This window comes from Mustelus asterias, chromosome 1 (genome assembly GCF_964213995.1).
Source record: "Mustelus asterias chromosome 1, sMusAst1.hap1.1, whole genome shotgun sequence".
Classification (NCBI taxonomy): Eukaryota; Metazoa; Chordata; class Chondrichthyes; order Carcharhiniformes; family Triakidae; genus Mustelus; species Mustelus asterias.
The window spans coordinates 75844224-75916312 of record NC_135801.1 but is presented as its reverse complement, the minus strand read 5'-3'; positions in this window follow the sequence as shown (position 1 = coordinate 75916312).

Below are 72089 nucleotides of genomic sequence, written 5' to 3'. Positions count from 1 at the left end.
ACAACTTTAAAATAATTCACTGAGCAAGAGAGCTTCCTGGGCAGTCGATCCAAGCAAACATCATTTTTTTCAAGATGAGCGCAATTAATATTGTAATGAAACTCTCCAAAACCGGAAAACATAGGAAAGTCCCTTTGCCACCAAGTGAATGGCCGGGCCAATACACAGAGAATGAGTAGCACAGTGGTTCGCACTGCTTTCACACAGTGCCAGGGACCTGGGTTCAATCCTGGACTCGGGTGGCTGTCTGTGTGGAGTTTGCACGTTCTCTCCATGTCTACGTGGTGTTAGGGTGCCGGACCAGAATCCCAATGTATACTATGAAAACAGACTAGACCCCAACAATTTTGGGTGGTATGGTGGCACAGTGGTTAGCACTGCTGCCTCACAGCGCCAGGGATCCAGGTTCAATTCTGGCCTCAGGTCACTGTGTGTGTGGAGTTTGCAAATTCTCCCCGTGTCTGCATGGGTTTCCTCCAGGTGCTCCGGTTTCTTTCTACAGTCCAAAGATAGAAACCCTAGAAACCCTACAGTGCAGAAGGAGGCCATTCGGCCCATCGAGTCTGCACCGACCACAATCCCACCCAGGCCCTACCCCCACATATTTTACCCGCTAATCCCCCTAACCTACACATCCCAGGGCTCTAAGGGGCAATTTTTAACCTGGCCAATCAACCTAACCTGCACATCTTTGGACTGTGGGAGGAAACCGGAGCACCCGGAGGAAACCCACGCAGACACGAGGAGAATGTGCAAACTCCACACAGACAGTGACCCGGGCCGGGAATCGAACCCAGGACCCTGGAGCTGTGAAGCAGCAGTGCTAACCACTGTGCTACCGTGCTGCCCAAGATGTGTGGGTTAGGTGGATTTGCCGTGGTAAATTGACCCTCGTATCAGAGGGGTTATCAGGGTAAATATATGGGGTTACAGGAATAGGGCCTGAGTGGGATTGTGGTTGGTGCAGACTTGATGGGCTGAGTGGCCTCCTTCTGCACTGTAGGAATTCTATGAATGCCATCTTGAAATTCTAAAGCTCCTAACTCAGAAACTATACTTTAAAAAATTTAAGTTTGGATCACGTTCCACACTTGCAAATCAATTCAGACTAATCCAAGACATAGCTCAATCACATAATTGGGAACTTTGGAGGAAAAGATTCCTTCAGGTTTAAACAAAAAGTCAGAAGCAGAGCAGGTTAACAGACTGTTTTACTCGGTTATCCCAGTTGCTGACAACATTATTGCTGGACAGAGAATCAATTAATCATCTGCTGGATTTGAAAATGTACTAAAATCATTTGGTAGTTATTTTAATCTAAGAAGCAACCAAATTCTCAAAAGAGCTAAGTTTAACAAGTGATCCAGTGACCAAGAGAACCCTGGCCAATTCACTCATCAATGATCTGTACAGGATGGCAGGGGTTGCTATCAAACCTCCATGAACAGCATGGAATCATGTTAAGCCATCTATTGCCAACAGTGAAACACAGAGGTTAGTGCACCACTAAGTCTCATTCTAGTCATGGGGATGCTTGTCCTATGCCACAGAGGATATCACCATGACCCACACAATGATGGAAGTGGAGGCAATGGCTAGGAGACCAGCACAAAGTTTGTCCACACCGCAAGAAAGGAGTTAGGGTAAGCAGCTACTGACCAATGCAGGAACCAAATTAACCAAATGCGGTTCAGCATGAAAAAACGTAAGAAAAGGATGAAAACATATCCAGATGTCAGAAAAACTTCCAAATCCTCAGGAAGAACCAGAAGCAATCGAGCCTACCACTCCTCAGAGAGCAGTGCAAATAAACAATGGAAAGGCTATAAGGCCTCCAGATTGCCTAAACCTTTGAATTCAAGGACTTGAGGGTTGATGGGGGGAAGGGGGGGATGGGATGGTGGTGGCCTGGGGTAGTGATAAGGTAGTAATAATGTAAATGTATGATAGTGATAATAATGTAAGACATAAGGTAGATTATAATCATTTAAAATACATTGAATAAAACTTGGGGGGTTGTAGTATAAGGGTCTGACACACACAGGATTAATGTGGGACTGAGTGCACTACCACACACACACACTGATGTAAGAGAGCACATGACCCACACCCAGTATCAGTTAGTATTGGGCAGAGCTGTGTATACCAGCAAGCATGGAGACAACTCCTAGCTTATAACGTTAACTATATTTTTGTAAATACTTCTAATAACAATAATGTCTTACAGTTAACCTATGTATGAAGACTTCCTCCGAACCACTGAGCTGTACAACAAAAATGAGTGAATTCATAAAATTGGATGACAGTTTAAAGAGATTCCTTTATGGTAACATTATGTCACATCAATTGGGATCTCAATAATCTCAGCTGCAGCGTGTTGATTCATTCTCTCCAACGAAACCCCCCCCCCCAATAAAGCTCCATTTGCTAAGTTCCTGATCCTATTGCTCCCACTGTGGGGCTCACTGATCCAATTTTTTTTTTCTTCATAGGAAGAATTGTAAAATCAAAGGAAACGACACCCATGGCCTATCTGAAAGACTTACAGCAGTCAATTAAACAGCATCACTGGTAGGGACGTGGGAATTGGTTAGTCAGCCTGCCTTTTGACTGAAGTTGATGCCTCGGGTGAGAAGATCAAAGCGAGAGGAAATGGAAAAAAAATTATGAAAATACCTTGGGAGAGAAAAGGAGATAGTTTCAGAACAAATCCCAAGACTAGTGCGAAATGCACATATGTACTCAGCTCCTGTAGTTAATCTGGTTGTATTATCTTTCTTAAAAAAAAATCTGCCTTCTGTGTGGTTATTCTTAGCATATTGCTTTAGAGATTCCAGGTTTTATAGCTTTGAACTCTTCTTTGCGCATATCTTTTTATTTTATGACAGGCAAACTAGACTCAAGCTAATCCCATTCCTTACAATTTTCAATCTAGCCTCGACATTCAATCAGATTTTTTTTAGAATTAACACATTGGTCTCTAGAGGAACAGAGTTCTATTGTTTTAATCCTCTTCCCAATAAGAACATTGCATGGATGTTTGAACAGCCTGCAAGTTATTTATAAAATTTGTCATCAACACGATTACTTTTCAACACATCGCCACGTTATTGCTGAGGGGCCCCTAAGTTTGGTTCTGCTTTGACTTTCAAAGATTCTTCCCAGTAAAACCAGCAGTGCATGTCTGACAATATGAACGGAGTTCTGACAGCTGCTCACCTCTTGGGATGGTTCAATAATAAATAGGAGAAATGAGATGGCAGCTTTTAGGTTAAATAAACTGTCCCGTGCTTTGCACCTTAGTAAGGGGACAAAACCTACCAGATGTCTAAAATACTATCAAAGTTTAGTTAAAGTTATTTTGGAATTTGTATCTTGAATAGAATTTATTTACATCTTTAAAGGTGTCAATCTTTTTCATGCCACTTCATTGACATGTATTGGAAATAATGGAACAAACAAGAGAAAAAGACAGCAAGGAGAATAAGAAAAGTGATAGGCACCAAAATCAAGAGCCAGAGTCCGATAAGGACACAGTAAAAAAAAACGAGGAATGGCACAATAAAGATTAAAAGGGTTACTTTGAACTTGGATGGCCCCTACTCCTGTCTTGTTTCCTTTGGCAGACATGTTGTACACCTGGTAAGGTTCCCATTTTCATTGGAAGTGGGTGATGGGTCTTCTCAGCACTGTTTCTGGTGACTCAGGAGGGATGGTTCCTGTTTGCTGGACTTGTGCGTGCACAGTACCCTTGGCTTTCACAGTCTGCAGCCAAGCTGCATTGAGTCCTGTTAGTCTCTCCATTTTTTGGAAATACCAATTTGTTGCCAGTTGCGTGCAGGATGGCATCAGGGCCAATGAAAATCACCTGAAACTTTGATTCTTTAGAGAACAGCTGGGGAGAGTAGGCACAAGCTAGAAGAGGGAGGCAGAAACACAATTGGGGAGGAGAGGGGAGTAAGAGAATTAAAGTGCAGGAATCTCAAGGAGTTGGTTTGCAGGTGCAGCAGGTAATTAAGAAGGCAAATGGAATTTTGTCCTTCATTGCCAGAGGGATGGAGTTTAAAAACAGTAAGGTTATGTTGCAGCTGCATAAGGTGCTGGTGAGGCCACACCTGGAGTACTGTGTACAGTTTTGGTCTCCTTACTTGAGAAAGGATATATTGGCACTGGAGGGAGTGCAGAGGAGACTCACGAGGTTGATTCCGGAGTTGAGAGGGCTGGCTTATGAGGAGAGACTGAATAGACTGGGGCTATACTCATTGGAATTCAGAGGAATGAGGGGCGATCTCATAGAAACACATAAGATTATGAAGGGAATAGAAAAGATAGAAGCAGGGAAGTTAGTTCCACTGGCGGGTGAAACTAGAACTAGGGGGCATAGCCTCAAAATAAGGGGAAGCAGATTTAGGACTGAGTTGAGGAGGAACTTCTTCACACAAAGGGTTATGAATCTGCGGAATTCCCTGCCCAGTGAAGCAGTTGAGGCTACCTCATTATATGTTTTTAAGGCAAGAATAGATACATTTTTGAACAGTAAAGGAATTAAGGGTTATGGTGAGCGGGCGGGTAAGTGGAGCTGAGTCCACAAAAAGGTCAGCCATGACCTTATTGAATGGCGGAGCAGGCTCAAGGGGCCAGATGACCTACTTCTGCTCCTAGTTCTTATGTTCTTATAAACTGAGAGGGGAGGTCTTCATGTTGATCTATAAGGTGCATAGTTGTGTAATATGTTTTATTCTGGGACCAATGGCCTTATTGACCTATTTCCCTGGCCTCTCTGAGATGGAGGATGGTGGGTTGTGGTCATTTTTGTGCTAAGACTGCCGACACAGGGCAGGGATTTAAACCCAGGTCTTGCAGGGGAAAGGACCAAAACAAAAAATCATCCATTTTATCTGGGACTTGATGACACTGAGATGTTTAACTAAGTAAATACAGTATTATTTGTGAACAGTGTGAAAATACAATGTATCAAATGCCATGTGATCAAATGTTATTGGATATTTTTAAAGCTGAGTTAGATAGATTCTTGACTGAGCCAAAAGTGATTGGGGGTAGACAGGAAAGTAGAGTTGTGGTGACAATCAGATCAGATGCGATCTTTTCAAATAGCAGGGTAGGATTGGGGGGCTGAATGGCTGACTTCTGCTCCTGAGGATTGGGAGCAGTTTAGAATTCAGCAAAGGACCAAGGGATTGATTAAGAAGGGGAAAATACAGTACGAAAGTAAGCTTGCAGGGAACATAAAGACCGACAATAAGAGTTTCTATAGATACATGAGGAGAAAGAGGTTGGTGAAGATAAATGTGGGTCCGCTACAGACAGAGATGGGGGAATGTATAATAGGGGCCAAAGAAATGGCCAAGCAACAGAATACATACTTTGGTTCTGTCTTCACAAAAGAGGACACAAATCAAATGCCAGAAATGTTGGAGAATGCAAGATTTAGTGAGAGGGAAGAATTGAGGGAGATCAATGTTAGTAGAGAAATGGTGTAAGGAAAATTGATGAGATTGAAGGTGGATAAGTCCCCAGGGCCTGATAATCTATATCCCAGAGTACTTAAGGAAGTGGCTCTAGAAATATGCATTGGTGGTCATCTTCCAGGATTCTATAGACTCTGGAACAGTCCCTCCAGCGAATGTCACTCCAATATTCAAAAAGGGAGGTAGAGAGAAAACAGGGAATTATAGACCAGTGAGCTTAACATTGGTAGTGGAGAAAATTCTCAAATCCATTATCAAGGACTTTATAGCAGAGCATTTAGAAAGCAGTGGCAGGATCAGACAGTGTCAGCATGGATTTATGAAGGGGAAATCATGCTTGACAAATCTGTTGGAATTCTTTGAAGGTGTAACTAGTAGAGTTGACAAGAGGGAAGCAGTCGATGTGGTATATTTGGACTTTCAGAAAGCGTTTGACAAAGTCCCGCACAAGAGATTGTCGTGTAAGACTAAAACGCATGGGATTGGGGGAAGTGTATTGAGATGGATAGAAAACTGGTTGGCAGAAAGGAAAAAAAGAGTAGGCATTAATGGGTGCTTTACAAATTGGCAGGCAGTAGCCAATGGAGTGCCACAGGGATCGGAGCTGGGACCCCAGCTATTCACAATATATATTAATGATTTGGATGAGGGAACAAAATGTAACATCTCAAAGTTAGCAGATGATACCAAGTTGGGTGGGAGGGTGAACTGTGACGAGGATACAGAGATCCTTCAGAATGATCTGGACAGGTTGGGCGAGTGGGCTAATCAATGGCAGATACAATATAATTTGGATAAGTGTGAGCTTATTCACTTTGGAAGCAAAAACAAGAAGGCAGATTACTACCTGAATGGCTACAAATTGGGAGAGGGGAGTGTGCAGCGGGACTTGGGTATCCTTGTGCACCAGTCACTGAAGGTAAGCATGCAGGTGCAGCAGGCGGTAAAGAAGGCAAATGGTATGTTGGCCTTCATTGCGAGAGGTTTCGAGTACAGGAGCAGGGGTGTGTTGTTGCAACTATACAGGGCCTTGGTGAGGCCACACCTGGAGTATTGTGTGCAGTTTTGGTCTCCTTTTCTGAGGTAGGATGTTCTTGCTCTTGAGGGAGTGCAGCGAAGGTTTACCAGGCTGATTCCAGGGAAGGCGGGACTGATGTATGAGGAGAGATTGTCTAGGTTAGGATTGTTTTTGCTTGAGTTCAGACGAATGGCGGGGGAATCTCATAGAGACTTATAAAATTCTAACAGGACTAGACAGGGTAGATGCAGGAAGGATGTTCCCAATGGTGGGGGAGTCCAGAACCAGGGGTCACAGTCTGAGGATTCGGGGTAGACCGTTTAGGACAGAGGTGAGGAGACATTTCTTCACCCAAAGAGTGGTGAGCCTGTGGAATTCATTGCCACAGGAAATAGTTGATGCCAAAACATTGAATTTGATCAAGAGACGGCTGGATATAGCACTTGGGGTGAATGGGATCAAAGGTTATGGGGAAAAAGCAGGGTTAGGCTATTGAGTTGGATGATCAGCCATGATCGTAGTGAATGGCGGAGCAGGCTCGAAGGGCCAAATGGCCTCCTCCTGCTCCTATCTTCTATGTTTCTATGTTTAATTTGGATGTATGTTCATATGTCACATGATCAGATTTCCAGGATCATGCGATAACAGCATTGCCAACTTTGAGTTCTCAATCTCCATTAGTACAAGGAGGCAGCATGTAAAAGAACATTCTGTCACATTGCTGAGCTCAGTGCGTCAGAATACCAGTGCTGTAGACTGCAAGGGGTTGATTGTCAATGGCTTATTTAGGAGCTAATGAGTCTGCAAGGGGGCCAAGATGGGGACTCGAGCTGAAATGGTGCAGAATGCCATCTTGGAAAAGAGTTGCACAGCCGGAACAGCAGTATGAAGAATTGTTAAGGGGCTGATTGCAATTTAAATTGCTGATTAACATTTATTGATGAGGTTGCATGGCAATTTGGTCGCTCAGGCTTGACTTAGCATCCTCTCCCCCTTTTAATTTGTCCCTTAGTTAATTTGATTTAGTTTAATTGTTTCAACCAAAAAGATTGACTTAACATCCTCTCCTAACAGTGACCAGCTGATTCAGAGTAAACAGAGGATTTTAAGTACTGCTTCATGGCACTGAAATCCACTGTCCACTTGCTGAGGAGTATTTTTGAAATACGCTGGTCAACTTTCTCAGTCTTCACCAACATTTATTCCAGAAATTCTCTGAGGACTTCATCAAAAAAGGGACAGGTTCTGTGTTATTCTATCACTTCATTCCTCTTTATTCTTTCATGGGATATGGGTATTGTTAAATTCCTTAGTACCGAAGAGAACTACTCCAGAGCCGGGCATCAGGGAACACAGATCTTTATTCAGTCTACACATTCCAAATGACAACTGCCCTCTCAGGGCGGTTCCCGGCCAGCTCACCCCACACCCTGGGTCGCATGACCCATTCCCTTAGTGGGGCTATGCCCTAACATACATAACAGGCAAGGACAGCATTTGTTGCCCATTTCTAATTGCCCTTGAACTGAATGGTTTACTTAATCATTTCAGTGGGTAGTTAAGAGTTAACCACTTTTCTCTGGGTCTGGAGCCATGTGTAAGCCAGATCAGGTAAGGGCGGCAATGTCTTTCCCTAAATTATGTTCATGAACCAGATGGATATTTATTTGATTTATTATTATCACATATATTAATATACAGTGAAAAGTATTATTTCTTGCATGCTATACAGACAAAGCATACCATTCATAGAGAAGGAAAGGGGAGAGTGCAGAATATAGTGTTACAGTCATAGCTAGGGTGTAGAGAAAGATTATGATAATCAATGATAGTTTTATGGTCACTAGTCTGGCTTCCAATTCCAGTTTTAGTAATTCCACCAACTGTTGTGGTGGGATTTGAACCTATATTCCCAGAGCATTATCCTGAGTCTCTGGATTATTGTTTCAGTGACATTACCACTACTCCACTGTCTCTTCCTTATTGGATGCCATAGAGGAAACACTAGGAGAAAGTGGGTGCCTGGCCATAGGTATCTTACTATATGCCTGCCTTGGACTGGAGGAGAAATGATAGCTGGACATGAGGCTAGACAGAGTAGCACCAGCTGCTGCAACAGAGATGCACAGGAGAGTGAGGTGGACTCTTTCTCCCCTTCTGACTGCAGAACATCCATCCTCCTCTGGACTGCCAAAACCAGCATTATATCTGAGAGCCTATGCTATCTCTCCTTCCAACCGTGAGCCATCTTGAAAGCTGATTTTGTCAGCCAGGCAGTGTGTTCCAGCGGAACAGTGACAAGCGTGTCCAGAACCCACGTGTACTGCTTCATGAAAATAGCTTCTAATCAGCACCGGAGTGTGAAAGCCAGCAGGTGTCTGATTTACCAGCTCCAGACCAAGTTCCAATTATGGTACTCAGCAATTAAGACCAAAATTGCATGCGAAAACCAGACTTTCAAATAAAAGTTTCTTATTAGCACTGCACCTGTTTTCACCCTTTGACCAAAATAACCCTGCAAGTCTTTCTGAATTAGGCTCAGAATTCTAATTGGGCCATACACAGCACAGTGGGGAGATAAGTATTCAGAGCAGAGGCCTGTTGATGTTTGAGTTTTGGAGAGTACTGCTTGATAGTCATGTGACTGTCTCTGGCGGCAGACATCTTAAGATTAGTTCAATAAAGAGCTTCTCACAGAAACATATTAAGGAAGTTTGCTGTCCTTACTTGTAACAGTTGCAATGCTATTCTACTGTGAAAGGAAGGGATGACAGGGTTGAATCTTCTGTACTTTGCTCTTCTGGTGAAATCCCTTTCATTAAGTATCAAGAAACTCTCTTTGCACAAAGCCCTTAAGAGAAATTAGTTACTTTGTTTCATTTTCAGCCCTGTAAGGGCCTCAGGCTCCTCTTAGTGAATTTGGCCTGCTTCACCCTCCATCATCCAATCCCCAAGGTTAGTATTTCCCTCCTGAAACTTCTTTGTTTTTCCACCTGCCCCTTTCTTCTTACAACCCTTCCTAAAACTCATCTTTTTGACTGAGATTTTGGTCACCCTTCCCTGATAACACTGTCTTTGATTTGCCATCTACTTCTTGATTATGCCTTGCATGTTTTTTCTACATTAAGTATGCTAAATAAATGCCAGTTGTTGCTGTTATTGTTTCCAATCTTCTTTGATCCCCATGAAATAATTGGGAGCCATAATCATAATGTCACTACGTGATATGATTACAGCTTAGAAGGAGGCCCTTTGAGCCCATGTCTGCACTTTGCAAGAGCAAATTTAGCTAGATCCACTCCCTCACCCTTTCCCAATGGTCCTCAGGTTCTTATCCAATTCCCTATGAAAGTCATTAGTGAATCTGGCTCCACTATCCTTTTGAGGCAGTACATTTCAGAATCTAATCACTTGAGTGAAAAAAAAGTTTCCTCACCTTGCCAGCTTCTCCGTTCATGGTTCATGGACTTCAGGAATTGAGTGATAGTCTGGATTCAGGATCCTGTTGAAAATCGAAACGTTTTGCCAATGCAGAGCCATGCACATTTATATTTGGTTTTGTCATGCGAGGCTGCTTTGTTTAAGTGTGTGCGCCCTTTAAAATATTTTGCACAGTTGTACGTAGTGGTAATTTAGTTTAGCCTACAGCCTGTGCAGGAAGCTTTGGTTTTACTGTGCAGTCATGCATCGGCACAACTTAAAGGCGACATTGAACTTGGTATATGTACACAGATCATTGAAGCTGGTGGGACATGTTGAGAATATCATTAAAAAGGAATGTGGGATTCTTGACTTTATTAATAGGCATGAAGTATAAAAGCAAGTATTGTGTCCAATTCTAAACACACACTCCAGGAGGGATGGCAAGGTCTTGGAGAGGGTACAGAAGAGAATGGTACCAGGAGTGAGGAATTTCATTTATTTGGAGAGACTGAAGAAGCTGGCATGTTCTCCTTGGAGCAAAATAGGTTAAGAAAACGTGAAAGAAATGTTCAAAATCGTGAAGGATTTTGATAGTGAATAAGAAGAAGCTGTTTCCAGTGATAGAGACTTGATACCAATCACGAAGTCACACCTAACAATAGATGTTTTGTTTTGGGTTTTGCAAGCATGGGGTTGGCTGAGTGTGGTCTGTACTCCACCTATTATAGTCAACTGAAGGAACATGCTGTTTGATTTGATCAGCTCATGACTAGGAAGTAAGGCTTATGAAACTGGCATTTCACCGACTTTGACATTTCTACACAACGCCGCTTAATTATGTGGTAGGCAAAATGTATTTTCTTATTACCAAGTGACAGTTATAATTGATCATCATTGCTGTGATGGAGAAGCTGCTTGTAATTTATCTGCAGTGGATCATTGTCCACTTGTTCAGCTTTTGTTGTTGTTATTATTTATGCAGAAAATAGAGAATGGGACCACTTTTCAATCCAGTTTTTGGTTCTGAACAAGACAATGTTTTAATAATTGGTGTACTGAATTTAACACCACATTGCTGCTGTTGGTCTGCTTACCATCATTTCTATTAAGGCCAAGACATAGAAAACCAGAGCAGCCGCCTGGGACAAGTGCCAATAGGACACTAATAGCATTTTCATACATTAATCTGATGAAAGCTGGGACAGTAAAGTTTATCTATTAGTGTCAAAGTAAGCTTATGTTAACACTGCAGTGAAGTTACTGTAAAAATCCCTTAATCGTCATACTCTGGCACCTGTTTGGGTACACTGAGGGAGAATTTAGCATAGCCAATGCACCTAACCTGCACATCTTTGGACTGTGGGAGGAAACCCGAGCACCGGGAGGACATGGGGAGAACGTGCAGACTCTGCACAGTCGCTCAAGCTGGGAATTGAACCCAAATCCCTGGTGCTGTGAGGCATAAGTGTTAGCCACTGTGCTACCGTGCCGCCCATGCAGACCAGACCAGAAGCAAATAAGACCAGCAGCATTAAAGGAGCACTCACCTGCAAATAATCATCATTTGTATCTATCAGGGAAGTTGAAGATTTAATGGGAGAATTATTCAGTTACATTTGTACTTTTTTGTGCCATTCCAGTCATAGCACAGATTCTCTAAATTTAGTAAATAATCCAATAAGTAGAAGCATGCCAGGGCACCTCAGTTGGGGAGCAACTTTGGGAAAGCAGTAATGATAGGTGATTCTATAGTCGGAGCAGCAGACAGGTGTTTCTGCAGATGTGATTCTAGGATGGTTGTTGCCTCCATAATATCAGATTCAAGGATGTAATTGAAAGGCTGCAGACGATTCTGAAGGCGGAGAGTGCAGACTTAGCGATCGTATCAATAATAAAAGTTGAAAATGCTGGAGAAAACTCAACAGGTCTTTCAGCATCCATGGAAAGAAAAATAGAGTTAATATTTTTGAGCCTGTTTGCCTCTTCTTCACAGCATACAGACTTGCAAGTTCCTGAAATTGGCCAGGAGAGTGTATCATGAGGTTTAAGTTAACTGTGAGAAAGAACAAGGAACAATCTAGAGTCAAAATACTTAATTGGATACAGAACAATATCAGTGGGAGGGAAATGGAGCTGTTCCCCGTAATTTGGAATACAATGTTGTTGGGCAAAGATTGCAACAGAAGAATGGGCTGCCTTTTAAAGAGAAGATGAATTCAGAACACTCAAGGTACATTCACATGGGGGGAAAGTGTGGGACAAATGAAACCAAAGCTCTCTGGATAACAAAAGTGATATAAAGTAAGGTGAAGTAGACAAAAGTTGTATATGTCAGGTTGATAATACAAATGAGAACCAGACTATATCTGAAAAGTTGAGAGGGGAAGTTGAAAAAGGAAACAAGAGAGTCTGAAAGGAGACTGGCAGCTAACATAACATAATCCAAAAGTCTTGTGTGGACATAGAAATAATAGAAGAGTGGTAAGCAGATGGCTGATCAGGGACCAAAAGCTGGATCGATGTATGGAAGTATCGGTGGCACAGTGGTTAGCACTGCTGCCTCACAGCGCCAGGGACCTGGGTTCAATTCTGGCCTCGGGTCAATTCTGTGTGGAGTTTGCACGTTCTCCCCATGTCTGCATGGGTTTCCTCCGGGTGCACCGGTTTCCTCCCACAGTCCAAAGATGTGCAGGTTAGGTTGATTGGCCATGCTAAATTGACCCTAGTGTCAGGAGGATTAGCAGGGTAAATATGTGGGGTTACGGGAACAGGGCCTGGGTGGGATTGTGGTCGGTACAGACTCAATGGGCTGAATGGCCTCCATCTGCACTGTAGGATTCTATGAATATAGGACATGACTGAGGGTTTACTTTGCAATTGTTTTCTTTTCACCAAGGAAAAGGATATTTCTAGAGCCACAGTGGATGAGAAGGTACTTGAGAAATTGGATGGGTTAAAAATTGATAGGACATATTAGAAAAGTTGGCTGTACTTAAAGTTGATAAGTCACCAGAATCAGATTGGAAGTATCCAGGAATATTAAAGGAAGTAAGGGTGGAAATTGTACTGACAATGCACTTCCAATTCTCCTTAGAAATGAGAGTGGTGTCAAACCACTGGAGATTTGGTGATTTTATAGGCCAGTCCGTTTAACCTAGGTAGTGGGAAAGCTTTTGAAATGTTAAATTGGGATTAAATTAGCAGTCACTTGGACAAGAGTGGATTAATGAATGTTTATGAAAGTCAAATTGCATTTAACCAACTTGATTTAATGTTTTGATGAGGATAATGTGGTTGATGTGATCTGTACAAAGTTCTAAAAGCCAGGTGATAAAATTCCACATAATGGACTTGCCAGCAAAGTTGAAGCCTTTGGCATGAAGAGACAGTGATGAAGTTAGTTGTGTGCCTGGAAAGAGAGTAGTGTTGAATAGTTATATTTGGAATGGACAATCTAATACAGAAAAGAGAGCAGTCATGCATTTTAGTAGGAAAAATAAAGAGAAACAATATAAACCAAATGGTATGTGTCCAAAGAGGGTGTAGGAACAGAGAGACTTTGGAGGACGTGCATAAGTAGTTGGAGATGACAAGGCAGATTGATACAATGGTATACAAAATCCTGGGCTTTCTAAATTGTGTCAGAAAGTATAAAAGCAACAAAGTTATGATGAACCTTTAGACAACACTGGCTTCAACTAATTGGGTAAACACAGTAAGAAGTCTAACAACACCAGGTTAAAGTCCAACAGGTTGTTGGACTTTAACCTGGTGTTGTTAGACTTCTTACTGTGTTTACCCCAGTCCAGCATCTCCACATTTCAACTAATTGGAGCATTGTATCGAGTTCTGGGCACCCACTTTGAGAAAGTTATGAGAATGGATCCAAGGTTCTCTCTCACAGCAGGTCATAAGTGTCTTCTTTGCCAGGACTAATGGTTTCATCATGTTCTTGAGCCCCAGGAGCCAACAGGAAGAAACTATTGGTTCTGCAGCCTTTCTACAAGTTCACCAGGTGCAGGGTGCCATTAGCTGCACACATGTGGCTATCTGGTCTCCTGCCAATAAGCCTGGCATCGTGTGAATGTAAGAGAATTAATTTGGCATACAGATGGTATGTAACTGCTGGCTGTAGTTCAAGCAGGTATGCACCCATTTTCCAAGCAGCTTTTGTGATCCCTAGAATCCCATATTCCCCCTCTCTTTGACCAAGGGCAGTACATACTGTGCTGGCTGCCAGGAAACAAGAGAAATCCTCTGTATAGTCTTGGCCTACTTTAACATCTAAGGATTCCAGCAGAAGTCTGATACAACAGTCATAGTATTCATTGAAAAATCCATTACCATAAGAGAGGGCAGATGGGGGATTGGAAGGGGGTTGGGGGGGAGTTATGGAGGTTCAGTTGCTGACACCATCTTTAAATGCCAGGCAGAAATCAGAATAATGCAGCAGCCCTGAAGGGAGCAGTAGAACCCCAACAGCAATGCAAGGCAGAAAATGGCAGAAGCTCGATCGAGGGTCACCCCAGATTCAGCGATGCCTCTCTGGGGGCACTACCAGACATGGAAGAGAAAAGTTCCCCTAGTGGGGTCAATAACCAGGGGGCATAGATTTAAGGTCGGGGCAGGAGATTTAGAGGGGATTTGAGGAAAAACCTTTCACCCAGAGGGTGGTGGGAATGTGGAACTCACTGCCAGAAAGGGTGGTAGAGGCAGGAACCCTCAACATTTAAGAAGCATTTGGATGAGCACTTGAAACGCCATAGCCTTGTGACTAAGTGCTGGAAAATGGGATTAGAACAGCCAAAGTATATCTGGAATTAAGAATCTACTGATGATCATGAAACCATTGTTGAATGTTGGAAAAACCTATCTGGTTCACTAATGCCCTTTTAGGGAAATAAATCTGCCGTCCAAATCTGGTCTGGCCTACATCTGACTCCAGAGCCACAGCAATGTGATTGACTGTCAACTGCTCTTTGAAATGGCCTGGCAAGCCACACAGTGAGGACAAATAGGGATGGGCAATAAATGCTGGCTAGCCAGTGTCGCCCATGGCTGGTGCAAACATGATAGGCCGAAGGGCCATTTTCTGTGTTGTAAAGCTCTATGACTGTAAGACTCTGAGTAACAGCTTCCCTGGAAAGATGCGGTCTTCAGTAACACTGCTGCTCCGACATTGCAAGCAAATTTAGCTTCCAAAAGTAGACTCTGTCACTGACTTCTGCATGCAAGAGGCTGGTTTGTGCTCCTCTTCACTCATTTTCTTTCCAAGTTCCTGATCTTGATGTTTCTCTGGTTGTTGCTGCCCTACTTCCTGTTCTCTCGCTTTGATATTCCTGCTCACTGGAGTCTCAAAGTCTGAGTGAATGAGGCCCATGGCAAGTAGCTACACTCCAATCTCTGGGCCTCCCACTGCCCTCTTGCCCGGTTTATACAGGAGAGGGTGCTCAAAGTAGAACTGTCCCAGTTCTAGGCATGTTTGCCCTTATTCACAATTGCTACTTCTACTGCCTTCTCAGCTTCACCCCCTCTGCTAAACCACGCTACCACTCGCAATGGCTGCCAACTTCAGCCAGTACTCCCATCCTGCTAAGTTTCCACCTGGCAATAGCTGGCATGGTTTTGATGTGCTGCTGTCTCTGTATACCTATGGAAAAATGAGAAAAGCCTGGTAAAAATACTCGTAACTATCTGTTTAATAGCATAATTACTTTCCCATCTTATTCCAGTGTGATTACCTTTCGGCAGCCCACTCAGAAGGGAAAAACAGTTCACAATTGTCAAATCCCAGTAAAGATCAGCAATACTGGAGTTCCATTTTAAAGTATACAAGACCAGTTTGGACAAGTTTTAATTGTACCCTTCATTTTCAAGCTTTAATGTTTTTCAGTAGCCTTTCGTCCTGACACCTCCTGCTTCCCAACTCCCCTCCTCCTACCATGCTATGGGAAAGGATGTCTATCGTTTGCATAATTTTTGACGCCTTGCGTTTCGTATAGAGTTACCCAGGTGCTTTATAACAGTCACAGATTAGGCTTTGGGTTTTTGGCCTTCACAGCCAATAACACATTAAAGCGCACACATACATATGAAAAATTGTACAATTAGACTTGGTACAAATATATAATCAAGGCCTTTACGAAAAAAGTCCTTTGGGGTCAAGCAGCCAGAAAGAATTTAAACATTAAGCCACCCCAAAGGCCAATTTAAAGTCAATTAGTTATTCATAATTCATGGAATGTATAAACATGCTTATTCATAATGGAAAAAGGGCAGTATTAAAGTACTGAGTATTACAAATATATAGTTTGATACATTTAGTTAGTCTCTGCCTTTAATTTCAAGCCTGATCCTTCTACAAATCTGCAGTGATGGTATTAAATTTATTGGATTTAATCCTTTTATCAAATTTAAGTTTTTTTAAAAAAAAAGTTAATCTGAAGCAGTGTTTCCTGTTTTGTACCTGTACTTTTTCCCTAAATTTGTGTTGCCCATTCAAACTGATGTTGTGGCCTTTATTCTATTAATATGTCAGCTAACTCGAAATGGCAGAATTGTCATTCTCTTTGATACAGTTGTTACTGGTGTTGGAAAAACTCTCATGCTTTTCTCATTACTAAAGCAAAACAGCAAGTTGAAAATCTATTTAGCAAAGTCATTCGGATTCAATCCAATATCCCCACTTCTGACAAAATTGCATTTTGAAGTCAGCCTTTTAGAATGATGATGAAAGAAGTGACTGTGTCATCCAGTGCTCCCACTGAAACCAATGCTTCCAACGAGAACATCTTGAAAAATTGTGGATGTACTGTTTACTATCCATGGGAAAATCCTAGGTTGCATACCCATTACGTACTCAAAACTGGAAGCACAGATTGTGGAACCATACCTCCAATATTTTCTTAGAAAAGAAAAGATTTCCAGGGCTAAAGTTGCCAAACCTTGCTGATGGAAACCATTTTGTGCATAATGTCCTACCCCTTTAAAAAGACAAATCCAGTTCCCTCATTCCCCATCTGAGCGAATATTCTGGCTAATGCCCTCACCATCATTTTCCCCACAACCCTGTTGTTTTTTTTTCAAGTATATATTCTATTTAAGAAGCTGTTTTAAATGTTGTCATTGAATATGCTTCCATTGTCCTTCCAGGCATTACATTTCAAATCGTAACCATAAACTAAGTTTTAAAAAAAAACAAATTTCCTCTTCTTCCCCCTGGTTTGTTTGCAGTATATTAGAAATATTCTAAACTGTGAAGCTGCATTCATGAGATGCATTTTCACTGATTCCCTTTTCTCCTCAAAATAGCTTCAAGCCCAGTGAATAAACATGAATGCAAATCAATTTTACAAATGATCGTGAAGATGGCACCCGTCAACAATCTGGGCGGGATTTTCCGGCCGCGCTCACCACAAGCCCGGGAAATCTTGTCCTAGGTCAATGGATATTTCTATGGTGCTGTCCCACCCGTTACGATTCCCATGGCAGGTTGAAACGGGGAAATTCTACCCTTTGTGTGGCCCAAGCATCTTGTGTGGTTTTCTAACTATTAATGGGTGAAAAATAACATGAGGACGTTATATTTAACAAAAAAAAGGGGAAAGGCAATAGTGTAGTGGTACTGTCACTGGATTGGTTATCCAGTGACCCAGTCAGGCCAGGGCCAGGCACAGGTTCAAATCCCACGATGGTAACTGGTGGAATATAAGTTCAATTAATAAATCTGCAATTGAAAGCTAGCCTCTGTTATAGAGGCGGCACAGTGGTTAGCACTGCTGCCTCATGGTGCCAGGGACCGAGGTTCAATTCCTGCCTCGAGTGACTATCTGTGTGGATTTTGCACAGTCTCCCTGTGTCTGTGTGGGTTTCCTCCGGGTGCTCCGGTTTCCTCCCACACTCCAAAGATATGCAGATTAGGTGGGTTGGCCATGCTCAATTGCCCCTTAGTGTCGGGGGATTAGCAGGGTAAATAGGTGGGGATAGAGCCTAGGTGGAATTGTTGCCGGTGCAGGCTTGATGGGCCAAGTGGCCTCCTTCTGCACTGTAGGGATTCTATGACTAACTTTAAAACTTTCTGATATGTATTCCAATGCTGATACTGCTTAGCACTGCTGGCTCAGAATTAAGACGCACAGCTACACTTTAAATTAATATGTATAGTTCAACAGTAAACATTGATGTCTGAAACTAGCACTTCCATAAAACAATCTTTTGATGCAACACTTTTGTTACTCTGAGTCTTCATTTGCAAGAAACAAATGGCAAATTCTAGAATTATAAGGGAAGATGTATAAACATGCCTTTGATTTAGTTACAAATAGCACACTTTAGGCCCAATTATTGTTCAGAGAAAGTGTTGGCAACAGTGAACGTCCAACTTCTGTTTGATAGATTCAGTCACTAATGATGTAATGGCTTGTCATATTGTTTCTTTAGTACCTGATCTGCTAAGTAACAGAGTTGTGTTATTCTCCAAATGCAGGTAATAGAGTAGCTTGCTGAAGTAATTTATTTTACTGCAAAACATTTGGATGTAATAAAATGGATCATAAGAAGCAAACCGTGTGTCTGGTTGTAATTACCTCAATCCGGGAACAATTAAGGCAAAACAGTCTATCCATATTCAATTAATAGCTTCTTTGCCACAAAAGCTGATTTACTGGAACATTTTACCCTAAAAGAAGTTGTGCTAAAATCTGTGATCTTATTAACTCTTGAGATGTGGGCAATGCTAGCATTCAATTACCCCTCTCCTTTGAGCACTGAAGCTGTTGTAAGGGTAGTGCTGTCACAATGCTGTTAAGTAGGAGTTTCTAGGATTCTAACCCAGTTACAAAGAAGGTGATGAATGTCTACGTCAGGATTGCAATTTGCAGGGAGCTTGGAGGTGATGGTGATAGTCCAAAGATGTGCTTGTTAGGTTGATTGGCCATGCAAAGTTGTCCCTTAGTATCCCAAGATGTATAAATTAGGGGAATTAGCAGGATTACGGGGATAGGGCCTGGGTAAGAGGCTCTGTGGGAGAGTCGGTGCAGACTTGGTGGACCGAATGGTCTCCCTCTGTACTATACGGATTCTGTGTTCTCATAACATTGTTGCTCATGTTTTTTTTATTTCCAGAAGAAATGGATGGTGGAAGGTGATGCTGTTGAAATAACTTTAGTGAGTTTGGTGGGTCCTGTAGATTGTACATACAACAGCCCGAGTGCACCTGTAGGGGAGGGGTATGTACCTGACTGATATTGAGCAAAATGCTTCACCATGGATGGACAGATGGGTAGACAGAGTTTTAGAATAATCTCTTGAGTTCCACGTGTGAAAGGAAACAGTTCACTAGTACTCAAGGTAGAAGAGACTAGTGTAACCTCAGCAGCCTCCTCCCACATCCCTCAGATGTGTTCTACAACTTGGGGTAACATGTTTTGCTAAACTCATGGAAGTGAAATGAGAAGATTATTTGAAGGGTTTGGGTTCTCAAAGCATCTGCCCTTTAAAGAAGGCTGATATTTGAATAATAAGACAAGATTAAGCCAAGCTCCCTGTAAACTCTGAGCTGATGATGGAGGAGTCCACTTGTTACATCTGTTCTATGTTATTTAACTAACTAAGCAAGCTGTACCGCACCTTTTGGGGGAATAATCACAAGAGGGCCTCCTCTAGTAGAACACCCAAAACCAAATGTTCTAACTGGAATTTCTCTAATAAAATCTCTTATTGGTGCTGTACACTTTGTAGTCTAATAATCAATTTATCATGTGGGATTGGATTGAGTGAGACCAACATGAGACTTCAATAATGGTCACCAGTTTGCTCCCATAATGCTCACTGGAGATGTTGAGACTGTACCTCAGCAGCAGGGAAAGATGGCTCTGACAATGCTGCAGTGTCACGGGGCAAAGCCATTCTCATTGCCACCTTGCTCAAATGGCTTCCATATTGACATACAGGTCTAGCCATCCATCATCCAACACTGCTGTGCCAGTGATTGGAAAGCTTCCTCATGTCCTGACGCAAATCTGTACTAAATCCTCTCCTCCCAAGAGGAACACATTGACATCCAGTGCAATGTCCAACGACATTAGGGATAAGGAGGAATAAGATAATTTGATATCCATGGTAGTAGACGTAGTGTCACAAAATTTGGCATTTACAGTCACTTCATTGAATTTAGAAACTTGATACTCCTCCAGATCAAGGAATCCATGACCACCAGATTTACAATCCATTTGTTGACTCGTATTATATTTCTCTGAACATCAACATTGCTCCCACCCCCACACCACCAACCCCACATCCTAGAAAAACTGAATCAATACTGTTAACATGGGTGGTTAACACTGCTGCCTCAAGCACCACAGACCCGTGTTCAATTCCCGCCTCGGGTGACTGTCTATGTGGAGTATGCACATTCTCCCTGTGGCTGCATGGGTTTCCTCCGGGTGCTCCGGTTTCCTCCCACAGTCTAAAGATGTGCAGGTTAGGTGGATTGGCCATGATAAATTGCCCCTTAGTGTCAGTGGGACTAGCTAGGGTAAATGAGGATTATGAGCTAGGGTTATGAGGATAGGGCCTGGGTGGGATTGTGGCCAGTGCAGACACGATGGGCCAAATGGCCTCCTTCTGCACTGTAAGATCCTATGAACATGTCTACATTATTTATAGGCAGCAAGGGATCTGTTTGTGTTTGGAAAATCTGGAACAGTGGTTTTCTGTCTAGTCTTGCAAATTTAGTGGCAAGACTGGATTACCATTTTTGGCTGTATTTTCCGAACTGAGATGCTGGCTGACTGATGGGTGAGTAGGTGTTTGGCACTGGGGTGCAGCTGAGGAAAATGAGGAGGGCCTGGACACGACAGGAGAGGAAGGAAGAAGATTGTGGCAGGCTGCAGGGATCAGTGAGGAGGGGAAAAGGTCTCTGGGGGAGGAATGAGGATGTGGAAGGCTGGTATTAGATCATGGGTTGCGAAGGCCATCAGGAGGGCATTGGATCGTAGGTGTGGAGGTGGTTGGATTGCTGAGGATATGGGGGAACACTCCTATACTTGATCCAAAAGCAGTGCTGGAAAAGCACTTACCTGTTTTTTGCAGCTGTCCTCACCTCCCTTGAGCTGCTGGGTTTCCCGTGACCTGGGAATCTGGCCTACCAATGTTAAATTTGTAACAGAGAAAGAGTCTGAGGCACGCAGCCTCATCAAAGTATTTCAGTAAAAGATCCCACTCCTCAGTGCAGGGTAGTCATTTTCCCCCAGTCCTGCAACATTAAAACTAGAAGTGGCAAGTTGAGTTTGGGTTTGAGATTTTATACCTTTATACATCGCTCTTGATCCTAACCCATCCACTTATGAGGGTTAAAATCTCCCACCAAGCATCGGTCTCTAAATCTCAATAATTTTAATCCCTAAACCCAAGCAAAATATAATTGAAAATACCTCGAACATTGGACATAGGAACAGAAATAGGACATTTATCCCCTCAAGCCTGTTTTCTCATTCAATGAGAACATAGCCACGTATCCACCGTTGTCCCATCTCCCTTACCCTGGCTTAACAAAAATCTATCAATCCCAATTTTAAATCTAACAATTGCTAGCACCAATTATTATTTACTGAAGAATGTTCAAACTTCTACCTGAAGAAATGTTTCCTCTTACATGTCTAAAATATCTGCCTCCACAAATTAGACTATGTGCACTGATCATCGACGACTCAATCAGCAGAAACTGTTTCTACATTCCTTGTGTTAAAAAATTGATAAAATCACCTCTTAAATTTCAGAAATAAAACCCTAGTTTGTATAATCTCTCCTTGTAATGTGACTGTGCTGTTAGAGGTTACTAATGCCCCAATACCAAATTGTTTATACATGCATAGATATATCATAAATATCTACCCTCTAAGTAACATCATAGAATCTACAGAAGGAGGCCACCTGGCCCACTGAGCCCACACCAACAACAATCCCACCCCCGCAACCCCACATATCTATCCCCCTAGTCCCCTGACACTAAGGGGCAATTTATCATGGCCAATCCACCCAACCTGCACATCTTTGGACTTTGGGAGGAAACCCACGCAGACACGGGGAGGACGTGCAGACTTCGCACAGACAGTGACCCAAGCTGGGAATCGCACCCAGGTTCCTGGCACTGTGAGGCAGCAGTGCTAACTACTGTGCCACCGTGCTGCCCCACTATTACTATGTCTATCGACATCACTTGCTTGACAACTGCCTTGATATGTTAGAAAGGGAAAATGTCACACAGATGCAGCAACTAAGTCTACTTGTGAATGTACAGCATCATTTAAAAAGAATCTTTCTGCAATATTACTAACTGAGATAAATTGTAAAGAAAAATGGGGACAAAGTCAACAGGGAGAGGTAGGATCTGGACGATAACCTGAGAACACAACAGGAATGTGAGGAGGAAGCTTCATATTTACAAAGGTAAAAACTATCCATGATTTATTTTCCAATCTTGAGCCTCATGCATCTACTTTATTTCCTGTTCCCTATTTTCCTCTTCAACAGCATTCTTTTTTTCTTCTCCCTCTCCAGATTTTAATCATTTTGTTTTCTTTTTGTCTCTTCATTCCATTCTTCTTCATTGGGGGGGGGGGGGGGGGGGGGTAGTGGGAATCTTGCCCTGAACCAATTCATGCCCGCCGAGTCAGAGAATCCTACAGTGCCGAAGGAGGCCATTCTGCCCATCAAGTCTGCTCCGACCACAATCCTACCCAGGCCCCATTCCCATAACCCCAGGCATTTACCCTAGCTAGTCTTCCTGACACTAAGGGGCAATTTAGCATGGACAATCCACCTAACCAGCACATCTTTGGATGGTGGGGGGAAACCGGAGCACCCAGAGAAAACCCACGCAGACAGGGAGAGAATGTGCAAACTCCACACAGACTGTGACCCGAGGCCGGGAATCAAACCCGGGTCCCTGGCGCTGTGAGGCAGCAGTGCTAACCACTGTGCCACCTTGCTGCCCCCTGCCTGTGAGGCAACCTGCTGGATTGTGTTTCCCGCTGCGGAGGCTGAAGGGAAACCAGGCCATATCTTCCGGTTCTGACCTCATTAATGATGCACCTGTGGGTTTAGCACTGTATTCCATGGTGGGCTTGCTGGCTCACACCCCGCTGCCATATCTGGGTGCCGTATTTCAAAGGTGATCCACTGTTCCAGAAAGAAGATGGATCTCCAGGAACACTCTGAGGCTGGAAGATTTGATCTCCTCAATGTCACAGAAGCTGGAAGATCCACCTGAAAGATGCTCCCCCCCACCCACTGCTGTGGTGTTCCAGGATCGCTGGCAGCCTCCATCCTGAATTTTGGAGGTAGCCCCATTCTTCCGGAGGCATTCTTCAGATAGTTCCTGACTTCTGCACATCACTTTGTTCCAGACATGTTCTGGACTGGAGTATTTTTCTCCTGGCCTTGTGGGGAATCCGGTTAAAGGGGGAAGATTCCGGATGGACCTTCAAAGGATGCAAGTCAGTTTCATGCTGGCTTCCTGCGAGATTCCTGATTTATCATGGCAGGCACCAGCGGAAGATGCCTTGGGAAATACATGCTGGTGCAATACCAATCTTTGGCCTCCCACTGAATTCTCCCCACCTGCCCACCATTGAACCCGCTGGCGGGGGCGTGGGAGAAATTCTCCCAATGTTTCAGGCCATGAACTTTCATCAGAACTGATTTTGGTCTGGACTATTTGAATCTGAATCTTGTAATACAAGAAAGCCAGTTTTATCATCAACGATTCTCTTAAAAGCTTCCGATATTAGTCTAGTGTGTGCACACTCTTGGGCATTTTCATATGACCTCATTTCAAGCTGGAATGTAAATTATATCCATTTGTACATCCTGTGCTCTTCTGTTTCTCTAATTTTTTGCTGTATATAGGGAAACATTATGTATACATTCAGGCTTGGTGTTTCCATTAGCTTGCGCTGTTTTTTATTTCAGCACGGCCCTGAAACTGGCCAAACCAGCACAAAAAGTTGCAAAATTGCAAGACTAAATTACGCCCAGCACAAGCTGAATTTGCACCAATGCTTCAGCACTAGTTTAAAAATCATTGTGTTAGAAACTGGCCTCACCCACAAACTGACCTCACTCCCAGATAGAATAAATCACCATTGCGAGTTTGTTCATTGTGCCTGATTGCAGGTCTAAGAGGAGGCTCTTTCAATTAATGTGCTTATTTTTGGATAGAAGGACTTTTCTAAGATACTGCTAACCATGCACCGATATAAGCAGCAAATGTTTCTGTGTAGTTCATTTGAAGCCATTTAGAACCATAGCAAAGTTACAACACAGAAGGAGGTCATTTGGCCCATCTTGCCCATGCCAGCCTGAGGACACCCAGGTACCCTTTCTAATCCCACCTTCCTACACCCGGCCCATAACCGTGTAGTTTACATCACTTAAGGTGCAGATCCAGGTACTTTTTAAAAAGAGTTCGGGGTCTCTGCTTCCACCACCAACTCAGCAGCGAATTCCAAACACTCACCACCCTTTGCATTTAAAAAAAACTTCTTCCTCATTTTCCCTCTACACCTACTGAACCTATGTCCCCTGGTTCTAGAATTCTCCACCCAGGGAAACAATTTTATCCTGTCCATTCTATCTCTTCCCCTCATAATTTTGCACACCTTTATCAAGTCACCCCCTCAGCCGTCTTTGTTCCAAGGAAAATAACCACAACCCATCCAGTCTCTCCTCATAGCTATGTTTTCCTCGCCCTGGCAACATTCTTGTAAGCCTCCTCTGCACTCTCTCCAGAGTGAGCAAGCTGCTCACAGATAGTGACCTAAAAACTGATTTTAAAAACGCTTATTTTAAGTAATGAGCTCATTTACAGCTGAATTAATAAAACTCCACCATGTTGTCATTCTTAAGTAATGCTGCTTCTAGGCTGATTTCACTTTTAATGGTATGCAAATGTGTTTCAGTGAAAACTTGAGGAAAAAGAATATTTCTCCAAGCTAGTGTAATTTGTACCTGGATCAAAGTTGTGCCCGAAGTGGAAATTCTAACACAAAATCATCAAACGGCAAGGATGGCTTTTCCCAGTAGAAATAGCAATAATTACTGAACCCGTAATTCTCTTAACATGGTAAACTCTGGTATTTTATATGTATGATAAAGTGACACATGTGGGTACATCCACAAAATCATACAAGTTGTTTGTGATAACAACTGCAGCACATAACGCTAAATACTTGAGCAGTATCTACCTTAATTTTATTAACTACTGAAAGATTATTTTAGAAATGGCAGGAAGCAAAAATGCTGAGAGGATGTTGTACTTGATGCGCGTCAATTGAACTCAAGGCACGAAGCTTCGGTAACAGAAGGCTTTTATTGTCTAACAATGGAACTAATAGAACGTAAGTACACCATCCCAGACTGACGAGGTCCCGCCCAAGCAGGGGGTCTTATACCTCTCCCAGGAGGCGGAGCCCGACTGGGATGTGCCAAAACAGTAACAACCACAGGTGTATTAATCCCACCCTAGCCCAACAACAACATTAGAACAATCCCACAGTGGGAACACCCTAGCCCAACAACAACATTAGAACAATCCCACAGTGGGAACACCCTAGCCCAACAACAACATTAGAACAATCCCACAGTGGGAACACCCTAGCCCAACAACAACATTAGAACAATCCCACAGTGGGAACCAACGATGGTTCACCACATTCACCCCTCCTTTGAGAACAAAGGCCGGCGGGGTACGAAAACAGACTAAAATGTCAACAGATTATAAGTCCAGACGGTCTGGAGGACCGCACTGTCGTTGTGACCTCCTCAATACCGGCGGTGACACCGGAGTAGGTGCTTGCGGTGGCGTTCTCCCCAAAACAGCGTCCGGCTGTTCTCCCACGGACTCACAGGCCGGTTGACCCTGATGAAGCGATAGTGCAGGGGATCCCGGTACATTCTGCGATGGCGCCGATCTCCGGGGCTCAGGCAAGCTGTGCATTGGAGTATAACTGTTAAGCACTGGTCCCGGTGCTGACCGCGCCACGTCCGGGGGAGAAATAAGGGATAAGGGATTCGTCACTGGGGGTATGGGAGCGACAGGAGTTGCTACGTCCCCTGCGGGCGCCAGGTCTCGGATCGAGACTGTGTCCTCTCGCCCGTCAGGATATGCCACATAGGCATACTGAGGGTTGGCGTGGAGGAGGTGGACCTGTTCGACCAAGGGGTCGGACTTGCGGGCCCTTACATGTCGCCGCAGAAGGACGGGTCCTGGGTACGTCAACCAGGCTGGTAAAGATATCCCCGAGGACGACTTCCGAGGGAATGAGAACATCCTCTCGTGGGGAGTAGCATTGGTTGCCATACACAGGAGGGAGCGAATGGAGTGAAGCGCATTTGGGAGGACCTCCTGCCAATGGGAGACTGGAAGGCCTTTGGACTTCAGCGCCAATAGGACAGCCTTCCAGACTGTAGCATTCTCTCTTTCCACCTGTCCATTACCCCTAGGGTACTAACTCGTGGTCCTACGAGAGGCAATCCCGTATGAGAGCAGGAATTGCCTCAAGTCATTACTCATGAACGACGAGCCCCTGTCGCTATGGATATAGCTGGGGTACCCGAACAGGGTAAAAAGATCACGGAATGCCTTGATCACCGTGGCAGTCGACGTATCCGCGCAGGGGACAATAAACGGGAACCGGGAGTACTCGTCTATTATGTTCAGAAAGTACACGTTCCGATCTGTTGAGGGAAGGGGGCCCTTAAAATCCACACTCAGCCTCTCGAAGGGGCGAGTGGCCTTGACCAAATGTGCCCGGTCAGGTCGGTAAAAGTGCGGTTTGCATTCTGCGCAAATCCGACAGCTCCTTGTCACCGACCTGACGTCCTCCACCGAGTAAGGCAGGTTGCGGGCTTTGATAAAGTGGTAGAGCCGAGTGACCCCAGGATGGCACAGGTCATTATGGAGGGCGTTCAAGCGATCCTCCTGCATAGTAGCGCATGTTCCGCGCGAGAGGGCATCCGAGGGCTCATTGAGTTTCCCTGGATGATACATGATATCGTAGTTATAGGTGGAGAGTTCAATTCTCCACCGCAAGATCTTATCATTCTTGATCTTGCCCCTCTGCGTGTTGTTGAACATGAACGCCACGGACCGCTGGTCCGTGATCAGGGTGAACCGCTTCCCCGCCAGGTAATGGCGCCAGTGTCTGACGGCCTCCACAATGGCCTGGGCCTCCTTTTCCACCACTGAATGCCAAATTTCGGGGCCTTGGAGGGTGCGGGAAAAAAACACGATGGGCCTGCCCGCCTGGTTTAGTGTGGCGGCCAGGGCGAAATCAGATGCATCACTTTCCACCTGAAAGGGGATGGATTCGTCTACCGCGTGCATCGTGGCTTTCGCAATGTCGTGTTTCAATGCCTTGAAGGCCAATTGGGCCTCTGGCGTGAGTGGAAAAGTCGTGGACTTAATAAGCGGACGGGCTTTGTCCGCGTAGTTGGGGACCCACTGCGCATAATAGGAGAAGAAGCCTAGGCATCTCCTCAGTGCTTTTGCGCTAGCGGGCAAGGGAAGTTCAGCAAGGGGGCGCATACGGTCGGGATCAGGGCCAATGACCCCGTTTTCCACCACGTATCCCAGGATGGCTAACCGGCGTGTACGGAATACACACTTCTCCCTGTTGTAGGTCAAATTCAGGTGAGATGCAGTGCGTAAAAAGTTCTGGAGATTTGTGTCATGATCCTGCTGATCACGGCCGCAGATGGTGACATTATCCAGGTACGGGAAGGTAGCCCGCAGCCTGTTCTGGTCCACCATTCGGTCCATAGCACGCTGGAAGACCGAGACCCCATTGGTGACACCAAATGGAACCCTAAGAAACTGATACAGACGACCATCCGCCTCAAAGGCCGTGTAGTGTCGGTCCTCTGGGCGAATGGGGAGTTGGTGGTAGGCGGACTTGAGGTCTATGGTGGAGAACACCCGGTACTGCGCAATCTGATTGACCATATCAAATATGCGCGGGAGGGGATACGCATCCAGCTGCGTATATCGATTAATGGTCTGACTGTAATCAATGACCATCCGGGGTTTGTTCCCGCTCGTGACCACCACAACCTGTGCCCTCCACGGACTAACACTGGGCTGTATGATCCCTTCTTTGAGGAGTCGCTGAACCTCAGATCTGATGAAGATCCGATCTTCAGTGCTGTAACGCCTACTTTTAGTAGCGATGGGCTTGCAGCCTGGTACCAGATTCTTGAATAAAGAGGGTGTGGTGATCTTTAATGTAGAAAGATTGCATGCGGGGCGCTTTGGACAATTTGGAGACTGCAGCTGTTCCCCTACTGTCAGCGAAGGGAGTGGCCCACCGTACTGTAGGATCACACTCTTCATGTGGACCATAAAGTTTAGTCCGAGGAGAATTGGTGGGCAAAGATGCGGTAACACAAGGAGCCTGAATCGCTCGTAAATTGTGCCTTGCACTTTCAAAGTTACCACACAACGTCCTAGCACAGGGACAGACCGGGACCTTGATGCCATAGAGATTGTCTGTTTGGCAGGTTGAATCTGGAGTCTACACCTCTTTACAGTGTCAGGGTGAATAAAGCTCTCAGTGCTCCCGCTGTCAAACAGACAATAAATTGCACGACCATTTACCTCTATATCCATCATTGAACAGTCAAGCCTGTGGTGCTTAGCCTGGTTCAGGGTGATCGACGCCACCGTTGGACCGTGAACGTCACTGCAGGCAGCTGAGGTCGATGCTGAGGACCCCTGCTGGTCGCTCCTGGTCGTCGTCAACCAAAATGGCCGCCCCCATGAATCGCACATGGTCGAGGGCGCCAAGCGTAGCGACTCCTGGTGGTCATCCTCCTCCGACTCCGTCGACCACAATGGCGTCGTCCTGGACTCGCACGTGGACGAACCCCGTGGGTACTTCGACGTCGATGGTGACGATCCCCGTTCCGAAGGGTCACAGGCTGCACTGCCGTTCTTGGGCTTCGATCTGCACGCCTTCGCATAGTGCCCCTTTTTACCGCATTGGTTACAGACCACCGCTTTAGCGGGACACTTTTGTCGTGGATGCTTGGCTCCTCCGCAGAAGTAGCACCGCGGGCCGCATGGGGCTGCAGCCATCGTCGGGTCTACATGGGAGCACGCCATAACACTGCACTTCGAGCCCGTGGGGCGAGGAGGGATTTGCGACTGCTCCTGCCACGTTGTCTCCACGTGGTCCTCCGGATACAGAACCAAGCTCTTCGAAGCCGCCTCAAGCATTTCAGCCAATTCCATAGCTTGGGTCAGGTTGAGATTCCCCTTTTCTAGCAGCTTGAGACGGATGTATGAAGACCCTACCCCTGCCACATACGCATCTCGGGCGAGGTCATACATGTACTGCTCAGCCGACACAGCTTTGCAGTCGCAGCCCCTGGCAAGCTGCAAGAGCTCATTGGCGTAATCCTCCATGGTTTCGCCCGACTGCCGACGTCGTGTAGCGAGGAGGTAACGAGCGTGGATCTCGTTGGGAGGTTTCGTGTAGCGCTTTTTTAAAAGCTCGAGGGCCCTCGGGTAAGTGGTGGCCGCACGGATCGCGAGGTAGACTGTGTCGCTTACCCTCGCATGGAGGACCCGGAGTCTGTCATCATCTGTGGTGACCGCTGCGGAGGCTGCCAGGTAGTCCTCAAAACACTTCAGCCAGTGATCGAAGGTGTTAGAAGCGCCCACCGCACGTGGATCCAGCGTCAGACGTTCTGGCTTTAGGATTTGCTCCATACTCTCCTTTCCGTCGAGAGCTTAGTGTTAGACAATAAAATTGATGCGCGTCAATTGAACTCGAGGCACGAAGCTTCGGTAACAGAAGGCTTTTATTGTCTAACAATGGAACTAATAGAACGTAAGTACACCATCCCAGACTGATGAGGTCCCGCCCGAGCAGGGGGTCTTATACCTCTCCCAGGAGGCGGAGCCCGACTGGGATGTGCCAAAACAGTAACAACCACAGGTGTATTAATCCCACCCTAGCCCAACAACAACATTAGAACAATCCCACAGTGGGAACACCCTAGCCCAACAACAACATTAGAACAATCCCACAGTGGGAACCAACGATGGTTCACCACAGTACTTGAGCATCATAAAACTTGTTTGACCCATCAAAACTGATAACTTTACATGAGTTGTGCAGGAAGCAGCCTGCTTGCCTCACCATTGCTTAATTCTGGCTTTGCAATACAGCAGTGAATTTGGAGTATCTTGCAAACTAAGTGGAGTGAGGGAAACTGGTGTGAAATTTCATAAAATTGTCTAATGGTTATGACACAAAAGGAGGCTATTTGGCCCTTCTTATCAGTGTTGGCTCTCAATGCAGTTTCAATTGGTCCTCCATAGTAGCCGTGGCAGATGATGGACGGAAATGCTGGAAAAACAACACCGGCACCATTTGTGTGGGTTCTGGGCTCTGCTGCTGAGGTTACAGACGATGGGGCGGCACGTTGGCACAGTGGTTAGCACTCACAGCGCCAAGGACCCGAGTTCAATTCCGGCCTCGGGTCACTGTCTGTGTGGAGTCTACACTTTCTCCCTGAGTCTGCGTGAGTTTCTTCCGGGTGCTCCAGTTTCCTCCCACAGTCCAAAAGATGTCCGGGTTAGGTTGATTGGCCATGCTGATTTGACCCTAGTGTCAGGAGAATAGCAAAATAAATATCTGGGGTTATGGGAATCGGGCCTGGGTGGGTTTGTGGTTGGTACAGACTCGATGGGCCGAATGGTCTCTTCTCTACTATAGGGATTATATGATTCTATGACTGTGAGAACCTCTGTCAAAATCTTCCCATCATGCTTTTAAGTATTTTGGGGAACAATATGGCTATAATACCTCAGATGAATATTGATGCCAAAAGCTTCTATTATGAAATTGCAATGAACTGAGATATGTTAGAGGCATTTAACACAAGCCTGATTTAAAAGCAAAAGCAGAGCTGGTCTTCAATGTGCCCAAGTAGCGGTCAATCCTTTGGTGCGACATGGTGTAAAATGGGGGCAGGAGACCTGGAGCAGGATTGCTTTGCCTCTTTACATTGCCCATTGTTTCTTGGGAGTCTTCTCCTTCCCCCACCCACCTCTGGTCCAGAACCCGGGCAGAGTGTTTCAAGCACAGGGTAGGTATACCATTGGATTACGATTGGGCCTGTCTTGCTTTCCTGTCTCATTTACTCCCTCCATTTTAAAAAAACTTTCACAGGGTATGTGTGTTGCTGGCAAGGGCAGCACTTTTGGCCCATCCCTAATTGCCCTTTCAGAGCACAGTTAAGGGGCAACCACATTGCTATGGGTCTGGAGTCTCATGTAGACCAGACCAGGTACGGCAGATTTCCTTCCCTGAAGGACATTAGTGAACTGGATGGGTTTTATAACAAATCAATGATAGTTTCATGGTCACCATCGCTGAGACTAGCTTTATATTCCAGATCTATTAACTGAATTTAAATCCCACCAGTGTAGTGTTGGGATTTGAACCCATGTTCTCAGCATTAGACTGACTCTCTGGATTATTAGTCCAGTGACATAACCACAATGCCTGCATGTGTGTGCATATGTGCCTAATGCTCTGCAGCAGAAGGTGTATTTCCATACCTATTCCCAGGCATCAAGCTCTGCCAGAGGATAAGCGATTACTTGGAGTGCGTTTATGACTTAAAATCCAAAATCTGGCAGATTCAACTGCCAAGCATTTGTACTCTAGATGTTCCAGGAAACTTGATGTAAAGCCTGTAAAATACAAGTCCATTTTGCTGCAAAGATCTTTCCAAAGAAAATATTCATGTGACTCACCTTCAAATTATTTTTAATGTTTTTGTCAAGGGAAAGTGAAGTAAATCAACATTCCACTGTTGTGGAAGCTGTCAATGACTGAATTAGGATAAACAAATAAACAACTTAGAACATTAGTTGGATCCGAGTTTGAATAAAGATTTCAACATTCGGTTCTTGGCATAAAGTGAAATATCTTTCTGAAATCAAACTAAAACTTGCATTAAATGCACCATCACTGAGACTCAACTGTAAATTGTATAAACAAAGATAAGCATTGACTTTGTCTTTCATCGACTATCTCCTGATCCCTCGCAACAGGTTCCTCCTGAGACCCAACCCTATCCCTAATCCTTTCTCCTGCAAACACCACCTCCCACAGCCCTCCAAACTCTTTGTTCCACTGACTCCAGCATGTTGTGTGCTCCCCACCCCTGCACACCCTGGTTCCACCATTGCTAGTCATATATTCAGCCTGTTCGACTCTATCCCTCTTAACTCTCCATTTCCCTGTCCTCTGAGTCACTCCTTTAAACTCACTGCTTTTGAGTAAACTTTTGGTCACTCTTCCAAACATTTCCCTCTGTGGCTCAATGTCTATTTGTTTGATTCAGCCTCCGTGAAGGCTCATTTGTCTGCATTAAAAGCACTACATGGCTGTTGAATGTTGGTGTAACATTGCAATGATGATGACTGTAGATTGTGCATTTGTTTGAGCAGTTCTAAGGACTCTTAAGTGGTTTGCATGGCTGAATAGTACAATGTAACAACTTACCAAATGCATGTGTCTTTGGCTTGAGGCAAAGTGAAAAGATTTGTAAAGAACCAAAGTAATTAAAATTTACATTTTATTTACTTTGTTGTCCTGAAGTCAAAGGAGTGAGCTCAGGGAGACCACTAATTTTCACACTGCTGTGGGAATTTTAACCGCATGTCACAGGTTGGAACTTTATGCTATCTTTGAAATTGTTGCCTACATGAAGTACTTGCACCTTGGTGACAACTGAATGGTTTTCTCCAAGTAATAACAACCAGAATAATGATGGTGTCTGACTTGATTTCTTCCAAAACATCTTGAAATACATCCATATGGTTATTATCTAGATTGGCAAGAAGGTGAAATGATTTTCACTGTAGGCCTCACTGGATTTGGAGGTGTAATAGTTTTCTTTTTAACCGAAATGTCTTGCAGATGGAATGGTATTTTGACAAAAGCCAGGTTCCTGTGCACCTGTATCTCTGGGGTATATCACTCTGTGGTCTTGCTGAATGGTCTGAGGTGAGGTGTATAAATCAGCATTCTATTGCTTGTCATGAAAACAAAATGTAGAAAATCCTCAATTTCTACCACAGTGTTGTCAATTAGCTATGTAAAGGATAGTTTTCTATCTATAAAAGGTAGCCATAAAACATTCTTTTCTGCAGGACACAATCTTTACAATGACAAACCAATAGAATCAAAATGCTCTTGCGCTGTTTATCTGTTTTATTTAAAACTTAAAACTGATATTATTATAGGAAAATCTTCAAGGTTTCAATCTTAGACTGCTGAATTGCAATTGCTCGACAAATTAGTTGATTTTTGTGACTAAAACCTTCCAGAATTTTTGTAAAGTTGTTCTGCAAGAGATGCAAAGGCCATCTTTTATCCTCTGTTTGCTATTTTCATGAATGTAGACATGAATTAGAAAGAGTGTAACGTCAGTTGGAAGTTCTCATAGACTGAAATGTCCCAAAGAAGATCTAAGTGCCCAATGGGCGGGACTATGGGAGCTTTTCCCGCCTGTTTTTTGGGTGAGCTTAGTGGAATGAATTTACGGCACTCTGTGCACTACAGAGTCCGTCAGGAGATTTAGACCGGTAGGGGGGGGGGGGGGGGGGGGGGGGGGGGGCTAATCCCGCCCATGAGGCCGGCATCAGACTGCAGAGGGGGCGAGTACACATGGGCCAATCTCCCAGACATTGCCAGCCTCTGATCCCTGACTCCACCAGCAGTCCCACTCCCCCCCCCCCCTCAATGCAGAGTTTCCTCCCCTCCTACCTCCCCCCAATCCCGGTCTGGCTGCCCCATTGGGCAATGCCAGGATGCCTGCTGGGCATGGCCAGTGTCCCAGGCTGGCACACTTCCCCATACCTACCGGGGGGCCTCAATGGCCTCTGGTCCCACCAGCAAGGCCACATGCCTGGTCTCTGCTGCTGGGGACCATACGTGATCCTCGCTGGTGTGGTCCTCCACCGGCGGGGACAGAAACTGTAGGGAGCCTGGAGAATTGAGTCCCAGTTTCATTAAATAGATGTTAATCAGTATTAGCATATTGTACTCAGCCTCGTGTTGTTCCCTGGCGTAAGGCTGAATATGTCCAAAAGAATGGATAGGGAAGGTTGTGACTGGCCAGACGCCAATTGCAATCCCGTTTTTCCCTCCTGTTTAAATTTCCCGGCCCACTGCGCTACTCGAGCAGCACTGCAGGCTGGAAAATCACACCTGTTCCGTATCGAATGGAGGAATCGAAGAACAAAAGTATAGCACAGGAACAGGCCCTTCGGCCCTCCAAACCTGTGCCAATCATGATGTGCGAACTAAACTTAAAAAAAACCTTCTGCCCTTACTTGGTTCATATTTTTCCATTCCAAAAAATGGATCACTGGATTGTAGCAAAGATTGAAAAGGCAATCATGTTTTTGCGAAGATTATTACTGATCAATTCATGCTGCGCTGTCATATCAAAAAAAGGAATTATTTCCTCCCGCACAAACGTATTTTTAAGAACCTGAAAATTAATGGTTCATCAATAGCAACACTTACTGGGATCATGGCTGCCAGTAACTTCGACCATTTGCTCCAACACATTGGGCCTGAATTTACCATTTACCAAAACTTGGTAAAGTCGGATGTGAGGCGATTAGCGCGATCCACGCCCGAGTCTGCACAGATGCCTACTTTACCAAGGCCCGAAAATGCATGCATTTGCATGCATTTAAATTGAATTAATGGGCTGCCCGCCCAACTTTACCAACATTTCCCCCTTTGCTATCACGTTCGCGCGTCCAGATTCGGCATGAAACAGACATGCTCGGTAAAGCTCTGTTTCAGGCGCTCCAGCTTCTGAAGAGGTAAGTTCAGAGTTTCCGGCGGCTCTCTAACTCAGATCGGTGGTGGGGGAGGGGAGGAGGGGGAGGAGGAGGAGGGTCAGATATATCTCTGCTGGGGGAGGGGCAGGGAGGAGGGAGGCCCGATCACTATCTGGTGGGGGGACGGGGGAGCAGGGGGGACCGCTGCTACTCTGCGGGCGATCAGTGGGGGGGCAGGGGGTCAGGAGGTCGTGATCGGTCTGGGTAGTTGGGGGGTGGGTGGATAAGGGGGACAGTTATGTTGTGGGGGTAGGGCGATGTCTGTGGGGACCATCGCTCCTGCTTTTTGCTCCTGGGCTGCTTTATCCGCTTTTTGCGGCCCGGGAGCGATGTGACAGGAGCGCGTTTTCAATTTTATTTCTCACCGTGCATGCGCAGTTCAAAGCTCCGATCGGAGTTACAGCTTTTTGGGCGCAATAAGCCCCGCCCACAGCGTGATTCAGACTCGCGATTTTTTTTTCAGTCTAAGTGCGTATGGGGGCGCCTGAGAGCAGTTTTCCAAGTCGGATCTGAATTGTACCCAGATTCAGCACTTAATCAAAATGGTAAAATCAGGCCCAACATGTGGGCTTGGAAAGAGTCTCTTAATATGGAAGGGGATGGAGTGCAGAGATGGGCCCTGAATCTGCCTCAGCTGTAATAGGGATTGACCGCTTTGCTGTAGTGTCAACAACCATTGATCTATGTGAATCATGGGGTACCTGCAATACAAAATGCATATGCAAAGTGTCTACCAAGTAGGTTCCTGCCTTGATGGAAACATTTCTAAAAGCATGCTGGAAATCTGAAATAAATATAGAACAATACTGGAAATACTCAGCAGGTCAGGCAGCTTCTGCGGAGAGAAAAACAGAGGATGTAGTTCTCCCATTTTGAGACTAAGTGGGGTCGCAGGCGGCTCTAGTGTTGCTAATCAGAATGGCAACATTCTGTGCCAGATTTTGCACTTGGAATCTCATTAATTATGTACAACGTCTTCCCCTCCAACTCTCCTGGTGGGCCCGCAGCTGATTTATCCACCGCCCTATCCCCATAACTCTGCGCATTTACCATGGCTAATCCCCCTAACCTAAACAATTCTGGACGCTAAGGGGAAATTTAACATGCCCAGTCCACCTAACCTGCACATCTTTGGACTGTGGTAAGAAGCCGGAGCACCTGGAGGAAACCCGTGCAGACATGGGGAGGACTTGTAAACTCCACACAGACACCCAAGGCCCATAATCAAACTTGGTCCCCTGACGCTGTGAGGCAGCAGTGCCAACTACTGTGCTGCCCTGAACTCTTGGCTCATTGTAGATCAAAAATCTACCTCGTGCTACCTTTAATATATTCAATGACCCAGCTTCCACTGCTCTTTGGGAATAGAATTCCAAAGATTAAAGATCCCCTGGGAGAAGAAATTCCTTCCTGCCTTGTTCTTAAATGTGATTTTTAAACTGTGGGTATCGACATGGGTGCAGAATGGGAAACTGATCATGGCTGTAGCTGGACACCACTCTGGCCCCATAGGAGGGGCAATGGGGTAAAGGGGACTTGGCATTTGCAAAGAGCCTGCCTTTGGTACGAAAGGGATGGCAGGGGTCTTGGATAATGTGGATGTCATTGATGCTGCTCTTCAGCTGATGAAGAGGATGTGGAGAAGTGGATGGGCAGGTGGCACAGGATGAGGAACACAATCCACCTGGAGTAAGGGAAACAGGCTCAGGGCATTGACATACAAATCTGCTTCCCTGTGACCCTGCTGCTCTTTCAGAATCAATACAATAAACAATTTGCCTTAATGTGGATCTACTGCTGTCTCCTTCATCTCATCCTCCATCATCCAGCAGAGCACACTGACAAAGCTAAAGAGCCCAATGAGGGAGCTAGGCTGTCTGATAAAGCAACAAGAAATGACTAAGAACAGTAAATGTGATATTGATTTATTGACTCTATCAAATCTTATTATGTGGAAAGTATAACTTTAACTGGGAACTCTAAGCGCATCTAGGGGTTCTTAATAATGTGACTCATGCGTTTGCAGCTGAGGAGGAGGTAGGTTTCTGATTGGGCAGTCCTGTGGTCTGGGATGATCTTAGTGGCCATCCTCTGGCTATGTTTGCCCTGATGGGCCCTGGCATGCTGAGGCAATCTTGCAAAGATGTAGGAGCCTCCTCTATTGTCATGCCTGCTGGAAGTGGGAACACTGACCGAGGGGCTGCTATCCATTCTCAGAATGCCTCGAGAGGAGCCGTCAGATGCAGAAGGCATGCAATTCTTCTCCCTTTGCAAGATACACTTGTACATCTCTACTGGCCTGGGAATCATGAGCACCTAGTGGGGATTTTAGGCACCTTGATCCTCTCTCGCATGGTCACAGCTGGATAGGGATTACAGACAAGGTGAAGTTCACACCCGCTATCCGCTAAGTGGGTGGCAGGAGGACACCCTAGGGCTAATGACCTCTGTAATCTTCATCCAGGCTGATCTATTCTCACATAAAAGCAACGTACTGTGGATGCTGGAAATCTAAAATAAAAACAGAAAATGCTGGATAAACATAGTTTCTCTCCACAGATTCTGCCAGACCTGCTGTGCTTATCCAGAATTTTCTGTTTTTATTATGGTCTATTCTCACCATCCCTTGTGGCTTACCATTGCAGCCTGGAGTAAGGCAACCTACAGGGAACCATCACTAAACCGTGGGGCTGGGCTGTAGTGCAGCTATCTCTTGGTCTGCTCCTCGAATCCACAGTTGAATCACAAGGGTCCTCAGCAGAGTTGCTGTGTCAACCCTAAGAATAAGACAACACTGTATGGTGGGCTAATAGCTCTTTAAACACGGTTCAATCACCTTTCAAATAGGTGATGCTGCAATCGATCAGCGCCTTGTCCACGCTCAATTGTCACTTTGGTTCTGTGGATCCAGGGCATTAATTGGTCAGCTGCCTGCCCTGTGATTGTGGTCGGGCAGCTATAAGTAACTTTAAAGTTTATTTATTAGTGACAAGTAGGCTTTCATTAACACTGCTATGAAGTTACTGTGAAAATCCTCTAGTCGCCGCACTCCGGTGCCTGTTTGGGTACACTGAGGGAGAATTTAGCATGGCCAATGCCCCTAACCAGCATGTCTTTCGGAGTGTGGGAGGAAACCGGAGCACCCGGAGGAAACTCACGCAGAAATGGGGAGAATGTGCAAACTCCACACAGACAGTGACCCGTGGCCGGAATTGAACCCGGGTCCCTGGCACTGTGAGGCAGCAGTGCTAACCACTGTGCCACCGTGCAGCTCATGTGGAAGTGGCACCCTCTTGTGGTGCCACCACTGCGACCTGTGCTTTCCAAATCAAATTCAGCCCCATGTGTTCAAGGATTCACTTTGATGGGCAGGCCACCAGAATGAGGCATCTGGTTTAAATTCCGTCTCGACCACTTTTATAGCATCATGTAACCTTACTCGAGGAGTTTCATTTGAAGTAAGTGTAATTAGAATATAAAACTTAGAACACAGAAAATGCTGGAAATACTCAATTTCTGTCAGGCAAGAGCTGACAGATTAGCTGTTCAGATGTGGACAACAACAGAACTGAAAAAAAACTACAGAAAAACAACACTGAAAGGAACAGAACAAAGGGCAGAGGCGGGGGGAGGGGGGGTAAGGGAATATAAGAAAGAAAACAGTGACTTGTAAAGTGCACTAATTGAAACTAGGAGATGGATAAATGATTGAAGTGTTATTCATATGACAAAATGGAAAAAATTTAAGGACAATTAGGAATGGTGCAAATAGCTGGGGAAGGGGGCTGGAGGGAGGGCATATTAAGTGGGATTAGGAGAAATGCCTACAGTGACCCAGCAGCCTGAGGAAAAACTAGTCGGCCAAGGTTAAGTGTACAGCAGCAGATTGTTCCAACATAGGGCCCCACTTCAGGTGTCCTCCAACTGGAATGCCGTGACATCCACCAAGAGGATCATAGTTCACACTTCCAGAGATCATGGCAGTCTACTGCTGGATTTGAGACCAGCTAGAAAATAAGAATCAAAAAGCAGCTGCACAGATTTTATTTGATGCTTTGCCCAATTTAAGAGTGCAAAAGTATGGTCAGCTCAGAGTGGCAAGTTAAAAAAAAACATAGTGATCGCAAAATTGGACAGGGCCAGAAATGGCGATCGCAATGTGGGGTTACCCCACGCCTATTGCTTCTGATGCAGGCAGCATGTAAACTTTGTGCTGCTTGCTAATTTGAATGACGAGTGTGCAGCCAGCACTACCTGCACTGTTGAGAGGGGGTCAGGGAGGTGATGAGTAAAATCCAGCCGGCAGGAATAATCACTAGTCTGCACTGACATTTTTTAAACTCGTTCAGGGGATGTCACTGGCTGGGCCCAGCATTTGTTGTCCATCCCTAATTGCCCTTGAACAGAGTGGTTCGCTAGGCCATTTTAGAGTCAACAACATTGCGGTTGATCTGCAGTCACATGTAGACCAGGCCGGGTAAGGAAGGCAGATTTTCTTCCCTAAAGGATATTTAGTGAACCAGAGGAGTTTTTACAACAATCGACAAAGGTTTCATGGCCATCACTAGACTTCTATTGAATTCAAATGTCACCATGGTGGGATTTGAACCTGGGTCATAGGCCGGAGAGTCATAGAGGTTTACAGCACAGAAACAGGCCCTACAGCCCAACTTGTCCATGCCTCCCTTTTTCTTAACCACTAAGTCCCAATTGCCTGCGTTTGGCCCATATTCCTCTCTATATCCAATTTACAACGATACAGAGCATTACCCAGGGTCTCTAGCTTAGTAGTCCGGTGACAACACCACCACCACCCTTAAAACTAGTCTGCTGTTTTTAATGGGGAGATGGTGAAGCAGGTACTGGAAGTCATCTTAAGTGATCTTGACTTCAGCAACACAATGATATAACATGGCAGAGAGCAGGCTCCTAGATTTTTTGCTGTTGCAGGCTTGGTGCAGGAGTTGGACAGGAGGAGACATATTCTCTATCTACAGTGACCAGGAGACCCTCCAGACAATAATTGTGAAAGTCTTGGGAGTAGATAATTGTGGCAGTCCATGCCACAAGCCTAACCCCAAGGGCCTGTTGTCAGAATGACAGCATTCATTCTCCCATCATTGCCACCTGTCTCTCAGCCAATCAGCCTGCCTGCTACCACCTAGGTCAAGATGGTGACGTCTGAATTGAGGTCTTCAAAGTTCACAGCTGCTTTAGGTATCCCTGCATGGCCATCCGCAGTCTCCTTCACTGAAAGTTGGCAGCCATGCTGCAGCCATGCTGCAGCCATGCTGCAGCCACTGGGGTAGCACTGAGTAGAAGCACTAGGACAGACAGAGAGACATGGGAGACTGGCACTAACGGAATGTAAAAAGTGATTAGTTCATGTTAGATTGCAATATGACATGATGTGGCTCAATAGCTTTCCAGTAAATTCGGGTCCATTATCTGATATCACCTGCATAGCTGCCCCAAATAAAAATTCCATCTAGTCTGTGTACTGTAGTTGTGATGTACTGTAAAATTGACAAATGAAAGGATACTTGGAAAAGCCTGAAAACCGCCAATCCTACCAAAACACTTACAGTTAAAAATTAAAGTTTATTTATTAGTCACAAATAAGGCTTACATTAACATTGCAATGAAGTTACTGTGAAATTCTCCTAGTCGCCACATTCCGGCACCTGTTCGGATCGATGCACCTAACCAGCACATCTTTCAGACTGTGGGAGGAAACCCAGAGCACCCGGAGGAAACCCACGCAGACATGGGGAGAACATGCAAGCTCCACACAGACAGTGACCCAAGCCAGGAATCGAACCCAGGTCCCTGGCACTGTGAAAGCAGCTTTGCTAACCACTGTGCCAGCCAATATTACAATATTGCAATGTCAGATTCCTAACCGAAGCGATGAGTATATTTTATGATTTTGATCTTCCTTTCGGGACCTGGCTGATTCCATGTACGGTTACCAATGTGGGATCTTGACATGCTGGTAGACTTGTAATCATTGGACCTTTGGTTTCTACTGTGTGATGCCCTGGATGACTGCTTGTATTTAACTCTAGCATGATTGGTCCAAAACATGGGATTACTGATCCATTATACACTGTAAGCTTCACAGTAGTGGACCTTGGCTTTCGACTTCTGTGAGTCCATTGCTTGCAGAACTCTGAGGCAATATGTTGGTACTTGGCTTGTGGCTGTTTTTGTCAACAGTGAATGTTTACCAATTTTCTGAGGACAGATGATCTGAATCATGGAAAATGCATCTGACGTCTGTGTTCTGTGACATGGATGGATGGAATCTATGTTCACTGTGCCTCATAGCATCTTGATCCTCATTGTTCACTTTGTCTGTCATCTTATGTATGTTTTTCTTATGGGACCTGGTCTTTTTTGCTGCCTGAAGGTATTGTCTTTTTCTGCTGCTCCCAATGCAGTCTACTCTACATCGGAGAGACCAAACCTAGACTGGGTGATCAATTTGCTGACGCCTTCGGTCTGTCCGCAAGCAGGCCCCAGAACATCCTGTCACTTGCCACCCCAACACACCACCCTGCTCTCTTGTCCACATGTCGGTCCTTGGCCTGTCGCAATGTTCTAGCGAACCCCAACGCAAACTGGAGGAACAGCAACTCATCTTCCGATTTGGGCACTTCACAGTCTTCCAGACTGAACATTGAGTTCAACAACTTCAGAGCATGAACTCTCCCCTCCACCTTCACCCCATTTCCATTTATTTTATTTCATTCTGTTCTTCTTTTCATGTCATTCATCCTTTTTTTAGCATCCTTCTTTCTCGCTTCCATTTTTCTACTTCTCCATTCTCGCTCTCCTTCTTGCACCCCCGCCCCCGCCACACCCTTAACTATCTGTACCTCTGTTCTGCCATTTACACATTCTGATCACTTAATGGACACTTTTTTAGCACCTCTCTCAGCCTTCTTCATCCTCACTTACATTTCCTTTGTCCTATTACAACCCCCCCCCCCACCCCCACCGACACCCTCCCTCATAGTATAAATCTCTCCTGATTTTCTTTGCTCTTGGCTTTGATGAAGGGTCATCCAGACTCTCAACAATGGATATATTCTCTCTCCACAGATGCTGTCAGACCTGCTGAGATTTTCCAGCATTTTCTATTTTTGTTTCAGATTCCAGCATCTGCAGTAATTTGCTTTTTATCTTGTCTGTTTATGGTCTGCTTAAGCCTTTGCAAAACTTCTTTTTGCTCCCCTGAGTTGTCCCTGCCAGTTATCTCCTAAGCCAGAAGCATTGCCAAAATCATGAAATGCTAGGCAACTCTTTGATGTTGGTAGAAGTCCACATTTTCCACACGTCTTCCCATGATTGGCCAATCTGGTCAATGTGTTGACAGTTTTGGCTGCATACAAAAGCTACACATGTTGCCAGGCTGGAATGATCACCTCATATTTTCATTCATCTTTGAGTAGCCTTTGGGTTTGTCCAACAATGAAATGCCTGTATTGGAGTAGATGTAATCACTAATTTGGCAACTCTCTCTTACAACTTTTTTTTAAGAAAAATCGCAATTGGCACCCTTTTCTCTTCATAGGCTGATAAACTGATCGATCGATTCTTTCAGCTGTTGATGGTACGACATAAATTCCAGGCGATGAATATGGGAATTCACTTTGATCTATGTCACCTCAGCTCATTCTTCCAATCACCTTGCAAGCCAGAGCCACGACTGCATCCATGATTGACAACTTTGTTTGGTGACTTGTCTTGGGATTCCTTGCGTTCTAATTCTAGAAGAGATCCTGCTGAAGGCAGTGGTCTTTTATTCCAAATAAGTCATTTACATCACTAACTATTTACAAAGTTATTATGAGGACAAAGCCACAGCTCCTCTAGGCACTCCTCATCTTGTCTTAGTGGGTGGCATCACTGTAACATAGCTCCAAATGCACATGTTAACCTTTTACTCTACAACAGCCACTCACTGTAGTCTTTCAAAACTTTAAGCAACTCTAGGAACCACTAAAGGCCTCTTCATTTGTAAAACAGGATTCAGCAGAAGCCAATCAGCAACTAATCTGAAACTAGTTAAATAACACTGGTATCGTCCTACTTGCTGTTGAACGCATGCTCAGGGATGTGGGTGTTAGCTGGAGTATTGAGCTTCAAAAGGATAGTGCTGGCATCAAATCAACATTGGGCACTGGTTGACGTTACAATCTGTCTAATGTGCATACTTTTGATGGAAAGTCTCTGCGAGTGCTCTAATGGTGTCCATGCAGCTTGGTGAGCGTGCGTGCGCTTGGCATGACCATTTTGAAGCTATTCATAGCACCAAGGAACTGAAATTTGGGGCTATTATTTTCTGCATAATGAATATTTAGAGTTATTGTGGTTTGTGCTTTCAACTTGTGAAAGAAAGTAGTTCAGTTTTAAAAAATGAACAGTACCAATTCTTACCTTACCCAAAGAAATGGCCTATAAATGAACTTGTACATTCAATTGCATTAAATTATTTGCCCCTAAATAGGGTTCACAAACGTTAGCAAAATTAATTGCAGAAACATTAGAGGCAGTGACGAGAATTGAGCTCTTCCTTGGAGGTGAACACAGTAATCTCTGACACCTTTGTAATGATTTCCTTTTTGCCAGTCACTGATGGGAAGAAAGCAATACTTGAGAGTCAATTAAAATTGATTTATCAGAGGGTTGGGGAAGGGCAATGTTCCAATGGAGCCAGTATAAAGAGGCTAAATGAATGAGACAACAAATGTGTTGCGTGGTCTGTTCAATTAGTTTTAAAAATTGAAATTTCTTTCAAATCATTCTTAGGTTGGGAAATCAGAGTTCAGCTTTATTTATCATTGTGACCAGATTCATTAGCCATGGTTGAAATGTTAAGAGTAATGACTGCTGTAGTACATGTACCTGTAATTTGAAATTGCTACCATACTGCATTTTGCGAGTGCATCGTAACACTGCAGCAACGGTGTTCCTAACTCTCACTATAACAGTCTGCAGCCAGAGAGATATATGGAGTATAATTGCAGTGAATCAGATGTTCACTCTTGCTGCGTGTGCTGATTAGGTAAGGGGAAGCTTTATTTTGGTTTTCATCTTGTGGTACGGGCTATTTAGGAGTAGCTCTTGACTTTGATGGGAATGAAATTGGGAGAGATGCAGAGTGGCTGGTGGCTTGCTACCAACAGTTTATGCCATCGCACAAAGTTAAAGTCACCCCATAGTGGAAATCCTGCAATCCAAATGATACACCCTATATGTAATTTTTGGAGGTGGTTGGAAATTCAGACCCTGCCGACCTGCAGCTGCCACTCTTGTTGCGATTAGCAGCGTTGTAAAGAGAATTGTTATAAACTGAGAAGCCAGCAGGTGCAGGTATTAAAAAAAGAGATTGCCAGCAAAGGGCAGTATAAACAACATCAAACTCTAGCTGCATAAAATGTAATGACTATTACTGCTCAGGACAGGAAATAATTATGCCATTTTCTAACTGAGTAGCTTTAATACAAGTGGCTTGAATAGCAAATCACCAACATCTGCAAAGTTTAAAAAAAACAGCTACTGCTGTAGTTATTGGACTATGGGCAACCACAGAGGTTTCAACAGTTTTCATTTCCACACAGATTGGGGGGTGGGGTTGGGGGTGGTATGCTTGGCCTCTTATTAAATCTGACCCATGCTTCATACTTAGGATACAGATGATGGCAAATTGCATCCTTTGAAATACATAGTTTCATTTTTCAGCTTTAATAAACAATATCCTGCCAGAAACCAAAGACTTCACCATCAAAGTTAGAAAATGAAAGAATGTGGGGGCATCTGTATAATTAGGCAACAATTGAGGGTCTCCACAGCTGGATTTTGAATTTTGATGGTTACTGAATTAGTAAGAAATTTACTAAATAAAGGCCGAAGGGTTTATATTCACAGAAGTATGTCTGAATTCCAAATGACTACGTGCATATTTCCCCTTTGAGTTTCCTGAAGTTTATTACTTGGGCAATGTACTGATTCAACTGCCAACAATTAAATCGGACATTGCCAAGCACTCCGTCGTCGAGATATTGTTTAGTGGAAATAAGGTTCTAAATAATGCAACCATTGCAATATGTAATATTGTCCAGCACTTCGGAAGGTTGTATTTCCTGCAAATTCAGATATCACTGGCATCATTTTTCATCTTTACCAGCTAACTGCACATCGTCATGTGCTGGAAATACAGATCAATAATTCAGGCAGCTTCTGCCATGGTTTTCCACCCATTAAAATAAATGAGTGCACACTTGAACTCCTGATACAAGCTCCCGCCTTGTGATGATCTGCACAGGGAGCATGGAAGGTGACAATGCATTCCATCATGTTATAAATTACTAGCAGAATGGCTAAATCTGGTAATCCATAAAGTCCTACTCCTGGGATTCCACAAGGAATCTTCTTCTCTCCCACTGTAATTTACTCTGAGGATTGACAGAAAGCTTGGAGAAATGTTGTAAAATTTTCCTGGGTTTCACTGAAATTAAAACATGCGTCCCATGGAAATTCCGCCCCCCCCCCCCCCCCCCCCCACCCCTTAACCCCTCGAAGCCAAACAATAATGAACTTCTAACATTTGTCTAGCTAGAATACTGAGCACTGTTGTTTAATTGGTTAGAAGTTTAACAACACCAGGTTAAAGTCCAACAGGTTTATTTGGTAGCAAAAGCCACACAAGCTTTTGGAGCTGCAAGCCCCTTCTTCAGGTGAGTGGGAATTCTGTTCACAAACAGAGCATATAAAGACACAAACTCAATTTACATGAATAATGGTTGGAATGCGAATACTTACAACTAATCAAGTCTTTAAGAAACAAAACAACGTGAGTGGAGAGAGCATCAAGACAGGCTAAAAAGATGTGTATTGTCTCCAATACAATACAAAATACAGTGCAAAGATATGCGGGTTGGGTTGATAGGCCATGCTAAATGACCCTAGTGTCAGGGGATTAGCAGGGTAAATATGTCAGGTTACGGGAATAGGGCTCCGGTAGGATTGTGGTCCGTGCAGACTCGATGGGCCAAATGGCCTCCTTCCACACTGTAGGGATTCTATTCTATGACTCTGAGACCCTGGCTTCAAGGAATAAACAGCATATTTAACTAAATTAGCATCTGAGTCAAGATGAGTGATTGCGTAGGAACAAGAGTTGACCATTTAGCCTTCCAAGCCCATTCTGTCACCATTCAATAAGATCACTGGTGATCTATGACCTAACTCCATATACCACCTTTGCCCCGTATCCCTTAATACCTTTGGTTGACAGAAATTTATCAATTTCAGATTTAAGATTAATAATTGATCTAGCATCAATTGTCATTTATCAAAGAAGTTCCACATCTCTATCCCTATTTTTTGCTCGGAGAAATGTTCTCTAATTTCACCCCTAAAAAGCCTGGCTCCAATTTTTAGATTTTGCCCTTCTACAGAAAATGATCATATTTACACTTGAGAGAAAAAAATAAACTTGGGAGAGATATGGCTGAGGGATTGAAGGTTTTAATTGGTAGAGATCAATGGTAGCATAATAATAGGTTACGTTACTGGCTTTGCAACACAGGAGCATGAAGACAAGTTCAGATGAAGAATGGTGAACAGACAGTTTGGCTGGGATTTTGTCAGCAGTGTGTCATTCTGAACATTGTAACCACAACTGTGAGCCGCTTTCATCTTTTTTGCTATTTTCCATGCGATTCTCATTAAAATTCTAAGTGTGGGCAGCATGCATGGTTAACACGTTCGATTTGGCAGGGAGGGAAGCTTTTCATTGGTGAAAACTGCCATCAGTTGACATTGCTGCATCTGCGGCTGGTCCCTTCATGGTCACAACATTCCTGCCCAACTAAGTTGCCATTAACATAAGACTCACGAGTGTCCTTCCAATTAAATTTTACTTGTAAATATTTCACAGATGCTGGGATTCTTCGGCCTCCCCGTGGCATTTTTCTTGGCGGCGGGAGGCAGCGTGTCATTGGCCGGTGGTGGGATCTTCTGGTCCTGCTGCTGTCAATTGGATTTCCCATTGAATCCGCCCCACACCCCCAGGAAACGCGCGACGAGGGTTTGCTGTTGGCGAGACCAGAAGATCCCGCTGACATGAAGAGCCAGAGGATCAAGTTCAGTATATTGGTTTTACTTTATTCATTAGTGCGTCACTCCTATTTGTTGAGATTAGCTTAATCAGTGAACTAAGTACACTGGCACGATTCAATATTCGTACATATTGTTGCTAACAGGGGAGTTAGGGACATTTCCTTATTGTGGAAGAAACAATGTTCTGTGTGTTTTTTTGTTCATTCTTTATTGAATGTTCATGTTAGTGTCCAATATTGTACTTGTCACTCTGTGGGGCATGGCTGAACTTGCAGGCTTAGTTACCCTCCCTTTTTATGCATTGTAAATGACATTGCCTGAGAGCATGCTCAGTGGGGATAATTGAAATGTTGCAGGTGAACTCAAAGCTCCGTACAGACTCTACCAGCCAGCATCCTGAAATGGATACACATTTGGATAGTTCAGACATTGTCCTTTAGGCCCCTGATTTTCTTACTTGGCTGACTGTCTCCATCATCCCCTCCCACCATACTCTGTATGCCTAGCTTTTCACACTTCATTTTCCATGTCCCTGATCCCACCCTGTGACATCCCTGGATCCCTCTTCCACTCCACCACATCCCTGACCCACTCCACACACCCCCTCACCACAGACTCACCCTTGCCAGCCCTGAGTATCCATGCAAGCTGCCATTCCCTGCTCCCCTCCCTTGTGACATGGAGTTCAACAAGGGAAACCACAGATCTCGCACACAACAGCACAAAGCCGACTGTGTCACATTCAAACGACCGTGAACTGGGTGCCTTGAGATTCCCAAATATCACTGACTTTATCTTGAAGGTTAGATGTGATTTAAAATGTTTTACGCGAATGAGTATTCATGGCAGTCAACTGGATGACAAGTATAAACCTGCCACAGGATGGTGGGAAGGTCAACGTGTTGTAAAAACGCTGCTGAATTTACTGCTGTGTCGCAACCTGCTCTTGGACAATTGGGACAGAATTTTCCTGTCCCGCCCACCACTAGAATTGTAGCATGTGGAGGCAGACCATGCAAAGGTTCGTTGACCTCGAACAGGAATCTCCAGCCTTGGGGCAAGCATGGCCGGAAAATCCTGCCCCTATCCTGTCTAAAAGCACTCCATGTTTCCTATTCTTCTGGACTCCATATAATTCCCCCTCTGGATTGGTGGGTAACGGAGAGCTGAATACTGTTGAGAAATTCCAAAAAAGAACTTGGATAATGATCTGAAAAGGTAAAATCTGCAGGGCTATGGGGAAAGAGGAGTGGGATGAAATGAATAACTGTTTCAAAGAGCCAGCACAGATTCAATCGGCTGCATGGTCTTTTTTGTGCTTCTATAGGCTGAACCTCAACAAGTTGGATGGGTTGTGTCCAAGGTTAAAATGCAAACAATCTGGGACAGGAATATACGCTGCCCCAAAACTACTCCCTTTTAGCTTTAAAGTGCTGGCAACCATTCCACTAATGGTTGGTCTAGTATCATAATCATTCCAGGTTGGACTAGTATCATCATATAATAATGAAGCCTTTATTTTAAAAGCCATTTGCAGGTGGCCAAACTTCCCTGACCCCAGGAAACCTGGCAGCTAAAAGAGAGAACATTTGAATGCGGGAAGTAAGTGCCTTTTATAACATCGCCAGGAGGTGCGAACTGTTTCCTCCAAACTCATGTTAATCTCTGGGCCATCACTGCTGCACATACCCAGCCTCATGATCTCTCTCTGCCCCTTCTGACTACGGTTGGACCCCCTACAACACACCCATCCACGCGTGCACACACACACACCCCTCCCACTCCTCCCAGACCACCATAGGACCATCTCTTGACCACCACTGTAACCCACCCCCCACAATTCAATCCCCTTGACCATCTTCTGGTTTCTCAGGCCATCATTACCATGCCCCCAACCTCATCCCAGGATCCTATTATTGAGAACTCATCCACTACAATCCAGACCCACAACCCACCATTATCAGTGCCCATTTTTCTGGGTTTCTCAACCTCACAGCAACTCCATGCAGCACCCCCTCAGTATACAGGATGTGTCTCCAGGCTAAAACCCTATTATTCTAACCGGAAATAAATTTAGAATGAAAAGAATGGTGGAAAATAAATTAATTTGGCGGCAGGATGAATTATCTTGGGGGCGGCACGGTAGCACAGTGGTTAGCACTGCTGCTTCACAGCTCCAGGGACCTGGGTTCGATTCCCGGCTTGGGTCACTGTCTGTGTGGAGTTTGCACATTCTCCTCGTGTCTGCGTGGGTTTCCTCCGGGTGCTCCGGTTTCCTCCCACAGTCCAAAGATGTGTAGATTAGGTTGATTGGCTATGCTAAACATTGCCCTTAGTGTCCTGAGATGTGTAGGTTAGAGGGATTAGTGGGTAAAATATGTAGGGATATGGGGGTAGGGCCTGGGTGGGATTGTGGTCGGTGCAGACTCGATGGGCCGAATGGCCTCTTTCTGTACTGTAGGGTTTCTATGATTTCTATGATTTCTATGATTCTATGATCTTGGGAGATTGCCTAGTCTGCGGTTTCCTCCCACAGTCCAAAGATGTGCGGGTTAGGTGGATTGGCCATGCTAAATTGCCTCTTAGTGCCGCGGGACTAGTAGAGTAAATGCATAAGGTTGTGGAGGTAGGGCCTGGGTGTGATTGTGGTCGGTGCAGACTCGATGGGCCAAATGGCCTCTTTCTGCACTGTAGGATTTTATGATTCTATAAGTTCCAGCACCAAAACTAAACCCAGAAATGGCACAGCAGAGAATGAACTGCTCATTCCATTCACATCATGCATAGAACAATGTCTCAGACAAACCTACTGGTCTCCTTTGCGAATTAACCTGACACTAAGATATGAGATATCTTTCAGGTCAATCTCTTTTTTAAATCTGTGCTTAGAAAGTCCCATTTATTACAAATTCTCTGGTACACGCTGCACTTGTGGATAATATGCTACTAAAATCTATAACTTAGTCATCAGTGTAGCTGTCTGAATTATATACCTACAATAGTGTCCTTTGCACCATGTGATATATGGGTGTTGCTGTAGACCAGGGTGGTGAAAAATGACCTGGACATACAGTTGCAGAATAGAAGTAAATTGATGATGTAACGGCTCTCTGCCAATTATAATACAGTTTACCAAAGTAAACTATGGCAATAAAAAGATAATAAAGGCATCTAATTAACATTACTGCTTCTTGACTTTTGGACTGCACGATTTGTGTTTTCATTACACTCGGCTATAAACCCTGTTAATACCAGCTAGAGTTGCAATGTGTATGTAATCTGTAAAGATGTTCACAACAGTAACTAATGTTGGCTACACTCAGAAATGATCTGCCGAATAGAATCAGCTTAGGGCTGTGGTACATCAAGTTGTAGTGATTAATTTCTGAATATTTTCCATTAAAAGGCATCATTAATGTTCAAGGTTGGTTTCCTATTCGAATTAGAGATTGAACAAAATTGAGTTGAACATGCATGTTTGGTTCAAGGAAATTAAATTTACTGTTACTGGTGTATCATACTATCATGATTCCACTCTATAATAAAATGATCCTGGTTTATAATTAGACTGAATTGATCTTGGCTTTGCTCAACTGTGTTCTGGGGTCTGAAACAAAGTGGTGGGGATAAATCTCTTCACCCGAATGCTCCATTAGCACTTGTTTCTGACCTGTTCTAAGAAGGAAAATGGGAGTAGCCTGTAAAACAGAGATCGTCACTGCAGTGGGACATCTTACTCATCTCTGGTAGGGTGGATGAAACTTCCACTTGAGATTGACAGGAGCATCCATCTTGTACATAAATGACACAAATGGGGCTACCAGACTGCTTTGTGTTACAATGTAATCAATGGTAACATGCTGTAAGGGTCAGTTGACCTGGTAGACCATGTGACCAATGGCAAAATGATGCTGACCCAGTATAACTAGAAAGCAGATGAGGATTGTGGGGAGCAGTTGGGCGTGGCCCAAGTGGTGGTGGTATAATGAAGTTTCTTTATTAAACCTTTACTTTGATTTACTTTTGTGAAGTTAGCTTTTTATTGCTTGCTACTGCAATATCCTTACTGCCGGATGAACACCTTGGGCTGTATATAAGGAGACAGAAAATGGTGCACACTGAGGGGGGAATTTTACCATTTGGAGTCTAAGGGCCGGATCCGGGCGTAATGCAGATCTGAGCCCGGAATCCTCGTTGCAGCGCGCCCATACGCTTTTTGCCAGCTCCAGTCAGACCCGCGCAGTGGGCGGGGTTTAGTGGTGCTGGAACGATCGGAGCTCTGAACTGTGCATGCGCAGTTCGAAAAAAATCCGAAGCAGCGTGTCCGGGCACGAAAGAAAAAAACAGCAGAGAGAGCAGAGAAGCGGGGTAGGATGGACTTGGGAGAATCTTGCAAACTTAAAATAATGTAGCATCTTCTTTGTGCTGCCTAATTATCTATAGGAAAGGTAATTAAACTACAGTGTCCTAGTGAGCAATTAGTGAGCTGTTAATACATTTGTGATCTGTAACTGGATTGTTGATGTCCCTGTAGCCATAGAACATAGAACAGTACAGCACAGAACAGGCCCTTCGGCCCACGATGTTGTGCCGAGCTTTATCTGAAACCAAGGTCAAGCTATCCCACTCCCTATCATCCTGGTGTGCTCCATGTGCCTATCCAATAACCGCTTAAATGTTCCTAAAGTGTCTGACTCCACTATCACTGCAGGCAGTCCATTCCACACCCCAACCACTCTCTGCGTAAAGAACCTACCTCTGATATCCTTCCTGTATCTCCCACCACGAACCCTATAGTTATGCCCCCTTGTAATAGCTCCATCCACCCGAGGAAATAGTCTTTGAACGTTCACTCTATCTATCCCCTTCATCATTTTATAAACCTCTATTAAGTCTCCCCTCAGCCTCCTCCGCTCCAGAGAGAACAACCCTAGCTCCCTCAACCTTTCCTCATAAGACCTACCCTCCAAACCAGGCAGCATCCTGGTAAATCTCCTCTGCACTCTTTCCAGCGCTTCCACATCCTTCTTATAGTGAGATGACCAGAACTGCACACAATATTCCAAATGTGGTCTCACCAAGGTCCTGTACAGTTGCAGCATAACCCCACGGCTCTTAAACTCCAACCCCCTGTTAATAAAAACTAACACACTATAGGCCTTCTTCACAGCTCTATCCACTTGAGTGGCAACCTTTAGAGATCTGTGGATATGAACCCCAAGATCTCTCTGTTCCTCCACAGTCTTCAGAACCCTACCTTTGACCCTGTAATCCACATTTAAATTAGTGCTACCAAAATGAATCACCTCACATTTATCAGGGTTAAACTGGCCATGTATATGTCCCCAACATATATATCCCCCCATCCATATTTTTCCCAAATTTTTGACTGCGATTATAGTTTTGACATTATCTTCCAAAGGGAATTCCTCTAATTCTGTGCAATGTTCAGATGAAAACAAGATGACAAAGGATCCAAGGCTGCTCCAGAGGCAGATTAGCTGCACCCAACGTTGCCCATGCAAATCACATTCATAAGTAGGGGCACATCTGCCATGGAATGTGAGAGAAGAGTTGCCAATACAAACTTCTTTTCACTATGATTGATTTCCCAGATTTAGTAATCTCCTTGAATCTTATTTCCAACCAAGTTCCACCACGGGGACAATTCTTTCAAGTTCACCACAGGACTCTGAACATTTGAGCATCAACAATCCAGTTACAGATCACAAATGTATTATACAGGTCACTAATTGCTCACGAAGACACTGTAGTTTAATTACCTTTCCCATAGATAATTAGGCAGCACAAAGAAGATGCTACATTATTTTCAGCTTGCAAGATTCTCCCAAGTCCATCCTTCCACCTCCCCCCCCCACCCCAACCAGAGATCCATCTGAGCCCCCCCCCCCACCCCTCCAGCGGACGCCAGCGGAAGGCCAGGAAGGTGCTGCAGGCTCTCGAAGGACCGCAGGTTGGAAGGATGGTGGAGGGAGACCAGCGATCGAGGTAGGTTGGGGGTGTGCTCTGCTGAGGGGGGGCCTGCCTCCCAGGAGGGTCCGATCACGGGGTGGGGGGGGCGGGGAGTCTGCCAGGTTAGCGGGGTGTCTGCGAAGGATGGTCGAGGAGGATGGTGACTTCACAAGGGCAGAGAGGGCTTCGGAGGTTCCCCTGCAGAATAGAAATCCACTTCGAATTTTTATTTGGCAGGTCGCTTACAGCGCGGATCCGGAATGGGCCAGAAGACGGTAAAGTGGGATTTGGCGGTAGAGTTGGGCGCGCGGTTCATTAAGTCGATTTAAATGCATGCTAATGCATTTAAATTGTCGGGCCGCCCAATTTGGGCGCAGACCGGACCTGCGCCCGAATCGGGTGTCAGTAAAGCCGCGATCTGCTCAGATTCAGGTGCAGATCGCGTTAAAACCCGACGCCCGACTTTACCGCGATTTCGGGCGCGAATGTTTGGTAAAATAAAGCCCTGAATCTTGGCATGTGGCACTGCCAAATCAGGAATATTGCAGGTAAATACTTTTAAATGATCACAAGGAAACTTATTTCTATGCGTTTTAGGTCATTGAGAGCCTACTTTTCTTACTTTTAAAGATTTCTTTTATGGCATGCAAATTCTCTTGAGTCTTTATGCCAATTGCCTCTGTTTTCTGCAGCATCGTCATGGTCGTTAGTAGGTTTTCTGTGGAAAATCCACGAGAGTAAGGTGCGGGGAATAGGAGAGCCCTGGAGGGATGATGGGTGAGTTGCGATGCCTGGGAGGTACTCTGGATGCAGCAGAATCTGGGGACAAGAGGTCACTGGACCTTTTGCCGAATGATTGGTGCAGGCACAGGATCCAGTGGCTGGCAGGTAAAGTGACTTCCAACAAATTGAAATCACCTATGTAGCAATGAAAGCACTCTCTGAGCGAAGAAATACTTTGAACAGCTGCCTCTCACCTGGCCATGGCTGCAGCTCTTCAATTTCACTTCCCAGCTTATCAGTTTCATTGAAGAAGCTCTCCCCATTTTTCACTCACTTCATGACCCTGGCGAGGTGCTGATGGGTTGAAAAATAGATGCCTTCACTGTTAAATCCAGAATTGAGGACTAAAGCAGTTAAGTGGCTTTTTATGTACCTTAATTATTTACCTGACAGTTCCAAGGATGTTCCCTCACTCACCTTCAAACCTTGAAATCTAGAAGAGGGCAAGCTAACATCAGGATCCTGTCCAAATGTCTATTTCAGGGGCTTTATCTCCCCTCAAGCACCCAAACTCACCTCCCCTTGCCTGAAAACATTAACCCATTAACTCTGATTCTCTTTTTTTTCAACTCTTTCATGAGATGTGTGCATCAATGACATGGTCAACATTTGTTACACAATCCTGGTTGCCCTTGAACTGAGGACAGTTTAGAGTCAACCACATTATTATGGGCCTGGTGTCACATGGAGACCAGACCAGGCAGATTCTCTGATGGGCTTTTAAAACAATTAATGATAGATGTCATAGTCACCATGACTGAAACTAATGCCAGAATTGTCTGATGTGGTACACTGCTGCCAGCAAGAATGGGGAATTTAGCGCTCAGCCAAATCTCCATTCACAGCCAAGGGGACAGGGCCTATTGTGGGCGGGGCCTAGGTGCGATTGGGGCAGACTGTGGTGGGGAAGGGTCTGACCGCTGTGAGGGGGATCTGCTGGGGTGAGGTGGGTGGGGGGATCGCCACTGCTGGGGGTGGGACCTGAGCATCAGGGCGCTACGGGACCTCTTCAACGCACAGAGTGCGGAGATTCAGGTGAGAAGCTGAACTGTCAGAACTGACGCGCTCCAGAACAGTTTTCCTGCCAATTCAGCACTTTTGGGAGAATGGCGCCCCCCCCCCCCCCCCCCCCCCATATGTGGAGAGAGAATAGAGCCAACATTTCGAGTCTGGATGATGCTTTGTCAGAGCTGCTGAGATTTTCCAGCATTTTCTGTTTTTGTTGTGACTATTGTATCTTGTACATTTTATTTAAAATGTCCCTACCAGCCAGTCGCAGTTTTAATTTTGCTAGCTTTGCTATTGTTTTTGAGTAGGGGTGACAATGGTGTGTGGACTGTAATGTCAGTGGACTAATAATCCAGAGGCCCAATTGAATTTTCTGGGTTTAAGTCCCACCCTAGCAGCTGGTCAAAGTTAAATTCAATCTGGAATTGAAAAATTAGCCTCAGTAATGATGGCTGCGAAACCATCCTCCATTATCGTAAAAATCCATCTGGTTTACCAATGCCCTTTCTCCAAGGAAGGGAAATCTGCCATTCTGACCTGGTCTGGCCAACACGTGACTCCAGCCCTACAATGTGGTTGACTCTTAACTGCCTGCTGCAATGGGGATGCAGCAAGCCACTCAGTTTAAGGGCAATTACAGATAGGCAACTAATAGCCAGCAACACCCTTGTGAAAGAACATTCAAAAAAGCTGCACTGAACTTAGCAGTAGGCAGTAATGGCATCTTCCATTATCATGTGACAAAATAAATGTGTTTCACTTATCAGCCATTTAATTTCCAACTCAGGTGAGAAATAGCAAGCACTGAAAGAAATGAACAATGCACAGTTCCGTGGACTACATGGGTTTACACAATTAACTGGGTGTGTTTTAGTATCCTGTATTCTCCAATCTTTTGTTCAGTTTTGTAACCTACTCCAAGTGCCTTCTATTATGTGTTCTCTTTATTTCTTACATTAAAATAATACAAATAAATCAATAAAATTAATAGATAGTAAGTAATACATGACAAATATAACATTTCTTTGAGGGGTACAATCGATTGCCAACACACTGACAGCAGGCAGAGTTTCTCACCTGAGTGTGCTTAGTTACACGTCAGTAATGTGTTTTATATCACAAACTGTGAACATGAAACATAACAAATTTATCAATGTCAGGGAAATGTGAGTTAGAAATGTGTGAATTAAGAAGTCCACAAACTTTGCTCCCACCCCATGCACTCTCCTATAAATTCCTGAATTGACTTCCTGCTGAGAGTTTCATTACAAACTCAAGTTCCAAAAAAATCTGAGGATGAGAGGGGATTAAGTATAATTCCTGTTTATTCAACCTATTCCTTCAATGTATTCAGCTTATCTATTTCAACTATCTTGAAAAATCAGCCAGATCGATGTATGTTGGGAAAGAATCAGCTGGAGCTGTGATTGTTGCAGCCTATATGTTGGCCCAGCCTATTTTGCAATGCCAAAAGTCATTTTAAGATGTATGCTATGGACAGTAATGTCAGTAGACTAGTAATCAGTCCATTCCCTAAAGTAGAAGGGTCTGGTATATACAAGGATTAATGTGGGGCTGAGTACAGTACCAGCCACGCAGTAATGTAAGAGGGCACATGACCCAGACCTATGGTCAGTGTGATGTTGGCCAGAGACATTGAATTTGATGATCAGCCATGATCAAAATGAATGGCTGAGCAGGCTCGAAGGGCTGAATGGCCTACTCCTGCTTCTATTTTCTATGTTTCTATGACGTTATGATCTAGAGATGGAGAGAGATCCTTGTCTGTGCCTTTTGCCGTTAATATACAGAAGACTATGAAGACTTTAACAGACAGGTTCTGTAGCTTAATACAATTCCAAGAGCAAAACACATTGCTGTTGAAATTATCTCCATAAGACCACCTTTGCTTCACATGGCACTCACTTGCTAAAAATAATGTTATTAATATACTCCCATACACATTTTACCTTTACTGTGTGTTAATACTTATACTAACTAATTGTTTCTACATTATATGCGGTTATTTGTAATCATCAGCTTTATCCTTGGCTTGGAAGAAAGAAAATCTAATGTTTGCACCAAGATCTGTCAAGTTTTGAAAAGGAGGTCCACATTTTGATTAAAATTCTCAACATTCAGGTTGGCTCATTAACTCAGGTTTTGAGCTTGATTTGATTTCATCTGCCTTCAGCTAATCTTCAGCTTTTGTAATGAACAGTAAACAGTTCCAGCTTGGAAGAAAAAAAAACACCCAACCACTGCCCAACACTGTCCTCTTTAAATTGTACCATCTGTTGTTCTACTACAAAGGGCCATTGATGGTTGCCATAAAATCCATCACCCAAACAAACGTTGTTCTCCCAGCTTGAGGAAACAGCGTATATAAGGGCAGAAATGAGAGGAAAGTAAAGGGAAAATAATTTTCTCTTTTCATGTTGTTGAGTGGTGCAGTGCAATGTTTTATTGGTGACAGTACGTCTGAAACACTTTGACAAAATGAAAACACAATGTCGCTGAAGAGCGTAATACTGAGCAAATTGGACATTGAGGCAGGAGTAATGAACAGATCGTTTAGCCGGCCCCCCTGCCACCAGCACGGCCTTGCGTACAGCGGGTGGGTTATCAGAAAATCACAGGTGCATGACCTGTGATTTTCTTTCCATTAAGGTCAATGAAAAGGATGAAAGGCTTGAGGCTAAAGCGCTGTTAAGTTGCCAGCTGTGTGCTGGTAAATGAGAGAGGCCTGCAGCTGTGGGACTGGTCGCCAGGCCTCAGGACTTTCCGCCTACTGTTTCAGAATTGTTGACATGAGGCCTTCAAGGTCTAAAAGTCTGATGCTAAGAAATGGTGGCACTCACCTTGGCCCTCTCTTGATCTCAGGAGGTCTGAGGTGTGATACTCACCACAAGCTTCCAGCTGTACCACTGAAAGTAGCACCCCACAGACAAAAGGATAGGGAAATGAGGCAGAAGGGCTATGAATTTTCACCATGATTCTCAATAGTTACTCTGTGCATCTGCTTCTGGTATAAAGTGAGGACCACACTTCAAGGAAGTTCAGGGCAACATCAAGAGGCTGCAAGTAATTTGATGAGCATTCCCCAGATACAGAGGAGAGCAATGTCACTGTCAGTATTTTCATATGAAACAATACTTATTAAATAAGATAATCATACAAGGGGGACGAAGGTGAAGACTGACTGTTCAAGGTCAGAGAGAACAAAGACAGACAGGATAGTGAAAACATGACAAAGGATGAGATTTGAAGGATGGGTGAGTTCAGAGAAAAGTGAAGAAGGAGGATCAAGAGGGGTCTTAGTATCTCAGAGTCTTTGAAGCTTGCAGTCAGTGAAACCTAAGTTTGAAGAAAAACAACATTTTTGTTGAAGTGAAGAATGAACTAAAACGGAGGACCAGGACAGGTCTGGAATCAAGTGAGTCAGCGCTGCTGTAGAAATAGCATATTATGTTTGAGCTTTTCGCAATCGGGTTCTATAATGATTTATTATGTGGCTGTTAGTAAGATGAGAAACAAATTTAAAGTTCATTCAGATTTGGATTCTTAAACCCTGGTTTCCTTACATTCGAACCATATTGGAAGGATTGATGAAACAAAACTCTGCCTGTCCTTTGTGAATTAGTACAATGTACTTTTGGTTTTCTCTGAGCGTTATTTCATAAAATATTTTTGCCTGTGATTAAAAAGGCATCTGAATTTTTGTTGGAAAACTTTCCACATTGGAATTAATCTTTCACATGTCTTTGCTTTCCTGTCTTGGCTACCTCACCAGTCTTTAGAAGAAAATATTTATATTAAGGAAGCGCTTCCTTGGATAATGGCATGGGAGCACAAAGCAAATTGATGAGGTCGCTATCAGGCTAGATCCTCTGCTCTGCAGTGAATTCTGATCATCATGTTATGCCAAGTCAACAAATTGTTACTACAGCTGCTAAATCCTTTTCATGCTATCTGTCAACTGTGGTAGCACTCTTGTCCCTCAGTTATTAGGTTCAAGTCCCACTCTCGGGCTTAAGCATAAAAAATCGAGGCTGACACTCCAGTGCTGAGGAAGTGCTGCACTGCTGGAGCTGAGATGTGAAAACTTGAGGTTCTGTCTGCTCCCTCCATTGGATGTAGATGATCCCATGGCACTATTTCGAAGAAAAGCAGGCAAATTGTCATTGGGGTCTTGGCCAATATTAACCCCTCAATTAAAATCACAAAACAATACAGATTATTTAGTCATTATCGCATTGCTGTTTGTGGGAGCTTGTCACGTCCAACTTTATGGCTGTGCTTCTTATGTTACACCAGTGCCTACACTCCCAAAGTCTTTTATTGACTGTAAAGTGCTTTGACACTTTGATTATTGTGAAAAATGCTACATAAATGCAAGCTTTTCTTTCTACCTCTGAGAAATCTTTCTGGAACTATTTACAGCTCCTATTGCTATTTAATAACCCAGGTGATTCGTTTTTAAATATGATTAGAGTAATTTTCGTCACTTGGACTGACATCCTTAGATGGATCACCGGGGCCAGATGGATTGTATCCCAGGCTGTTGATGGAAGGCAGGGAGGAAACAGCGGATGTTCTGTGGATCATTATTTTAAAAGGGTGCAAGGGATAGGCCAAATAATTATAGGCTGGTCAATCTGACTTTGGTGGTGGGCAAATTATTGCAATCAATTCTGAGAGACAGAATGAAGTATCATCTAGAAAGGAATGGATTAATTAGGGATAGCCAGCATGATTTTGTTAGAGAAAGGTTGTGTCTTACCAACTTAATACTTTTTTTGAGGAAGTAACGAGGAGGATTGATGAGTGTAGTGCAGTGCATATTGTCTACATGGATTTTAGTAAGGTATTTGACAAGGTCCCACTTGGCAGACTGGTCAGAAAAGTTAAAGTCTATCGGATACAGGGGAATGTGGTCAGCTGGATCCAAAATTCACTGAGCGACAGGAAACAAAAGTTGATGGATGTTTTTGTGAATGGAAAGTGGTTTCCAAAGGGCTCAGTGTTGGGGCCCTTGCTGTTTGTTGTATACATTAATGATTTGGACTTAAATGTGGGAAGCATGATTGGGAAATTTGCAGGTGACACAAAAAATTGGTTAAATAGTGATGGTGAAAAAGATAGCTGTTGTCTTCGGAATGATATCAATGGCTTGGTTGAGTGGCAAATGGAATTCAATCCAGAAAATTGTGTGAGATGCATTTGGGGAGGGCAAACAAGATTAGCGAATACACAATAAATGGGAGGATATTGGGAGGGGTTGAGGAAGTGAAAGACCTTGGAGGACATGTCCATAGTTCCCTGAAGATAGCAGGACTGGTGGACAAGGTGGTAAGAAAGCATATGGAATGCTTTCCTTTATTGGACAAGTTATAGAATGCAAAAGCAGGGACGTAATGATGGAAGTGTTGAACGCTAGTTAGGCCACAGCAGGAATTTTGTGCACAGTTCTGGTCGCCACATTACAAGAAGAACAGAATTGCGCTGGAGAAAGTACAGAGGAGATTTACAAAGAAATGTTGCCAGGGCTTGAAAATCACAGCTCTGAGGAAAGATTGGAGATGCTAGGGTTGTTTTCCTTCGAACTGAGGAGCCCAAAGAGTAACCAATTGAGATTTACAAGATTATGAGGGGCTTCGATAGGGTAGACAGGGATGCCTTGTTTCCCCTAGCAGAGAGGTCAATGACCAAGGGGCACAATTTAAGATGATTGGTGGAAGGATTAGAGTGGACATGAGGAAAAACTTGTTCACCCTGAGAGCGGTGGGTGTTTGGAATTGCGTTAGTGGTGAAGGCAGAAGTCCTCAACACACTTAACAAGTACCTGGATCTGAACCTGAAGTGCTATAATCTGCAAGGCTACTGGCCATCATTAAATCCCAATGGACTCACTGATAGGTGGTGACAAGTGGCTTGTCAATGCCAATGGGTGGGATTTCCATATCAGGATGCCCCCAAAGCTAACTCAATTCAGGACAGTTTTCCCGCTGCTGGGAATCAAACACGGGTTTTTCTGCCCAATTCTCCCCACCCTCCGCTCAATTAAATCCAGTCCACTGACTTTATTCACAAATTTCAATTTAGTATACCATAGGGAAGCTTTATTTATGCATTCATTGGGAAGCTTTATTTATGCATTCAGAAACTCGGGTTGTTTAAAATTGTCCATCCATCATGCAAGATGCAAAGTTTATGATCTGTCCGTACAAAATGAATATCAACCATTAAGCTTCAGGTACATTAATTGTTGTACAGCTCATTTATTTCAGTTGAGGATCTTTCATGAACAGCTTAGTTTAAATGCTGCTTTCAAAGCATACTTTGCAATAACTGTTGTTAATGGAAAGTTTGGGAGTGATGGGGCAAGAGGTTATCGTTTACTTGTGAGCGAAAGGCTCCTGTGATTGCAAGCAGTTCTCTTAAAGACAGAATTACTGGTCCTCAGCAGTGTTTGTAAAAGATGAGGGTTCTTCAGTGACAGGGATCTGGGACTAATTACACTGATTCTTAAGTACACCTTGTGTTTTGTGGTCTTCATTTAACTAACTGATAAGATTAAAAAGCACAAAGCCACGACTGAAAACATTAAACAAAAACAATCCCTGTGTAATGATATTTTCCCACAGTTAGGAAATTAAAATCTGGTGAGTTTAAAAAAAATTTATTTTCTTTCTTCGATAGGTTTTCAATGCATAGATAAAACTTGGTCACCAGTTGCTATGGTATCAGTGCATTTATTGGAATGGCGAAGGGCAAAGCACCTAAAAACAACTGAAGCATTTTGGAGTTGCATACCTTGCTTGTCTGACAAAGGATATTTGAATCTATGCAATTTAGGTGGACATAAAGAATCCAATGGTACTATTTTAAAAAGAAAAAGGTGTTAAAAAGAGAAAGGTACAGTGGTTAGCACTGCTGTCTCACAGCACCAGAGACCCGGGTTCAATTCCAGCCTTGCGTCACTGCCTGTGCGGAGTCTGTATGTTCTCCCCATGTCGGTGTGGGCTTCCTCCAGGTGCTCCGGTTTCCTCCCACAGTCCAAAGATGTGCAGATTGGGTGGATTGGCCATGCTAAGTTGCTCCTTAGTGCCCCAAAATTTGCAGGTTAGCTGGATTTGTCATGGTAAACATATGGGGTTACTGGAATAGGGTGGGGAGGTGGAACTGGGTAAGATGGTCTGTCAGAGAGTCAATGCAGGCTGATTAGGCTAAATGATCTCTTCTGTACTGTAGGAATTCTATGTCATCCTCAGCAACATTCCTCCTTTAGGCAGCAGCACTAACAATTGATTAAATCATTTAAAAAATGTTTTGATGTTTATGGAACTCATCTGTGTATAAAATTGACATTTGCATTTGTCAACGCCACAATATTTCAAAACTAATTCCATCGTTAAGGATCAAGAAATCAGATTTTGGCAATTTCCACCATAAATTCCTGGATATTCTGAGAATTACAAAAAGCTGACTCTCTCCTAGGTTTAGAACGACAAACCAATCAATTTTCATTTTTTGCAGCTGAAAATTAGGTCAAGAAATAAGTGCCCATCTCAGGAGTCAATTTTCAACATCAAGTTCAAAGTTATCAGGGTATTACTAAAAAAAGAGGTGTGGTGCCAAAGCTTTTTGTTTTGCAGTCAGTCTGTAGATCAAGCCCAAGATGAGGCCTTAATTTGTCACCTTGGATCTTGTATGACTCTCTTGTGGAGACCATGAATAGGATTCAACTTGAATTTGGTTTTTGGAGCAAGCAAGGAGATGGATTCAGGCTTGCCTGGTCCACCCTGCTTTGTACTATTAAGAATGGAGTAAAAATTGAACACAAAAAGACATGCTGTTTGATTCAATCAGCCAGTCACTGGGATGTATGGCCCATGTACCAGACATCTCCAACACTGCAATTCATAATGTTGCTCATTAGTGTGGTAGTCAGATTTCAACCAGCCCAAGCTTGCAAAACCCAAAACAAGAGTCTGCTATTAGGTGTGATTGGGTGATTGGGCAACACTTATTGAACAGTCCTGAGTGCACTGATAGCTCCACTAACAACCGAGTTTAGATATCAGTCCAATTTCTAATGTGGCTCATTTACCTTTGCTAGAAGTGACATTCGTTCATATGCAAGGACCTGCTTGCTCTCTGCATAACAATAGGAATATATTCCAGCCTTGAAACATTTTTGACTTGCCCTTGAGCTTGTGTGCTTATAGGTTCCCCATTGCTTTCTCTATGACAACACCTCAGCCAATCAGAGTCAACTTGTCAACCAAACCGCACCCATTTCTATGTGGTATACATTGTTGTGACTGTTTGAAATTTGACATTCTGGTATTTGTCTGGAATGCAAGATGAAAAGCTTTGTGAGCATGTCTCTCTTTTCAATACTCAACAATACTCAAGTTCTGTACCACCAAGCGACTATTGTTTCATAGCATATCAATGTTTTTTTTTAGAGTATCATTAATTTCTATTTGATCAGGGGTTGGTGACTGTTACAGTTAAGTATCAGCACGTGCTACTTTGTTGGATATAGTGTATATTATTTTATAGGACATTGGAGTTGCCAAGCCTGACTTGTCTTTGTTAAATTGCCTTGCAATTCCAGCAGCTTCCCTCAAGGGGGAGCAGAGTGCCTGCACCTTCACCCATTCTGATTTCCCATCTATTTTCTAAATAAATGGAAAATTTGGTCGGATTCCTGTCACAATTTTCCCCCTGTCACAAACTTCCCCACCTGATTCTCTTCCCAGCATTCTGCCTGGTGAATGATTTACGTTCACATGTCAAGATGAAAATTCACCCTGTTGACAGACTATTTCATAAAAGCTGGACTAAAACCTGCTTAATTATACATTTAACAAGTTACCTGTAAGGTTACATTATGTGGAGTAGAGAGCTTGTTGTGGAAAATATACAGAAGCATTGGGAAAGTTCCAGTATAGACTCAATAGGGGTTAACTAGGGTTGGGAAGTACAGTTGTGAATAGAGACTTGAAAAGTCAATATCTTTTCGGAGTTTAGGGATAATCTGATATCTACCTGATAATCTGATATATCTTATTTAGGGATAATATTTCAAAACTGTGAAGAATTGTGAATGGCATTTTTTTCGAAATAGGTGGTAATAGCCAGTGAAAATTAGTATTCCATGTTTTAAATTCGTCTTTTTGGATACCAAGATAAGGCAAAATACTGCGGATGCTGGAGTCTGAACCAAAAACAGAAAATGCTGGAAAATCTCAACAGGTCTGACAGCATCTGTGGAGGGAGAATAGAGCCAATGTTTTGAGTCTGGATGACCCTTCATCAGCTGTAACAAAGGGTCATCCAGACTCAAAACTTGGCTCTATTCGCTCTCCACAGATGCTGTCAGACCTGCTGAGATTTTCCAGCATTTTCTATTTTTGTTTCTCTTATTGGATACTAATTCAGTTTGCAACACTCTTGCCTTTCAATCTGAAATAGAAGAGTGAAGTGATGTGTTTTGGTGGAAGAATATGGAGAGACAATACAAAATAAGGGGTACAATTCTTAAGGGGGTGCAGGAGCAGAGGGATCTGGGTGCATCTGTGCATCGTCATTGAAAGTGACAGAACAAGTGAAGAGAGCAGTTAATAAAGCAAACAGTATTCTGGGCTTAAATAAAAGGGGCATGGAGTACAAGAGCAAGGATGTTATGCTGAACTTATACAAGACACTAGTTAAACCTCGGGTAGAATATTGTGTATAGTTCTGGGTGCCACACTACAAGAAAAATGTGAATGCATTGGAGAGAGTTTCCAAAAGAGGTTTCCAAAAGAGGTTTCCAAAACTGGCTCTCGGGATAAGAAACTTCAGTTATGAAGATAGATTGGAGAGGTTGGGACTTTTCTCCTTGGAGAGGAGAAGGCTGAGAGGAAATTTGATAGAGGTGTTCAAAATCATGAGGGAGCTGGATAGAGGAGATAAGGAGAAACTGTTCTCACTCATAAAAGGATCAAGAACAAGAGGGCACAGGTTTAAAATGTAATTTGCAAAAGAAACAAATATGAAGTGAAAAAAAAACTGTTCACACAGTGAATGGTTCAAGTCTGGAATGTTCTGCCTGGAATTGTGGTGAGGCGGCTTCTATTGAGGCATTCAAGAAGTAATAGATGATTATTTGAATAAAAATGTGCAAAGGTATGGGCAAAAGGCAGGAGAATGGCACTAGGTCATAATGCTCATTTGGAGAGAAAGTGCAGACACAATGGGCTGAATGGCCTCTCTCTGCACCGTAACAATTTTGTGAATCTCAATGTCGTGGTCTGCCAGCCATAATGGTTAAAAGATGATCACAGAAATATTAAATGATACTTTTTTTATGGGCAGTGCAGTTAAAACATGGGATTGTCTGCCACAAGCTGCAAGTACTCTCAAAAGACAAGGAAATAGTTGCTTGAGAAAGAAGAATATTAAAGAGGAGTATAATCAATTAAATGAAGTTCAACTCAATCTGTCAGAACAATGGGTCAGAATTTGCCGACAATATAATGGTGAGTTTAATGCACTCACTGTTATTAGTGTGTATAATGCCCAGCAATTTGTAAGGAGGAAGCGATAGCATGCAAATTGTAAATCACAATAAATGGCAGGACAATTTACTCTGACCTGCCGCTAGCCTCTCAGAAACAGCAGCTTACCTTCAACCACTTAGTGAGTTTCAAGACATTGCTGTATTTCTGTTTTGATTACTGATTACATTTGCCACAGAAAGTTAGGACTGGTACTTAGCAGCATTAGGACACTTTTGATGGCAAGATTTATATTCCTATTTATTTAGCACCCTGAAAGGGAACAGTTGAAACTGTAAAGATGCATTCATGCAGGATGCAAGTTATTCTCTAGTATTTTCAAATTATTAAATTGCTTCCTGGCTTCTCCTTTCTGTATGTTGGTCCTTCCTCTTTCATTTTCTCTCTCTCTTGACCCAATCTTCCTTTCCTTCTCATTTTTGCTCTTCCTAAGCCTAATTTGACTCCAATTCATCATGCATCTCCGTCATTTCTCTTTTTTACTCAATCCTTATATCTAATTGGTTCCAGTGATAGCCTGTTGGTCCTATCGATCACCAAAGTTTCATATACCCTATTTTTTGCAGCTGCAGCATTTTTCAAACTGTAATTTGTAAAGCATTCTGCATTTTCAGCATTTAATTCTGTTGCGTATTAGTGATGACTTCACACGCACACGAAAGAGAATGGTGCCAGTGCTGGAGAATGAAACACCACCTACTTCAAACACTAGCTTTACCATAAAGACCATCCAAACCATTTATAGCCATAACTAGATGAAGAATGAACTTATCCTCCACTACAGTACATCATTTTCTGCTTTAAATAACAACTATTCAGCAGATATTTCTATGTGAGGCTTCTAGTCTGAGCTCCACTTGTTGAATTTCAGAAACTTTAGGTGAGATTCTCTGGCCTCCCAGCTGCGTGTTTCCTGCCAGCGGGAGGTGGCTCGTTGTTTGCTAGCGGCGAGTTTCTCTGGTGCCACCGCTGTCGATGGGAATTCCCAATGACGTCGCCCCACATTGGCGGAAAACTCACGGGCGGCGGTGAACTGCGGGCGGAACCGGAGAATCCCGTCAGCGCAAACGGCCGGATAATTCCAGCCTTTGTGTTCTGAGCCTGTGTCTTCTGTTTGTCTACTCAAACACATTTTATATTAAAGCCCTACAAGTGACAGAGGGAGGGTAAGAGAGAGAAAGAGATCCAAGGAAAAAAACTAGGAGTTTTCATCTTAATAATCCCAAATTTGGTTTATTGTACTTAAAGATCGAGGATATAAAAGATTCAGCGTTGATCTGATCACAACACCATGTTGAGAGGTATGTTTTTGTGCACTAAGCATAGTGGGATGTGATTTTGTTGTAATTTGGTCTGGTAGGTACACCCACGATGCATTCAGGCAGATTTTCCTTCCCCCATGATGGATGGGAAAAACACACCCAAAATCTGCAGCTCCTGTCAACCATTAGGAATATGCAAATTTCTTCTTGCCCAATTAAAAGTCTTCTGGGTGCCTCTTTGCTGGGCATCTCGCTGATGTTGAACCTGCAAACAGAAGGCAGGTGAACCCCTAACCACCTCATTTTAAATTATTAAAATTAATTGATATGCAAAACACAAATGAACCATTTTCTATGGTGTTGAAATCAGGAACAACAGGCCATTATCTTAAAATATGTTAAGTCATTTAGGAACTAAACCGGGAAGCATTTTCTTCACACACACGAGTAGAATTTTGGAACTCTTGCCTCAAAAAATGGATTCACTTGAGCTTTCAAGGCTGAGAGTGATGGATTTTTTTATAAGGCAGGTGATATGGAGTAAGTAAATGGAGTTGAGGTGCAGATCAGCCATGATTTAATTGATTGATGGAGCAGGCTACAGGGGCTATCGGGTACGTGGCCTACTCCTGTGTCAATAAGAAACAACTTGAGAGACAAAGGAGTCGATATCAATGAAAATAGGGAAGATTCTATAATGGCCAGTCAAACCTTTCTGCTGGTTTACCTGCCAAGTCAGGAAGGTGAAAAATGCCCCCAAAGCTTGGTATCTTTCCCAATGGGACAAATACTGCCCACATGATCCAGTTAGTTAGATTAGTAACCAAACGCCGAACAATGTTCTAATTTTCTAAACTTGTTCTGTTGGGGAAGTTAAAATTCTCAACAGGAACGCTGGGTGAGTTGTGATTGTGTGTTTTTTTTCGGAAACAATTAATTGGAGTTATCCCTCTCTGTCAAGACAAAGTGTGAAACCCTACAAACCAATTGTTATCCCTTGTCAGCTATTGGGTGGCGTGGCTGCATGATGGATTAATGATGCAGTATAGGCGGCGTAGCTGAAACAACAGGCGCCACATCTTTATCTTTCCATCGATCAGAAGGATTGGTAGCTCATTTATCACACCACTCATTTGTTTCCAAGGAAGAGAAAGAATTGATAAATGGTTTTAATTAGATTTGTGTGAAGGAAGGAAAACAGAAAATCATATTTCTTGGTCAGATTTACGGAGAAAGTAATAGCACTTTGGAGATTTGATAAGCAAAGGAAAATATTTGTTTAGTGCACAGATCCACAAGGGTGTTGGCAAAGTCTGGGGGGCAGGGGAGAGGGGGGGAGGTTGGTGGGGGGGGGAGCTGTTTTTGACCAACAGGAGAAAGCTGGTGCAAGTAGTTCATTTCAAGCATTACATACAATTCTGAAACTGAAATTCTTTCAGTGAGCCTTTTGAAGCCAGTTTCTTGTCAGTCTGTGTCATGGTGGTGGTGATAAAATATGATGATGCGAAATTGGAGCTGATAAAATGCATTCATCATTGTGTGGATAATCTTTTTGATAATAATTGGAAATTATTAATGGAACCGAGGGCAGCATGGTGGCACAGTAGTTAGATTTGATTTGATTGATTATTGTCACATGTATTAGTATACAGTGAAAAGTATTGTTTCTTGTGTGCTATACAGACAAAGCATACCGTTCATAGAGAAGTGCAGAATGTAGTGTTACAGTCATAGCTAGGGTGTCAAGAAAGATCAACTTAATGCAAGGTAGGTCCATTCAAAAGTCTGGTGGCAGCAGAGAAGAAGCTGTTCTTGAGTCTGGTACGTGACCTCAGACTTATGTATCCTTTTTCCGAAGGAAGTAGATGGAAGAAAGTATGTCTGGGATGCGTGGGGTCCTTGATTATACTGGCTGCTTTTCTGAGGCAGCGGTAAGTGTAGACAGTCAATCGGTGGAAGGCAGGTTTGCGTGATGGATTGGGCTCCATTCACGACCATTTTTAGTTTCTTACAGTCTAGGGCAGAGCAGGGACCATACCAAGCTGTGATACAACCGGAAAGAATGCTTTCTATGGTGCATCTGTAAAAATTGGTGAGTCGTAGTGGACATACCAAATTTCCTTAGTCTTCTGAGAAAGTAGAGGCGTTGGTGGGCTTTTTTAACTATAGTGTCAGCATGGGGGGACCAGGACAGGTTGTTGGTGATCTGGACACCTAAAAACTTGAAGCTCTCGACCCTTTCTATTTCGTCCCCATTGATGTAGACAGGAGCATGTTCTCCACTACGCTTCCTAAAGTCGATGACTATCTCCTTCGTTTTGTTGACATTGAGGGGGAGATTATTGTTGCCGCACCAGTTTACCAGATTCTCTATCTCTTTCCTGCACTCCGTCTCATCATTGTTTGAGATCTGACCCACTACAGTGATGTCATCAGCAAACGTGAAAATCGAGTTGGAGGGGAATTTGGCCACACAGTCATAGGTGTATAAAGAGTATAGTAGGGGGCTGAGGACACAGCCTTGTGGGGCACCAGTGTTGACGATGATTGTGGAGGAGATGTTGTTGCCTATCCTTACTGATTTCCATCTGTGGGTTAAGAAGTTCAGGATCCAGTCATGGGGAGGTGCCGAGTCCCAGGCTACGGAGTTCGGAGATGAGTTTCGTAGGAATAATGGTGTTGAAGGCTGAGCTGCAGTCGATAAATAGGAGTCTGACATAGGTCTTTGTTACCTAGGTTGGGTGTACGGCTAGGGAGATGGCGTCTGCTGTGGACCTGTTGTGGTGGTAGGCGAACTGAAGTGGATCCAGGCAGTCTGGGAGGCTGGAATTGATTCGTGCCATGACTAACCTTTCAAAGCATTTCATAATGATGGACGTCAGAGCCACCGGACGATTTTCATTATAACACACTGCTTGGCTTTTCTTTGCTACCAGATGGTCGTCATCTTGAAGCAGATAGGGACCTCAGATTGTTGTAAAGAGAGGTTGAAGATGTCTGCAAATACCCCTGCCAGATGATCCACGCAGGAACGAGTGCTCATTCGGGTACCCCATCCAGGCCAGTCGTTTTCCATGGGTTGACCTTCGAGAAGGCTGCTCTGACATCTGCAATAATAACCTCGGATACAGGTTCATCCAAGGCTCCCGGTGTGGAGAGCTTACTTCGCTGACCTCTTGCTCAAAATGGGCATAGAATGCATTGAGCTCATCAGGGAAGAGTGCATCGGAACTGTAATTTTACATGCCTTCATCTTTTAGCCTGTTATGTCTTGCAGACCTTGTCATAGTCAGCAGGGGACTGTGTGGCTAGCCTGGCACTCTAGCTTGATCCGGTACTGTCTTTTGGCATCTTTGATGGATCTCCTTCGATAATATCTGGCTTTCTTGTATAAGTCAGGATCACATGACTTGGACGCCTCAGACATTGACTTCAGCAAGCAATTCTGTTCATCCATGGTTTCCGGTTGAAAACATGCTGATTTGCTTCCTTGGCACACAGTCTTCTACACACTTACTAATGAAGTCAGTTACTGTAGTGGTGTACTCCAAGCTGGTCGCAGAGTTTTTAAAATACTGACCAGTCTACTAACTCTAAGGAGATCATCCAATTCCTCAGACCAACATTGCATGACTTTCTTTGGATTCTCCCGTTTCAGTTTTTGCTTGTAAGCCGGGAGCAGGAGCACAGCCTTGTGGTCTGATTTTCCAAAGTGTGGGCGGGCGATAGAGCAGTAGGAATGTTTGATATTTGTGTAGCAGTGGTCGAGGATGTTTGTGTCTCTGGTGGAACAAGGGACATGTTGATGGTATCTTGGTAGGATGCTTTTGAGCTTGGCCTGATTGAAGTCCCCGGCCACAATGAACAAAGCCTTGGGATGTTTCATCTCAAGGCTATTTGTAATGGTGTAACTTTCATCCAGCGCAGTCTTCACATCTGTGTGGGATGGGATGTAAACTGCTGTCAGGTTAACAGGGGTGAACTCCCACTGAAAGTAGTAGAGGCGGCATTTTACCGTCAAGTATCCTAGGTCCGGGGAGCAGAAACTTGCCAGTGTTGCTACATCTAAGCATCACAAGGTGTTGATTAGGAGGCAGACCCCACCTCCCCCAGCCTTGCCTGAGACCTCTATACGGTTTATTCAGTGGTTAGCACTGCTGTCTCACAGCACCAGGGACCTGGGTTCAATTCCAGCCTCAGGTGATTGTCTATGTGGAGTTTGCGCCTTCTCCCCATTCCTGCATGGGTTTCCTCCGGATGCTCCGGTTTCCTCCCACACTCCAAAGATGTGCGGGTTAGGTTGATTGGCCATGTTAAATTGCCGCTAGTGTCCGGGAGATTAGCAGGGTAAATACATGGGGATAGGGCCAGGGTGTGATTGTTGTCAGTGTTGGCTCGATGGGCCAAATGGCTTCCTCCTGCACTGTAGGGATCCTATGGTTCTGCGGGAATAAGTGTGGTCAACAGTCAAGCTCTGTAATGGGTTTAAAACAATACTTTTCCATGCTTTAGATTCTCATTTCCGAATCCAAGTCAGAAAACCATAAATGCAATGAGTACGACAGTTTTTTGTTCTACAGCAAAAATTATAGGATAATGAGCAGGGGCATAGATTGCAATGTACATTAGCAGGAAGGAGTAAATTACACTGCACAGTAAAAATCATTTATCCATGACGGAGGGGAAAATTGAATTTGGGAGACAACGGCGAAAAGTAGCACGTTGAGATCTTCATTTTTGCACACTGTAAGCACAGTGGGACGTGATAAATTTATCTGTACACATTACGCCACCTCCTTTGATGGATGGGGAAAAAAACACCCAAAATATGCAGCTCCTGTCAAACTTTAGGAATGTGAGAATTTCCTGTTGCAAAGACCAGGACAAAAAGTCTTCTGAGTGCCCCCTTTCAGGGTGTGAGCTCACTGATGCTGGATCTTGTAAACAAAGCAAGAGGCGCACAAGCCCCTAGCCACCTCATTTATATTGTTTGAATTGGACTGTGCCCAATACTGGTGCAGTTCAAGCTCTGCATCCCAAGAATGTTCCTCAAATCCCAGAGCAATATTAAGAGAGACAATGGTCTGATCAATTGTATCTCCTAACCTTGTGACTGGAATTTGATGGCTTCCTGGGGGATAGGGTGGTGGAAAGCAGTTCCATGATCTTACACTGGAGGAGTCTTGGTGTACAAATATCCTTAAATGGGAACTAGAGTAGTTGGATATAGAGGTCATATTTTCTAACGATGCAAGAAATTTAGTCTTTAGTCTCTCTTGCTGTATTTTTCAACAGTTTTGAATGCCCAATAAAAAGGACAACACATAAACCCTATTCCCCACCTCTTGTGTATATTTTCTGTATAGCCTGGACATGCATGTTTTTATTTTCATTCATTTATCGGATGTGGGCATCACTGGCTAGACCAGCAGTTATTTCCCAATTCTAGTTGCCCTTGAGAAGGTGGTAGTGAGCTCCCTTCATGAA